Source organism: Glycine max, chromosome 1 (assembly GCF_000004515.6).
Source record: "Glycine max cultivar Williams 82 chromosome 1, Glycine_max_v4.0, whole genome shotgun sequence".
Taxonomy (NCBI): domain Eukaryota; kingdom Viridiplantae; phylum Streptophyta; class Magnoliopsida; order Fabales; family Fabaceae; genus Glycine; species Glycine max.
This window is the reverse complement of record NC_016088.4, coordinates 5,418,574-5,490,662: the sequence shown is the minus strand read 5'-3', so window position 1 is coordinate 5,490,662 and position 72,089 is coordinate 5,418,574. Positions and strand designations below refer to the sequence as shown.

Genomic DNA, 72,089 nt, shown 5'->3' with positions numbered 1-72,089 from the left:
TTTGTCATAGAAAGTCCATAGAGAAGTTCATAAAAAAAGTATATAAATGGCAGCATAAATTACCCATATCAGCCTTTTTCAGATTCATGAGCTAATCAAGGTTTCTACCAAATATAACCAATCAAAAGTTGGTCATTGGACATCCATAAAAAAGTTCACAAAAAACAGTATATATGTATGGCAGCATAAATTCTCCAGTATCAGCTTTATATGAGTCCTTCTTGTATACATCCTATAAAATGCTCACTACCAAATCACATATGTACAAGAAAACAAAAAACAAAACGTTGGTCTCCCATCAAACCTTGCTATATATGCTGTGAAGTTTATGGCAGGGAAATGCAAAAGCACTGATTACCTCATGCAAAATCAACAATGCCTACATTCAAAATGAAGTTCATTCATAGTAAGAGAGTTTTACAGTTAATATATAAACGGAGATATCATAAGCATTGCTAGGAGACTCGTATTATATGGTTAGTTTTTTTTCTTTGATCAACAAAACTCATCATTAAGGAGAGGATGTACCTACATTGTTACAACCAAACTAATTATAAGCACTTATGTCTGTAAAATCTTGTAACATGGTAGACATCATTCTCATCAATTTTGAGTTATTCAAAAACACTTATGTCTGTAAAATCTTGTGTGTGTCTCGATTTAAAAATACGAAAAAAAAGTTAATTTCTTCATACATTCTTTATATACGATGGTTGATTAAAAAATTATTATTATTCACTTTGGATGATAAAGCCAACGTAAAATAATTCTTAAAATTTTCTTTCTCAACATTTAATGACGAGAAAGATTAATGAATTTCTTATACACAAATATAATATGATATTACTTTTGTATTAAGATTAAAATTTAAAATATAACATATAACATAAACTCACTAATTTTGGAGGATGAAATTGTTGAAACATTTTCATTTCCAGTCCATTTTCACATAATCTTTTTAGGTTAAAACTTTTACTTCACCACATGTTTTTATCTCAAATATAAAGAAGAACTTGGTAAAATTGCATTTTTATTTTTTGCTAATTATGATATTAAAGTAATTTTAGTTAAAAGTGATGATTAATTTTTATGAAAGACTTGAACGCATATAAATAAATATTTTCTTCCTGACACAATTTATTGCATGCATAAGATATATGAGAATTTGGACCCCACACCACCCAATACCTGCATTTGTATCTTATTCAAATTGAAAAATGCTTGACACATTAATTAAGTGTCTATAGTCACTAATGAAAATATTTTTATAGAAAACAATTATAAATGTACTTTTGATATATATATATATATATATATATATATATATATATAAACAATTTACATTGAACATAAAATACACTTTTTTGTCTTAGATAACAAATGTTGTTGAATCAATTCTACCAACAATCCTAACTTTTTTATCTAATACCTTGGGAAAACATTGTTTGACAATATGTCAGAGTTATAAATGCTTTATTACAACTAAAGTATGAGTAAAATATAACTTATCTTATTTGATTTGTAATTTTTAGAGGAATAATAATTTTTGGGATAAGACATTCTATAGTTTCTTTTACCGTGTCAATTTACAATTCTTGATCATTGAGATTGATAATCAATACAGATTAATGGTTTAAGATAGAAATTATCTTCTTTTTTTTTTACCCTTCAACAAAAACAAATGATTGAAGTTTTTTTATTTGAGATCGTGTCAGATTTAATTTTCATTATTTTGTTTGGATTATTTGTAACTACATATTTACAATACGCATGAGGTGATCAATTAGATCTTTGATTAATTATTGACTCTTTTTTTATAGATTCCTTATTTGTTTTGTTTTAATCTTAATGTACAAGGATAAAATTCAGACTTTTTAATTTTCAATTACCAGTGTAATTAGTAATTGTCATTCGAACAATTAATACTAATAGCATTCTATAGGATTTGAACCTACAACATTAGGTTTTGGAGACCCGCGTTCTATTGAATTGAACTAATAATTGAGATTGTAAAATTAAATTCAGATTTACTAATTTTAATTATTTGGAAATTGCTATAATGTTTTTTTTTTAATTTTAAAGTTTTAAGAAAACATTACAAATGTTTTATTAAAACTGGGAATTGTTGAAATTAAAATTTGATAGTCAAACGTTGTTAATTATTACCATAAGTTTTTTTAAATAATTACAAAATGTGTTATAAATTCTTTATTTAAACTATGAATATTTGACATTTTTTTCTGAAAATATTTGACATTAAATTATTAAAATCAAATGTATTATTTTAATACTTTCTAATTTTTATACTTTTTGATATTTTAAACAATTTAAACGAAATTATAAATATTTTTTTGAATAAAAATTTCAAATATACTAATTTTTTAAAACTATTGCAAATGAATTCTTAAATTTTAAAAAATGTTACAAATGCATTTTAAAATTTTTAAAAATGATACAATTGCATTTTTGAAACTAATAATAATTTAGATTAAATAATTAAGTTCATATATACTAATTTTAACTATTTAAATGTTTTGTGAACTTGTTTCTTGAGTTTTAAGCTTCAAAATTATGAATACCTTTTGAAACCACAAGGAAAATGACTTATATCTACAGTCAAAATCTATCACTAGAAGTCCAAAATCCGTAGGTTGATGTATAAAGGACTTTGTCCTAGAGACATTTTTTGCAGTCAACTTTGAGGGGGTATATAGTGACAACTAATAGTTTGTCACTATTGACTTTACCTACGGATATATTTTTACCTACAATCAAATTTAACTATCACTATAGATAACACCTACTATTTCAAATGTGTAGGTAAATGATATTAATTTATACCCATAATTTCTAATTGTAGGTAAAAGTCAATTTACTTGTACCTACGGTCTTCTATAGGTAAATGTCATATAATAATAATAAAACTAGTTCCTAATTATACTTTTTGTTGATTATAATTTTTAATTAAATATACATGAGCTTATTATTATGCTGCACAAAGTTAGAGATCTACTGCAACATGGTCTTTGAAAAGTTACAACAACCTGCTACATACAATTAAATTTTTGTTAGCCTAATTTGTGATTATTGTAACTAGATTGTGTGCTTTTTAACATATTGCAGCCCTTGATCCATTGTCATTGTGAAATGATCTAGCATTAGTAGTGCTATAGAAAATTTTCCAATTCACTTTGCCTTGTTTTTTAGTACCATGTGTAGTCCTTCCTAAGTATATATTTTGGGTGCACCATGACCCTCTTTACATGGAGGGAATCATCACTAAAATGTAACAAGTTTCTAAATTTCTAAATGTATAAAAGAGTTAATTCGAGTTGTTGGACAAATAGACAAAGTAAAAACCAAACACTTGAACATTTTGTCACCGGCTCACATCTTCATTACCATCTAAATCATGTTCCTGAAATAACATTTTGTCGCCGGCTCGCATCTTCATTACCATCTAAATTTCAACTCACCTCTAGTTAAGATTGTTTGTAGTTTGATGATCTTTACTAGTAGAATCATTTGTAGGTACCTAAATTAAAAGAATGTTTTTTCTTTGTAAAATATCATATCATAGTTAAATCGTTGAATAAGTAGAATTATAAATTCATACCTCTTGATCTATAGCTTCTAAGACTTGATTAATTTGTGGATCTTCTGCAAATCGTACTTTAAGCACAGCTACAAGGTTTCCAAGCAAATTCTCCAACTTTTGAATTCTATTGTTTGCATAAGAGCTTAGAGATGAACTTGCTTGATGTGGAAGCTTGCCAAGACAACGCACACGCCTCTTTTTTCAGGTCCTTTGACTTTTGAATATATATCATTTGTCCAATTAGTAGAATCTTGGGTGCTTTGTAATTTTTGCGAACTCTCTGTTTCAACCATTTTCTTTTTTAGTTCATCCTACATAAATACACCTTATAAATTATTATCATACATCAATATCCTGAATACTTCAATATCACTAAACAAAACTCATCTCCACATTAGTTACTCCCCCTCACCCCATAACCTTCTATTAGAAAATTGAGCAAAACAAAGAAAAAGTATTGAAATAAAAATTAAAATTCTTACAATTACAATAACAGTCTTTTCAGTAACAATGCTTCCATCTTTTCGAGTTCGAGTGTCAATATAAATTTATGTCCTAGAAGGTTGCACTCCCTTAGCCTTTGTAGTCTAACATTAGTTAAAAAAATCAATCATCCTATTTGTATTAAGCAATTTAATAATAAAAAATATAAAAAAGACAAACCATCTCATGAATCCGTCTTGGAAGATTATTGGTTCCCATGCAATGCAAGTCCTCATATTTTGAGTGACTCCTTTTGTTGATGTTTCTTATTTTCTATAACCAACAAATATAAAAAGTCAATAATAAAAATAATTTTTATGTTAGCAAAAGGTTGGTGACATTGTCATGTATACCTGTCCTTTCTCAGAACACCAATAATGTACTAAATCACGATAATGATAAGGATCAACCCTTGGATCTGGGATGTGAGCAACCATTTCCTCCTTAGTTTTGCTCTCATCATATCATTTTGATTTCAGTTTATATTTAAATTGCCTCCATTTCAGACTTATGTCATCAATCAATATTTTCTTTGTTTGTTCAATTAATTCAGGAACAAATCGAAACTTACTCTATTATGAGTATCATTAACAAACAAAAAAGATCATTTTGTTAGACATTAGAAGACATAAAATTTTACAAGAAGCAAGATGAAACAACACTTATAAAGTTTTATACCAGACCTGAATTAATTCAACCATGTCAGTAATATAGTCCTTAGGCATGTCTTTCCAGCTAAGAAAATTGATAGGAGCACATTGGTGTCTCCTTACCAAGCTCCTAATTACATTCAAAGTTTTTCCTTCCCAACCCATAGGATTGCCCCAATGATCTACTTCAACAAGTATGAATTCTCCATCTGGCAAGTCCCACACATCTAGCATATGTGTATAACCCCTGGTTCTCTTTTTACCTAAATCATTCATGGATATGACATTTATCAAACACACACACACACACAGATTTGAGCTATATGGAAAAAAGAAACTCACTAGTAAATTTAATTTTATCATATTCTAAAAGATGTTCAACTCAAACAAAATTGTACATATAATTCTAACCCAAAAAAGCATATGTGTATAAATACCTTTAGTTGAACTTTCACTTGCACTTTCAAGAGAAGTATGAGACTGAACATGACTATCTTCTGGTATGTGTTGTTCTGTTTGTAATTGTTGATTTAGTTAATAAAAAATTGTGTTATAAATAATTTAATATAAAATAAAGAAATTAAGTTAATAAAATCTTTATACCTCCTTCAAATTGTGCATTTCCTTCAAGTATAGAGTTGTTATTTTGGTTCACTTCAGTAGAGCTTTCAATTGATTGCTCTTTTGCTTGTGATTGACCATCATTCTGAATGATATTCAACTTTTTGCGCTTTCCCATAGTATGTTGAATAAACCAATCCAAAAAATAAAATAAAAATTAGATATAACTACATTATTGACTATGATTTTTTTTAACACCATGCCAAAAAATAAAAGAAAAATAAAGTAATTACCTAAAATGCAAATTTAGATTGCTTGTAAGCTATTTTTTCACCAATCTCCAATCACCAAGAATCAAACTATTGAGGAAACAACGAAACAAATTTTGATAAAAACGGATAACATCATTATATTGTGAGTGATTTTTATACATAACAAAAAATAAACACAAGAGTAATGAATAATAAGAACAAAAAACTAAAGAAAGGAATAAGAGTATATAAATGTGACAAAATGTTCAATACATGTATACTCAAAATATAACCAAATGTTCAAATAGAACAAATAAAAACAAATCAAAAGAAGTCTGCATCGCTCTCATCATCATCTATATAATTATCATCCTTGTCATGTGGTAAAATGTTCTCCATAGGTATTGTAATTTCAATGATATCATCACTATCATCGGCTTCTGGTCTGATCAAATCATTATGATTTATCTCTTGTAAGACTTGTTCATTCCCTTGATCTGTGTCATTGGATTGCTCATCGCCCATATCATATACATCTCTGATTTTAGCATGCACAACAACAAGCCAACCATTTTGTGTTTTATTCTCCACATAGAATACTTTCTTAGCTTGAGATGCAAAAACAAATGGATCGTCACATATATCATTTCCTGTATGTTACAAATAATTGAAATTCACTAATGTCATACCGAAGTTATCAATTTTGCAACCCCTGTTTATATCAACCCAATCACACTTGAAAAGTATAGCCTTATATTTTCCTGAATAATCCAATTGAATTATATCTGTTAGTGCACCATAGTAGTGGATTTCTCCCTCCTTTGGGTTTTTATCTCTTGAACTGGCATAACTTAATGTCTTAACAGTTACAACAATGCCACTGTTTTGAGTCTTCAAGCACCTTTCACGTGTCTTTGTATGAAATCTAACTCCATTAACAATGTACCCACTATATCTTCTCACTATTTCTAGTGGACCACGAGCTAACCACTTGATATCATTTGTCACTAGAGTGTTGTCTTGCTCTTCCAATCGAGCAACCTACCACAATTTTATTTCAAATGGTTAAAATTTTAAATGAATTCAAAATTTAATATTATTGATGCTTCCTAAACTTACTCTTTCACGGGACCAATCTGGAAATTCTTTACTATGAATTTTGTCAACTTCATATGGAGATAATCGACGATTTTGTCTCTTGATAAGATCAGTATGGGCTCTATGTAAAAAAGGTTAGAAAAAGTAAGCATTATCATTGATAGAAAGATATTATACAAATATTCAATAACTAAATGAACATGAAAAAAATTGTATTACTTTCGAAAGTGGTCAACATTGTTGCTATTGAAAAGCACATATCTATGTGCTTGAACCAATGCTTTCTTATCAAGAGAAATTCGAGAAGCTCTTTTTCTCTTCTTCACATTGAATCCAACTTGCTTCTTTCTCCCCAATGGTCTACCTCTAGGATTTAAAACACTTACATTTTCCACAAAACATGAGCCATCATTTCAAGCAGATTGATTAAAACAAGTCTCCACCCTAGATAGATATGTTGAACAAAATATCAAGCATTCATGAGCTAAATATCCTTCTACAATAGATCCTTCTGGATGTGCTCGATTACGAACAAATGACTTTAGAGTCAAAAGGAACCTAAAAAGAAAATTTTAGGTTACAAATTAAGATAATATCATTTTACTTTATAACTCTACAATGTTTTAAAATGATTAAAAAGTATTCATACCTTTCAATAGGATACATCCATCGGTAATGTACAGGACTTCCAACTTTTGCTTCATGTGCCAAATGGATTACCAAATGTACCATTAGGGTGAAAAAAGATGGAGGAAAAATCTGTTCTAATTGGCATAATGTTAGAGTTACTTGATGCTCTAGGTGCTTTAAATTACGCTCATTAAGCACCTTTCCACACAACTCCTTGAAGAAACAACAAAGATCGGATATAGCTAAACTCACTTTGTCTGGCAAACAACCTTTCATAGCTATAGGAAGAAACTCTTGCATTAAAAGATGACAATCATAACTTTTGAGACCAGATATTTTGTGTTCCTTCACTTGCACACATCTTGAAATATTAGACAAATATTCATTAGGAGCTTTTATTGTTTTGAGAACTTCCAAAAATGTTTCTTTCTCTTTTGAAGTCATTTGGTAACAAGCTCTAGGAAAATATTGTTTGCCTTTACTTGGGTGCATCTTTGGATGTAATTGGCTTCTAATATTCATATCAACAAGATCATAGCGTGCCTTATCATTGTCCTTTGACTTACCTTCTAATTGTAACAACATCCCAATAATGATATCACACACGTTCTTTTCTATGTGCATAACATCAAGATTATGACGGAGCACACTATGTTGCCAATAAGGCAATGTGAACAAAATACTTCTCTTTTTCCATGGTGACCAATTCCCAACTCCATGATATTCAATCTGTCTCAAAGAAAAAGCTCCACTAGGTAGATCAGGTGGAGCTCTAAACTCCTGGGTTCCATCAAGATCTCTTTTATTATATCTCCATTTATGATCGGGCTCTAACCAACAACGATGACACATATAGCAAAACTTTCTACCATAACGCAACCACTTTGAGCCAATCTCAAAACCACAACATGGACAAGCATATTGGCCCCTAATGCTCCAACCAGACAAATTTGCATAAGCAGGAAAATCATTAATAGTCCACATAATTGCAGCACACATTTGAAATGACTCTCTTTTACATGCATCAAATGTTTTTACCCCAATTTCCCATAATTCCTTTAATTCTTCCACAAGAGGCTGCATATAAACATCAAGGTTCATACCTGGACCTTTTGGACCAGGAATAAGTAATGAAAGTATAAAATTAGGTTGCTTCATACACATCCATGGAGGTAGATTGTACGGAATCAAGATAACAAGCCAAGTGCTATGGGAAATTGCCATAGTTTTGAAAGGATTAAAGCCATCAGTAGCCAAACCTAGTCAAACATTACGAGCGTCACAAGCAAAATCAGGATACTGACAATCAAAATCCTTCCAAGCAAATGAATCAGCTAGATGCCTTAGGAGTCCATCTTTAGTTCGACCAACCTCATGCCATATCATAGAACAAGTTGTTTTTGGTGATACAAAAAGTCTTTGCAATCTAGGTATAAGAGGGAACCAACGAAGAATCTTTGCTGGTATCTTATTTCTACATTCAACATCATCAGAGTTGTATTTCCATCTTGACAAATTGCATTTAGGGCAAATTTCAGCATCAGCCAAATCCTTCCTATACAATATGCATTCATTGGGATAAACATGAATTTTTTCATTAGATAGACCCAACCCTGAAATAATCTTCTTTGTGTCATAAAATGATTTGGGCAAAGTATTTTCCTCTGGTAATGCATCACTTAACAACTCTAACAACATCGAAAAACTTTTATCAACCCACCCATTTAGACACTTTAAGTGATACAAATGTACAAGGAATGACAATTTTGCAAACTTCTTACAACTTTTATAAAGACTTTGCTCTGCCTCCCTTAACATCTGATAGAACTTATCTGAATTATTATTATCTTCAGATTGTTGAACACTAGGTCCATTCATGAATTCTCTAGAATCTCCATCCTCCATATTTATATATGTGTCATTACTCTCATTAGTTGCATGCATTGTGAATGCATCATGAATCAATGTATCCATGTCATGATCAAACTCCCCTTCCACTTGGGATGTATCTAAAGAACTAGATGGGCCAACTTGTTCACCATGAAATATCCAAGTAACATATCCTTTTAGAAACCCATTACTAATGATGTGCTCATAAACATTCATCCGAAAGCGCCACTTGCAATTGACACATTTGGTACAAGGGCATAAAATTTTTCCATCCTTTGACGATTTCGCAAATGCAAAATCTAGAAAATTTAAAGCTCCTCTAATATACTTCTCTTTATTAAGAGAATTGTAGTCTATCCAACTCTTATCCATTTGATAAAATAAACTGAAAAAGTAGAATGAAATAGACATAATAAATTAGTGCTTAATATAACTAAAATATCCAGGTATAAGTCAATCATAACCGTGTTAGTAACTATAAAATTAATAATGTTAGCAGTGAAAAGGACAAATTATTTTAATTGACCAGCTGGAAACAAAATATGAAAAATAAAACACAAGAATACAAGCATAACATATATATGTTAACAAGATTAATTTAATGACAATTAAAAAAACCTAACATGATGACAAGTAATTTTGAAGAACCAAATTGAGAGTACTGGATTACTTACTTGCTTAAAGAGGCATCAAAATTTGACTTCTTGTTGTAGTTGAGTCCATCATCATACCTAAATTCCTCTTTATTGAGCTTCACCTGAGAAGCCAACCATTGTTCTATAAGTTGTAAGTAAATTTTTATCAAAAAGTAGTAATTGTTACCTTCGTATTGAAATCATTTAATTATATATTTCTGGAAATATGTGTGGACAAATACAAATACACATATTAATTGGACAACTTAATGCATTTTCAAGGGACTATTAAGTTCCTAAAAAAATACTGTACTCCTGTATATTGATATTTAATGGGGATAATTTGTATGCATAGTTTTTTACACATTTTCTTACATTGATCTATGCTTGTCTGGAGAAAAAGAAAGTAAATATGTACGAGTCATGTTTTTCTATGCATTACTTAAAATTGAAACGATACAATTGAAAAAGAAATGATGTAAAAATAAACATTGTTATCCTATTTGAATAAGTGCATACGGCTAATTGGCTAACTTGAAGCTAAGATGGGATTAACAGCGTCGGCTTAATTATATTATTAATTTTTAATTTACAAGCCAAGAGAAATACAGTACAAAGTAAATATGTACGAGGCGTATTTCAGTTATTTTGTTTTTTGTGTAAGAAGGGTCCTTGGTAGGTTTTGAAGGACAGGAGAATGGGCAAAATAGTGGGACTGGGGTGCAACAGAAAAATCAGCGAAACTCTGCTAGTTTACTAGTTAGTGTAGTGTCCGTTGCATTCAATCATAGCCATAGAAGTATCTAGCAATGCAATGCCTATTCATCTCTATTCTTTCTTCCCAGAAATGAAACAAATTTATATGCACACACCTAATCCTATTTAATTCCATCAATATTGTTAGCAACCCATCTTCATAAGAAACCTCACGCAACGCAATCTCTTCCCATATACGGTGACTGTGACACCAAAAAGGCTTATAATAACTATGATATAACAATAACAATAAAATTATATTATTTGCATCAATGAACAAACTTAACTACCTTAACAAAATTACCAGACTCCCACAAAACCCACAAGAACAAAGCCCAAAGCAAAGGTTAAAAAAAAAAGAAGAAGAAATATCTGGTCTTGATATTCTAGCATTGACGAGATGATCAATGATCAAGCGCATTAGGTCCAGTACAGTAATTGAGAACGTGGCTCCACACCCACTGAACAAACTACAACAGGGTCACTTATTGCTGAACACAGAATGAACAAACTACTTTATAATAAAAATTTACTTTTAACTTATAGAGTCTCGAGTAAAACTACAATAGGGTCTCAGCCAAACAAAAAAGAAAAGCAAAGCATAAACATAAAGGCATGGGATTAAAGGACAAGAGAAAATAACAGTGAGGGTATCTATTATTGAAACAAAACATGTAATACTAGCTGATTGTGTAGAGATGGACTCCAATACAGAAATTGGTTTTCTCTCTCTTGTTGCTGCACTTATTTGTTTATTATTAATTGCATACTATATAATGTTAGTCTAATTATAACTGATAGGGGAATACAAACAGGACATACCAATCCGTTTATCCTTTTTAAAAATTTATGGCTGGCCATCTAGCTGGCATATATTAACAAGAAGTGCTCGTATATGATCCAGCTTCAAAGAAATTGGGGAAAGGACGAAACAATCCTAATGGATATGGAATTTTTGCAATAAGTGACTGACCAAAGCAAAGAACTCTCACACTTATCTCTCAACTAATAACTTTCAGGCTCAGTATATATTTATTTAACCTAGTATGACTGAGATTGACTTCCTATGTAAAAGGTGGCCACCACTTCCCATGTATAAAATCAAAAGTTGTGATACTCAAAGGGAAAAAGAACATAATATCTTGACAGAAAAGAAAAGCCATCTTATGGTGTAGAACAAACCTTGCAGAAACTATCATCACTCCCAGAGTAAATAAGATGGCTAGTTTCATCAGCAAAACATACAGTGTTCACATCAGACTGCGACATAAAATGAAAACCAAATGTTAGAGCCTCTATGGACTAATATTTTTGAACCATCAGAAGTTAGCACACTAGGAAAATAACTTCTGCATCGAAATGAAAAAAGGATTTAAGTCCAATCCAATTCATATGTTTTGGCTTGGACATTTTATTTTTTAATTTATTTTGGTTGCTTGGGGTGAGGTAGGGGGTACTAAGAAGCAGTGTGATTCTCCAGCAAGATTATTCGTACCAACTCTGGTTTATCTATTCCAGATATTACAAAGGAAAATAATGGATTAGACCTTCAATGTACCCCTCAGCCAAAAAGATAGTGCAGAAAATTTGTTCATTACAAGTAGTAATTCCATATTTGATTACCAAAGTTATTCTCTCAAATGATCTTGATTCTGCACTTAAGCAAACGTAGACTTAGCATTGTAGCTGAAAGAGAATCTAGGAATAAAATCAACATTCATCCTTAGGATATGAAAATCTACCCATGTTCTCCAAATTTATTGTACATTTTAACTTCTATTTCCAAATATATCAATTAAACACGATCTCAAATAAAATTTCACATGCACTGCTGTAAACGCACTGCCAATACATAGAGTGGTTCATATTCAATTGAGCAATCTATCACACAGAATATAAAACTGTCCCTTCATGTTGCATAATCAATTCTATATAGCTTGTAGAGACTACAATTATATCATGAAATCATGAAATTTAAATCCTTCTGCAACAAAAATACATAAACCAATAGATATCAAACAATAGCCTAAAGCACACAAATCCAATAATTTACCGGGGGCTCCCCTCTTCAAATCTTGTACGCTTTTCAACTTTGAGAAAAGAAAATTTGAGAAACGAAAAGGAAATAAGAGTGAAGAGTGAAAAGTGAAAAAAGAAAAGAAAAAAAATGGAAAGGGGAAAATCATAGAACGAACACAAACACTTATTACAGCAAAGAAGAACATAATTGAAATGAATGAACAAAGAATCATAGATTTACTCAGTCATTGGAAGCACGAACAGCGGAAACGGTTAAATCGAACGAGAATAGGAAAATTGGAAAATAAGAACGCGCGATTGAAGCAGTGAGAAGAGAATGAGAAGGAAACCCAACGAGAAAGAGACCTAAAAGTGTGAACGAGAAGGATTGTTGAAGAGAGTTAAGAAAATGTGTGAAGAGGAGGAAAAAAATTTCTGCAACTCCAAGGAGAGAGAGAAACCACTATCTTTGCTTTACGGGCAATAAACTTTTATTAATTTGGTTGGCTTTGAAGGAAACCCATTACTTTTTCTCAACAATTCCTTTCTGGAGGATTGGTTTGCAAGCCTGGAACCACACAAAATTTGAAACTTTCACCTCACTTTTTTCTTTATCTACCTTTTTTAATTATTTCCTTTTCTTGTAATGTTTTGTTCTTTATTAATATGTAGTAGCTTAGCTAGCTATAGCTTCCTTAGTTTCTAGTTGTCCATCTATAAACTTTAATTTTTGTTTAAATGATGTGTATCTTCTATTAAATGTAATCTTATTTGAATTAAATAGAATTATTATAAATAGAATTGTTGTACGGGCAAGAAACTTTTATTTTATATTTTGAATATTTCATATTAAATAATTTAGAAATCTATATATTTTCTCACTATTTTATTTTTATCTTCATTTTTTTAAAAGCTTATCTCTTTCTATTTTTTTAATCAAACAAATACTAATATTGCCACATCATTTGAATGTCTTTCGCAATTTTTTTTGCCTATACTGTGCTTTTGTCTACATCAAATAATGATTGGTACAAGTGGTTGAGTTTTACCTACATTTAGTTGTAGGTAAAAATATTTTTGAGATTTACCTACACTAATTCATGTCGGTAGGAAAAAAGCGTTTGTAAGCATAGGTTATTTTTCTTGTAGTAACACCAATGGATTGTCGGCACAAGTTTTATAGGATTTTACCAACATCAAGTAATTGTAGGTATAAGTTTTTTAAAACTTTATCAGCATTGAGCATTTGTAAGTACATATTTTTGAATTTTATCTATGACAAATAATTGTAGGTATACGTATTTTTTGACTTTTGCCTATATTAATTTATGTGTGTAGGCAAAAACCTCCTTAGGTATATGTTATTTTTCTTGTAGTGTCAAAAAATAGTTGAAGTTAAATTAATAACTAGAAAATCTTGTTATTAACGAACAATTGTTTTTTTTCGTCAAATGAGAGCATTTTTTTTTGTTTTGTTAATGATCATTTGAGATTCGTGTTGAATTATTATTATCCATTTTTTTTTTCAAAATTCATAAAATATTTTACACTTTAATTATTTTTTTAATTTACAATTTCTAAATCGTAGTGTATTTTTTTTTTGTTTTTATGACTTTAAAGTCATTTACAGTATTTTTTTAAATTTTTTTTTATAGAAGTCGTAAATTCATTTATTATTTCTATTTTTTTATTATATTTTTTTAAAAAATTGTAAATAATTTTCAATTTAATTATTTAATAAATAAATGTCTTTAATTTTTTTTAGTTTTATGTAATATTATGTATATATATTTTTTATACGGTTTTATTTAATAATTTTTATATTTTTTTGCATATTGTTTTATTTAATATATTTAAATTTTGTGAAATAATTTTATTTAAAATTTTCTTAATTTTTGGTATTTTAATTTATTTAATATATTTTTTATATTTATTTTTTTCAATATTATCTATATTTTTTATATAATTTTATTTAATATATTTTCTATATTTTTTTTACTGATATTAAAAAGTATTATTTGTTTTGTAAATTAAAAAATAATTTATTATTTTTTTACAACTTCTGTAAAAAATTAAATAAAAATATCGTAAATAAATTTAAAGTCATAAAAACAGAAAAAGACTATAAATTAAAAGTCGTAAAATTTTATAAAAAATTAATTAAATTCGTAAAATTTTCGACTTCATTTAAAAAAAATAAAAGTTTTATTATTTTCAACTCAAAATCGTAACTTATTTCAATTTAGGTAATAATTTAAAATAAACCCTCATGTAATTAAAAAAAAAATCCCATTTGGTCGTTTTGCTGGTAGCATCCATCCGACGGTGAGGGATGAGCGTGTGTCTAGAGCCGTTAGATGTAGGGCATCCAAACAAAACCCCTGCATTGCAATCGCCCTTTTATAGCTCCTTGCGGCGCATCTTCTTCCTTCCTCCGAAAACCCTAACAACACAGGCGCAGACGCAAACGCAAACGCAAACGCAAACGCAAACGCAGAGCGTGATCCATTGACGAAGATGGTGCAGCGTCTCACCTACCGCAAGCGGCACAGCTATGCCACCAAGTCCAACCAACACAGGGTCGTCAAAACCCCTGGTAATCAAATCCCTCCCTCACTGATTATGCTTCGGATCGGAACAATTTTTGTTTTTGTTTTTGTTTTGTTTTAAAAAAAAAGTTTTTGGTATTAATTGGTTCTGCTGGGTACGTCTTGTTTGGTTCTGTGGGAATAATGCAGGTGGGAAGCTCGTTTATCAGACTACCAAGAAGAGGGCCAGCGGACCCAAGTGCCCCGTCACTGGCAAGAGGATTCAGGGGGTGCGCTTTCTGTTACTCTTTCAATTTTTTCTTCTTTTTTGTTGTGTAATTTTCAGTGTTCGGCTGTTCATTTTTTTTAATGTTACTTTATGAACATTGTTAAGGGTAGTGTTAGATTAAAACCAGCTAGTGTGTATAGTGCAAACTTCCTAAGACTACAATAAATAGATAGATTAAGGAGCAGTGGTGAGTAATATCTTGTGTTTTGATTATTATATAAGAGGGCTCACCCTGATACAGCGGTAAAGTGGTGCATTGGTGATCTGTTGGTCTTGGTTTCGAACCTGGAAACAGCCTCTTTGCATATGCAAGGGTAAGGCTGCTTACAATATCCATCCCCCATACCTTCACATAGCGAGGAGCCTCCGGGCAATGGGGTACACTAGTTTGATTATTGTATAAGTTGACATGTGTTATTTAGTGCTGCTTATAGCTTCATGTTATGTGATAATGTTTGAACACATGGATTTATTCTTGTTTATCCATGACTCCCTGCTTTAAATATTTGTTTATTTTACTTATAGCATTTTGGTTATCAAAGAGTTGAGTTTTATATGTTTTATTACTTACCTTCCAAGCCTGTGAACAAGGTTATGGAATTTACAGGATGTGTTTGAAACATCATTTGGCCAAGTTGATCACCGAACCACTGAGAAAATGTGAACGAGCTGAATCAAGCACACTAGTATCTAGTTTGTGCTTAATAATTGTTTTTTCTCTTCATAATTTGGATTTCTAAATTTTAATATTGATGGATGATATGTGGAATGTCATGTGGATCAGTCTCTGCTTGATTCTTTGGCATACAATGAATATATGATGCAGATATATTTTGTATGGTGAATGATTTTTCTTAGTGATTGTTCTGTTCAAGTATATTCGGGCTCCCTTGGATTACCAGATGTTTTTTTGCTTTACGTGAGGGACATTATGTTTCCTGTGTTTGGATAAAATTACATATCTTTTTCAAATTCTAATTTATGCTTGACAATTGCAGATTCCACACTTGAGGCCTGCAGAGTACAAGAGGTCAAGGTTACCCAGAAACCGTAGGACTGTCAACCGTGCATATGGTGGAGTTTTATCTGGAAGTGCCGTCAGGGAGAGGTTTGTTTTACTAGACTTTTAACAGCTATATATTATAATAACTCGTATGATTTAATTGTTTGCTTACATTTATCTCTGGTTCTATAGGATTATCCGAGCCTTCTTAGTTGAAGAGCAAAAGATTGTGAAGAAGGTCTTGAAGATCCAGAAGGCAAAGGAAAAGCAGGCCTCAAAGGCTTGAATTTGAAAAACACAATGAGACACATCTTTTTGGAGGACTGTTAGGTTTGAGTGGTTATAGTAAATCACAAATTTTATTAGAGTTGTTCTCATGTTAATTGTGCTTTTATTATTTGGCTTGTTTGAACTCTTTCTAGAGCAAGTGTTAAAGTTGTCGACAATGCCATTACGATACAGTTTTGTTTGTCTCATTTTCTTTTGATGGTTTATTGGTATCATCTTGTTTCTTTATATTCTAATAGAACTTTGTAATTCCACTCGAATTGGGTATATCTCAATTCTGACTGCTTTACTGGTGGCATTCTGCAAATATTATTTTTTTTTTGCTAACTACAATTTTTTCCACTTTTTCCTGGCAAACCTTCTCGACAAATTTGAAATAAGCGAACAAGAGAAACTAATTTTTGCCACTTGGTTACTGATGAAGGTTGGTGTTTCGCTTGCATGCTGTGTTATCGATCTGTGCCTCAAGACGTTCAGTCATCAGTATGTTTTTTTTGGACATGTTTTGTGGCAGATTTTTTAGAAATAAGTAGTTTTTTAAAGCTATTTTGTATAATTAGAAAAAAAATGTAGTGCAATGGTAGCTTGAAGGAGGTCTCAATAATTGACACAATTCAAGCATTGTGGACAAGTTCTTTAAATCTGATTAGTAGGAGTAACCACAATAAAATGTTGAAGTTGAAATTTTAAACTAATCTTCTCTTGTTCACTAAAAATTAAATTATAAAATTTATTCACAAGAGTGTATATATCATCAACATTGAAAGCTTTATAAAAATCCTTAGGAGCTAAAGTAGAGCTTAAAGTTAAAAGTTTCATTGTTTGCTCACTAAACCTAGCATTTACTTCCTACTTATCTACTACAATTAAAAATATGTTCACTTTGAAATAATGTTATATTGTGATATGATCTTTTTGATGTCGAGAGTGCCCATGACGTGCTGCATAGGTAACACTAAAATCAGGAATAAAAATGTCATGTTGCTCACAAAACAATACCACATCTTTCAACAAAGCTTGCCAACCATCATTTTTTAACTTTTGAATCAACATTTTAGGAGAACTGACAAGTTTTATAGCATTAAGTATATCTTGAGATTGTTGTTGAAAAGCTTTACAAAGACGGTCAATAATCCCTATAATCTCTTTCATCATGTGCAAAATCAATTCAAATGAAGACAAAAAATTATAAACAACATCAGCATCTCCCCTTTAAGAATAAGTTGATCTATCAACTATAATTCTTTGGAGAACCACACAAGTCGCGTATTTCTCTTTTAAGAGTGGCAACCATAGTGTCCTTTACATGCACAAGATCAAAAAGTAATTCTTTTATATGACTAGTTTTATCTACATACCTCAAAACAATAGTCTTATGCTCTCTTCTTGATTTATTACGTGCTTCATCAACAATAATGTAAAATTTAATATTTTCAATCTCTTCACATATATGACTTCTCACTTTTCTAGAAAAAATATGTAAGATTTCTTTTTGGATTTGATGAGAAATATATTTTGAATTATATGTAGCATTCTTTAACCACTACTAAAAAAGACTTTTAATCAACATTGGTTCAACAAAAATCGTCATTAAGATTAACATGGTGAAATTTTTGAAATTAAATTCAAATTGTCCTACATTAGTTATCAAAAAATAGTCATGGAAATAACTTTTAAACATCGATTTTTTTAATAACCATCTCAAATGAGATGGTCAAGATCAATCTATTGAAAACCATTCTTGAATGGGCTTAGGTCAATACTCATTTTCTCCCTCACTCTCTTTAGTCTCTCAAGCCCTTCCCATGTTTATCTCCTTCTTAGAGGTTGAGAGGAGTGACACCACCAACAACGTGAGAAGCTTCCAATTCCATTGAGTTAGGGTTTAAAGAGTTTGATGATTTGAATCACGTTGACCTCTATGAAGTAGACCAGAGAAGTTCGCACCATTGTCGTTGTCCTCCACCTTTAGATCCGTCGTCTTCTACCTCTTCCACGGTGCTGTAGAATGTGATGGACACACGCAAAGCCTAGAGCACTGATACCAAATATTTTTGTAAATAAATCACACTTGTGTAATAAGAGGGAATAAATCATCAAGAGAGGGACTCAATTGTAATTAGTTAAGGGGATGGTTAGAATAACAGACTTTCCCAACTGGGAAGTAGTTAGACAGTTAGAGGGGGTAGTTACCCATAAATAGAGGTTGACCCTCTTTGATTCAGTTTTTTTATCAGAAAATTTTGTAAAGAATACTCTTGTATATCCATTTCCTTTGTAAGGTTCGGATGTCATTCCTTCATTGGCTTCCTTACTCTTTTCTGTAATTCTTTGAGTCTTCTCCTAGATTTAGCTTAACAAGTGGTATCAGCCTGTAACCTTCCAAGCGTGACCAACCATGGTGGATGCTACACGGAATCACGTTCTCAAATGTGAAATTGAAGATCGCATGGAAAATCATCTCAGTTCCAAGATTGATGAAAGATTCATGGAGATGGCAGCTTCGATGCAGCAAACTCTTCACGATTCCCTGACGCAGTCATTAGCCTTGTCGATGTTACAACAAATGCAAGACCTTCTACACAACAACAGTAATGACGCAAATCATTCTCCAACGGAGGGAAACCCAATTCGAGGTGAGATGTCTTCTTATTCTTGTGGAACACGTCTAGCTAGAATTGATTTCCCGCGTTTTTCTGGTGATGATGTTAAACAATGGTTAATTCAATGTGATACATTATTTTCTATTGATAACACACTTGAGGAGTTTAAGGTAAGGTTGACGGTGGTACATTTCGAAGGGAAAGCCTTTCAATGACATAACTCTTATGTGAAATATGTAGGATTGCTAAACTTGACGGTGGTTGTTTACGACACAAAGTTAAACATGTCTATAGTTAGAGGATTCCAGTGGACAATTCAACAAACCAAATTCACTTCTGATATGTTACTCATTCCATTGGGATGCTGCGATTTGGTCTTGGGAGTGAAGTGGCTGGTTTCCTTGGTGATATTGTATGGAATTTTAATAAGTTGCAGATGGAGTTCTATGTTAAGGGAAGGAGACATGTGTTGAGAGGGGCCTTCACTGGGCTGAAAACAGTTAAGAAGCAACAATTGGGGAAGGCTATGTTAACTGGTGTTCATTTGTCAATTTTGCAAGTATGTGATGGACAAAGGGGTCTTCTAAACTCACTTACTACTCAAGCTGTTGATAAAGAAGTCTCTCATGTTGTTGTCAAGTTATTGGATGAGTTCTCTGATTTATTTCAGGAACCTAGTGGGTTACCTCCTAGCAGACCTGGTCATGACTATTAGATTCCACTAGTTCCAGGTGTTGGTCCCATCAGTAAGAGACCATACAGGTATGCTAAACAACAGAAATATGAGATTGATAAGTTAGTACAGGAATACTTGTCGACTAGTATAATTCAAAATAGTAGTAGTCCCTTTGCAAGCCTAGTAGTTTTGGTGGGTAAAAAGGATGGATCATGGAGGTTGTGTGTGGATTACACGATTCTTAACAAGCATACAGTTAAGAACAAGTTCCCAATTCCTTTAGTAGATGATCTGTTGGATGAATTGGTTGGTTCTAGCATTTTCTCCAAAATCGATTTGAGGTCAGGATATAATCAAGTGAGAATGGATCCTGCTGATGTGTATAAGACTGCTTTTAAGACTCATGCTGGGCATTTTGAATACTTAGTGATGCCCTTTGGTCTCACTAATGCACCTGCAATATTTCAAGGGCTTATGAACTTAGTTTTTAAGAAGTTTTTGCGGAAGTTTCTGTTGGTGTTCTTTGATGACATTTTGGTTTACAACTGTTCATTAGAAGACCATTTGCTGCATTTACACAAAGTTTTGGTAACTATAAGGGCAAATTCCTTGTTTGCTAAGAGGAATAAGTGCTATTTTGGGGTTTCTAAGATAGAGTACCTTGGCCACTTCATTTCTAAGGAGGGGGTATCAACTGATCCAGCTAAAGTGCACGCAATAGACCAGTGGCCATTACCTCAGAATTTGAAACAGCTTAGAGGTTTCCTGGGGTTAACTGGATATTACAGAAGGTTTGTCAAGGGATATGGTGGCATTGCTAAACCCTTAACTAACATGCTTCAAAAAGATAACTTTATATGGACTGATGTAGCAAAATTGGCTTTTCAGCAATTGAAGAAGAAGCTTATTGAGGCTCCAGTTTTGGCTTTACCTGACTTTTAAAAAATCTTTGTGGTGGAGGTGGATGCTTCAGGTTTGGGAATTGGAGCTGTCTTGATGCAAGATCACCATCCTATAGCTTACATAAGTAGACATTTGAATAACCAACAACAGTCTTACTCTACTTATGAAAAGGAGTTACTGACTGTCCTAAAATGGAGAAATTATTTGCTGAATACTCATTTTATCATCAGAACTGATCATCGAAGCTTGAAGTTCATTTTGGCTAAAAAATGAACTATTGGATTTCAACAAAAGTGGTTGGTAAAATTAATGGAGTTTGATTTTTCAATTGAGTATAAGCAAGGACATGATAATCTAGCTGTTGATGCCTTGTCTCGAGTGGAACCAGTTGCTTGTCAAGTTCTTGCTGTTCACCAGGTGGTTTCTGAATTGGTGATCAAGATTAAAACATCTTGGGATTCAGATCCTGCAGTTCAAAGGTTGATTTTGTAACATCCCATTTTTTAAAAACTAATTTAAAAATGATTTTTATTTATAAATAAATAGATTTTTAGAAAATGATGAGGTTTTTATAATTAAATAAATAATGAGAAATAATGGTTTGAAGGAAAAAAAAAGATATTTGATTTATTCATTTGATAGGAAATAAAGCAGAGTTCTTTTTGATAAAATAATAAAAATAAATAAATAGAATAAATAATAGGTTGTGAGTACCCTAGATATAAATAGAGACATGTTAGGTTTGAGACTAACAATAGCTTCTACGCTTCCTCTTCTTCTCAATTTCGTTTTCCGTTCTCCTCCTCCCAAAACCCTTTCTTTTTCCCGTATACCACCAAACATGTCTCAGAAAAACAATGATCTCGGACTCATTCACCGTTGAATTGTTATGAAATTTGAGAACTATGTTTGGAACTCATTAACGAATATTTTCACCGTTGGGAATTACAAAAACATGTTGGAGCTGAGAGAAATACTCTTTGCACCATAACTTTTTCTTTTCCCGTAAAAACCCAAAACTGTCTCAATAAAACTATAATCCTGGATTTTTTAACCGTTGGATTGTTGTGAAATTTTTTTATGTGGTGTGTGATTCATTTCCACACGTCTTTACCGTTAAGATATGTAAAATAACATTGGTGGAGGGAGAAATACTCATCGTATGTAAACAGTGGAATGAAGGCTTCAATCCCTTTTTCTTGTCTCTAACGTTTGGGAACCCTATCAGAGCAGTCAAAGGAAAAACTTGAGGAATCACAAGAACTTACTAGAGATGCCACTATCATTGTCAGAATATACACGTGAGCCTGCTTAGAGGTAAGAGATGAGTTTATTGCAATTGGGGTTAGAATGAACATGTATATGGATCCTTAGAGTATTAAATTGGGGTTTATTTTGGGATGTTTATTGAATTATAATTTTTCATTTATGATTATAAATACAATATTATTGTGTTTTACTTACCAATTGATGTTCTGATGAGAATTGATTGATAAACTTGAGTGCTCTTGATGCTTTTGTGTTTTGACCCATGATTTTGATATAATTGTGTGAAATTATCTGAGAGTTTTACTCCCCATGTTGTGATAAACCTTTTGTATAAATTGTTATGTGAGACTATGAAATTGTGATTTAAATTGTGAGTATGTGATAAATTGAACCTGTGACGAAAGGTGAAATACATGTGAATTAAAATGTGTGTATTGAGTTGTGATCTATGAACTGTGCAATCACACAATTGTAAGACCCTTTAAGGGCAACAAGTATTGTGATGGGATCCACTGTGGGAACCTGACGAGTTTAATCACAAGCGCGATGAGTTAAAATGATTTTGAAAACAATTGAGTAGTTGTGTGTATTGCATAATTCATAGGTAAAGTGTGTATGATTCATGAGGTGTGATAACATGCTATTTTGGGATTATACCATTGTGATTGAGATTGAATATATGTGATAAATTGAGTGGGTATTGACTCGTAATATATTAGTGCATTGAGATGTTGCGTGCATTGAGTTGTGAGCTATGAATTGTACAATCAAACGACTATAAGACCCTTTAAGGGCGACGAGTTAATGCTAAGACCCTTTAAGGGCGGCGAGTTAATGCTAAGACCCTTTAAGGGCGACAAGTTAATGTGCGACGAGTATTGTGATGGGAACCTCTGTGGGGACCCAACGAGTTTAATCACAAGCACAACGGGATAAAACTATTTTGAGAACAATTGAGGAGTCGTGTGTTTTGTACAGTTCATAGATAGAGTTTGTGTGCTAAAATGTTTTCTGGGTTGGACCTGAATTAGGAGGGAAATGCCCTAACGAACTCTTCGGAGTGTAGGCCTTGGGGGTAAATACATCCGGTTTGAGTGCTCCTTTAAGCTTATGTTGATCCCATATGGTTGAAGTATTCTAGAAAAACAACGTAATCCTAATTGATCTCCCTATGATTTTACCTAGTGAGAGTGACTTGACTTGCTAGTGTGTGGTTTTTCTTGTCATGTACTCCTAGGCGCCCGACAAGGTTTTTCACTGGCATGGTACCACATTACATATAGGATTGAGTCTTAGTGTATCTGTTGTATAATGCTTGTGTATTGATCGATATGGATTGATTTAGTGATATTGTGTTTTGATCATTGAGTACGTGAATATTGTGAAAACGAATGAGACGTGTGGTGTTGTGACGTGATGTTGTGCGGTAAAGTGGTGAAATAACGTGAGCTATGCTTAAGTAAGTTGTATTTTGTTTATATGATATTTATACCTATATGTTGTCTTGTTTCTCTCTATTAGTTAGGAATGTGATATCTCACTCCCCGTGTGTTATTTGTGTTTGGATCCTGTGATGATCTCGGATTTTGTGTTCGTGGGAGCAAATGATTAGATGGGTGACTATGAAGAACCTCATGTTAGAGGACACGGGAACACAATGCTCTGATAGGATGTGACATTGGGGTATATGTTTCTATATTAATTGCATGAAGTCTTGAATGACCTTGTTTTGAGCCGAGATGATTTATTATTTATTTGGACAAGTTTTATTATAATGGTAAAAAAGTGGAGCAAGATTTAAGAAATCAAAGAAAGAAAACAGGTGCCAAGAAGAGAAATTGAGCACTTGATGGCAGGACATTTATTCCCCGTCCGGACCACATCCCACAATTTACTTGTGATCATATGACTGGCAATACCCTATAGGTTCATTCTTTTATCTTATTAGCTCAAGCAATCACTTTATCAGCATATATTGTTTCTCACTACAATGTCCTGCCAGCTTTGCGAGTTTCAAATAATTTTGTTGAGATTAAAAGCTACGTGTTTAAGGGATATATTAAGGATAATGCTCCCAGTATGGTGTACTCTGTGAGTTATCTTTCACACAGTAATTCATTCATTTACATAGTTTTAGTAGACAACTCATGGAATGGTTATATCAAAATATAACCTATGAAAAAGGATAGCTTGGTCAACTAATTATTGACTGTTTTATTTTATTGTATTCTCTTTTATCTTGCATTTATTGACTTTGTTTCTTTGCATGAAGATTAAATTCAGTTTGGTCTCAAAGGATACAAGTTTTATCATTAGACAAAGACAAAAGACTAGTACCAATTTCTATGAATAGTAGTGGAGAAAACTCAAAGTAAATTCCAGGTAAGCAATTAAGTCACTAAAGTTGCTTGGTTTGTTTCTTGGTGTTATATTTTCCCAATGTTCATTTCTTTAATTAACATTAGTTCATTATCTGGATGTACAATTAAGGTTAGTACTATTTCCATGTGACTAAGTTGTGTATAATTAGTTGAGTTTTGATTAGTTATTCTAAAATCTCAATTTTGCTTGTTGTTTTCCAAGTCTGTGCTTTTAGACTATTGTTGTTTTATCATAGGAAGTGTAAGGATGTGTTTTCAAGTGTAGTGTTCTGTTATATGCTTGATCACATACATATTTATTTGGCCACAATTTGGGTGTTCTGTAATCAAATTTCTTCATGGCAGCTTGAAGAGGTCTAGAAAGTTTCAACCTCAAGATAGGTGCACTTCTTGTGAATTTCCTGGTTTATAAAAATGGCATGTTAACTTTTCTTTTTCTTTTCATCCACATATAAAATTTTTTGCCAACAAATTAGAATGACTAGATTCCTTACAAACTACATGTTTCTCTCAACAAATTCCTAGCCAGTCACAAATTCCTCTAGTTGAACAATTGGATCATTAGAATCATGCCTTTGAAGAGGTGAAGATGTTGAATCTGTGTTCTCATTTCCATATGTTGTTATTCTTTTAAAAATTGCATCTATTCTTTTATGCTTCATAGTTATATCTATTAAAAATATTACTTCCAAATTAATATGACACTAATGATATAATATAACTCAAAGTATTAAAAAATGATAAGAATATAAATCCAAATAAGATAACAAGCCACAAAAAAAAAATATAAAAACAAGAGTTCAATGCAATAAAAAAACTACTATATAATCTAATTAATTACATTAGCAAAATAAAGGAAAAAACAACAAGGACCAGACTATGAAAAACCAAAGCTATAGGCATGTAACAAGACATAAGACATTCATTAAATATTTTTTCCAAATTATAGAAGTCTAAAAACCAAATAAAAGATAACAGTTTCCACACACACCTCAAGTTCTCAACCGTTCAAATATGTAATTCTTAAGATGGCTCTAGGTGATAAGCTAATAGCAAAGTAGTGGCTTCAATAATGCAGTAAAAAAACCATGAAAACAAAAGAAAATGTAGCAAAAATATTGATAAGAAAAAAAATTATTGATAAAAAAGGGAATGGACCGCAACTGCAACTCCACAAGAGAAATTGATAGGAGCCAAAAGCATTGTGTAACAACAAAAGATGAGTGTTGACGTGTGTTGTAAAGTTCAATTTTTTTATGAGGAACAAAGAGGAAAAATTAGAGAACGGTGTGTACATGAACAAGTTGTTTCTCCTTTATACTTTGTAATTTGCTCCCATCCAACTCCACAATTACGTAACTTACACAAAGGCTTATTCACTTTTTTTTTTTTTTTTTTTTACTTTTCAAATGGTAATTTGTTTGGGCTACTATGTGTTCTTAGTGTAATGCAATGAAATTTTGGTGACCGGTGTCCAAATCGGTTGTTCACTTTGGGTTTAATGCAAGATATACACAACCTAAAATGTATATTCTTATATTAAAATAACTGAGGGGGGGGGGGAATCTTATATTAATATTTATTAGGGTATAAACAATTTTCTTTTAGCTTTTCCTAAATCCAGAACTAATCTATACAAATTTAGGGTTCAAAAATGGTGCTTCTTCAGTCACTTTCCTTCCAATCTATTGTGGAAGAGCTTTTTACATATAAGACTTCTCGAATGGCAATGTTTCCCGCTGCTGTTGATCCACTTGATAAGAATTGAATGATGTCCCTGGCACAGATTCAATAATCGGCTTGTCTGCTAGCAAAACTTCCAAGTAGGCATGCATTGATTTTGAGATGAAATCAAGGTTAGATCCACCTTCTAGAATCAATACAACCCTACCTTCAGTAAAACTCATTAACTTCTCCAACCGAATAGAATAATCAAATGGTGTATGTGACACCCTCTATCTCAACATACATATAAATAAATAAAACATAAAAATATTGATCAACAAATTTACTTGGATAAAATATTCACATTCACTTCACTATTACCAAATAAGACTTATTAAAAACATATTCGGCTCAAAACAAAGCTGTCAAAGTTTACAAAAGAAATTTTGTTAAATCAGTGAGATAAAATAAAATAAAATAACATCATGCAATTAAAATAAAAACCCATCCTAGTGTCACATCCTATCAGAGCATTGTGTCTCAGCGTCTTCCTCTAGCATGAAGTTCTTTAAAGTCACTCACCTAATCATCTGCTCCCACAAATACAAGGTTCGAGATCATCACAGGATCCAAAGACAAATACCACACAGAGAGTGAGTTATCACACACAAAAAAACAAAACAAATAAACAAGACATAATCAAAATAAATTATGGAAATATTTATAACATAGTTAAACTTAATACAATCCACGTCACTTCACCACTTTATCCTTTAAAATTCATTTTTCAATCACTAATCACATTACACATGAATCACACACTTGAGTTAAGACGTAATAACACCAATCAATTTCATAACAAACAATTAGCAAGCGTTATGCAATAATTATACTAAGACTCAAACCTATATGCAATGTAGTACTATGTCAGTGAAAAAACACCCTAGGGTGCTTAGGAGTACATAACAAGACACATCATACAATGGGTATGCCAGGTCACTCTCACTAAGTAAAATCATAAGGTGACTAGTCAAAGTCACTCTATTTTGCGAGAACTCTTCAACCATATGAGATCAACACAGACTTAAAGAAGTACTTAAACTGAATGTCTTTACCCCTAAGGCCTAAACTCCAAAGAATCCATTAGGGTCTCACCTTCTTGATTCAGGTCCAACCCCAAAACAATTTTTTTGCACGCAGATACTGCTCATGAATTATACAATACCCACGACTTCACACTCGTGTTTGAAACACGTATAATACATTGCGTTACAATTTAACACTGGTTCCTAACTAGGAAACCTACACTTTTCCTTTAAGATTGCACATAAACACCAATCGGGTTATTGTGTAATTCACAGCTCACAACATAGTATTGTCACATCAAGTGTTAACCACACACTTATTCACAACCAAATCTCATTTCCACAATTTAACATATCATAATGTCACATTCCACCATCACATGTTTACGTGTATCTCATAGAATAACACTTGTTCAACTTTGCAATTATACTGAATCTCAATGACAATATTATAATCTCAAAGCAACATGTTATTTTACAATTTATCACATATTCAATTTATAGACTCTGCTCATGAATTATACAATACCCACGACCTCACACTCGTGTTTCAAACATGTTTAACACATTGCGCTACAATTTAACACTGGTTCCTAAATAGGAATCCTACATCTTCCCTTTAACATTGCGCATAAACACTTTTATCAAGATAAACAATGGTTGAGTAATTGTATAATTCACAACTCACAACACAAGTATTGTCACATCAAGTATTAACCACACTTATTCACAATCAAATCTCATGTCCACAATTTATCATCTCATATTGCCACAATCCATCATCACATGTTCATGTGTATTTCACAAATTAATACATGTCCAACTTTGCACTTATACTCGATCTCAGCAACAATATTATAATCTCATTATAATAATTTATCACGCCTCATAACTCATATACACAACACACACTAATAACATTTATATGACACAAAACATATATATATATATATATATATATATATATATATATATATATATATATATATATATATATTAAATAAAACTACATTATTTTAAATCAAAAAGAGTTTCTACAACAATTAATTTAAGATTACATCAAAAGAAATTACTACTAGGCATTAACCTTATAACTTTTTTTAATTTATTATTTTAGTATTACAATACACACACACACACACACACAACATGTTGATCATCAGTGTGGGAAAATCCAGAACTAGATAATAATTTGTATAAAATAAGTCATTAAAAAGAATATTATTTATAGAATGCACTAACAGTAGATGTTTGTCTTAAGCTTCTTTGGCCTCCAATGTCACGCATCGTTGGGGAATGTTGGCGCTTTGGTTCTCGGGATGGTCCTCGTATTGGGTGTGTGGTGCTTACACATCGTCACATCTGCTGCCCAACCTGTATCATCAAATAAGTGGCGTGCATCAACTACCCAACCATCAAATACATGTCGCACATATGGGGAGGTGGAAAGGAGCTATGGGAGGCGGAGTCGGCATGGTTGCAGGGCATGGAGGTAGAATCGGCATGGGAGGTAGAGTCGACATGGGTGTGTGTGCGGGTGGTGCCTTTGTAGAGGCAAAAGATGAAGAGTGTTGGCTGGTTAACAAGGTATCCATTTTCAGGAGAAAGGCATCTAGTTTGGTAGCCATGGAGGCTTGGGTGACGACGAAGTGGGCAATGGTGGCCTCAAGGAAGTCCAGGCTAGGGTTCCAATTGTCGGGTTCCGCCATTAGAGTTCTCAATGAAAGCACCAAACCCCACACACCCCCACACCCACCCCCACACCCACCCACACACACCCACCCACCCACCCCCACCCACCCACACACACACCCACCCACCCCCACCCACCCACACACACACACACACACACACACACACACACACACACACACACACACACACACACACACACACACACACACACACACACACACACACACACACATTGGAAGACAAGCGGAAACACAAAGGGGGAGACACGAAACTTCTGAAAATATTATTAATTGACGAAAATGTAAAGAATGAGGTGAAGTCTTAATCGCAACCAGCATTTTTTGCCACCTGCTTTCAGTCTTATCTGAATAACAAATCATTAAACTTCTGAAAATTTTCACGAGCAATTCTTTTTCAATGCTGTTTTACCAACAAATCAGAGTTATTCAATAAATCATTACTCCCTTTGAAAGAGTTTCATCTAAGAAATTCAAGGGCTTCTTTATGATTTAACCCCTTTACTTCACAGGCTCGCTCAACACCATAAGCATGTAGCAAATGCTTCTAGTTAATCCAATTTGTTGACGACGTCAACCTCGAATTATTGGAATACCTTGATTAACATTCCACAACTTAAAATCAATGGAAATCTTCCGGGAGGTACTTCATTTTCTGCAGAAATTCTTTATTTCGCTGTTCACATGGTGCATTACGTACCTGATAAGAGGCTCGTCCAGGAGGTAATTTATATCCGGTGCATGCTTTGCTTTGTTTTGTTTGGTTAATGTATTACTATTCTGTTAAGCCAGTGACAAACTCTATTATTGTTTAATATGTCTGCTATTTTTCTTCTTTGATATTTTTGTTAGTTAATTTTTCTCAAGCAAGAGCTCTATTAACTAATTTCATGAGATAGCGGATGTGCTCGTTAATTGTATAGAAAATTAGGCAAATGGTCATTTTCTTTTTTAGTTTTCTTGGTGACTAATATTCCCCACTGAATTCTTTAGAGCGTGCTTGTCTCATCTTTAAAAAGCTATTTTGTATTGTAAGCAATAGAAAACTTGTCAGCATTTATAATTTGTTTACGTCAATTCACTGGTATCAGCAAGGAAATTGCCTCAATGGATTGCTATTGTGTGACTTTATTTTTCTTGACTCAATTGTTGCTTCTGTTGCCTGATCAAACATCTCAAGAATCAATGCTGTGGCTACCATGCCTAATCCAACATTGGCGTCCTCCTCTTCTTTGGCCTATGAATGGACTTACGATGTTTTCCTCAGTTTTAGAGGTGAGGATACCCGCTTGGGTTTTACCGGACACCTTTATCATGCTCTGTGTGAAGTGGGAGTCAACACCTTCATGGATGATCAAGGGCTGAGGAAGGGAGAAGAAATCACACCATTTCTAATGAAGGCAATTCAAGAATCCAGGATTGCTATTGTGATTTTTTCAGAAAACTATGCGTCATCAACGTTTTGTTTACAAGAACTTGTGATGATCATGGAATGCTTAAAACATCAGGGCAGGTTGGTCTGGCCTGTTTTTTATAAAGTGGATCCATCTGATGTGCGCCATCAGAAAGGAAGTTATGCAGAAGCACTAGCCAAGCATGAGACAAGAATCAGTGATAAGGACAAGGTGGAAAAATGGAGGTTAGCTTTGCAAAAAGCTGCAAGTCTATCTGGTTGGCATTCCAATCGAAGGTAAGTTAATTATTATTATCTGTAAGATATTAGAATTTCACTCATTGACATCATTCAAATTTTTCTCTTGGGCAGGTACGAATATGATATCATTCGGGACATCGTTCTAGAGGTCTCTAAAAAGATCAATCGGAACCCTTTACATGTAGCTAAATACCCAGTTGGCTTAGAGTCTCGCGTGCAGAAGGTAAAGTCACTTCTTGATGTTGAGTCAAATGATGGAGTCCACATGGTAGGGATTTATGGAATAGGCGGAATTGGAAAAACAACACTTGCATGTGCAGTGTGCAATTTCGTTGCTGATCAATTTGAAGGTCTTTCTTTTCTTTCTGATGTTAGAGAAAATTCTGAGAAGCATGGACTGGTACACCTTCAGGAGACACTTCTTTCTGATATACTTGAGGAGAAAGACATTAAGTTGGGGAATGAAAAGAGAGGAACTCCAATAATTAAAAGTAGGCTCCGTAAAAAGAAAATTCTTTTGATTTTGGATGATGTTGACAAAATGGATCAATTAGAACATCTTGCTGGTGGACTTCATTCAGTTGATTGGTTTGGTTCTGGGAGCAGAATTATTATAACAACTAGAGATATACATCTGCTAGATTTTTATGGGATTGAAAGAACCTATGAAGTAGATGGATTAAATCAAGAAGAAGCCCTTGAATTGTTCAGCTGGAATGCTTCCAGAAGAAAACAAATTACTCCTAGTTATCAGGAAATTTCAAAAAGAGTAATACAGTATTCTAATGGCCTTCCATTATCTCTAGAAATAATAGGTTCTGATTTATTTGGTAAAACAGTGTTGGAATGTAAGTCAGCATTAGATCATTATGAAACAAATCCTCATGACGATATTCTGAAAATCCTAAAAGTAAGCTATGATGGCTTAAAGGAATATGAGAAGAAAATTTTTTTAGACATGGCTTGCTTCTTTAAAGGATATGAACTTAGTGATGTAAAAAACATACTACATAGTGGTCGTGGCTTAGCTCCAGACTATGCTATCCAGGTGTTAATTGACAAGTGTCTGATAAAAATTGTTCAATGTCGTGTGAGAATGCATAATCTGATTGAGAATATGGGTAAACAAATTGTGCGACAGGAATCACCCACAAATTCTGGTGAACACAGTAGATTATGGTTCTCTAAAGATATTCTTCGTGTTTTAAAAAACAACAAGGTTTGTGCATTATGCTGTGCTTATTTCTCTCTTGAATCTCTCATCTTTCCTTTATAGACAAATACATGGTATAGAAGACCTCTAATTGTTGACTCTCTACATTCCTGTTTTATGTTGACAAAGTTAATCTCAATTTAAATGTTTTGGTTTGAAGGGATCCGATAAAACTGAGATCATCATGTTACACTTGCCCAAAGAAAAAGAAGTGCACTGGGATGGAACAGCATTGGAGAAGATGAAAAACCTTAAAATACTGGTGGTAAAAAATGCTCGCTTTTCTAGAGGACCTAGTGCTCTCCCAGAAAGTTTAAGAGTGCTAAAATGGTGTCGATATCCTGAATCTTCGCTGCCTGCTGATTTTGATGCAAAAAAACTTGTCATATTGGATTTGTCTATGAGTTCCATTACGTTCAAGAATCCAATGATCATGATGGTATCATAGTAGCTAACCTGTCTTGATGTTTATTTGGTCTTGAATATTGATAAGTCCATTTGAAAATTCATAAATTAGTTATTCAGTCATTTTTGCATTTTGCAGAAATTTAAGTACTTGATGGAAATGAAGTTGAGTGGTTGCGAATTACTAAAAGAAGTATCTGACATGTCTGGAGCACCAAATTTGAAGAAACTGCATCTTGATAATTGCAAAAATTTAGTTGAAGTTCATGATTCCGTTGGATTCCTTGATAAACTTGAATGCTTGAACCTTAATCACTGCACTAGTCTTAGGGTTCTTCCTCGTGGCATGTACTTAACTTCTCTTAAAACCATGTCCCTTAGGAGATGCACAAGTCTCATGAGTTTTCCAGAAATTTTAGGGAAGATGGAAAACATAAGGTACCTTGATTTGATTGGCAGTGCCATAAGTGTCTTGCCTTTTTCAATTGGAAATCTTGTTGGGCTCACTAGGCTGAATCTGAATAAATGCACTGGGCTAGTTGAACTACCAATTAGTGTTTTTATGCTGCCCAAACTTGAGAACTTGGAAGCTAACTATTGTGATCGGCTTGCACAAGTACAGAATGGAGAAGGTCAAGATCATGAAACGGTGTCTTCAAGTGTTAGGGATGCTAATTTTAACTATTGTTATCTGACAGAGAAGTTTCTTGCTACTCTTCTTCCTTGCTTGTGCAATGTGACATCTTTATCCCTTAATTCCAGCAATATCACAGTCCTTCCATCATCAATCAGTGCCTGTCTCTCCTTGACAGAACTTTATTTGAATGAATGCAAGGAGCTCCGGGAAATCAGAAGCCTGCCACCAAACATAAAATATCTTTCTGCTATCAATTGCAAATCCTTGACTTCCGAGTCTAAGGAAATGTTACTGAATCAGGTATCTTATCTATGTTTTAAATCTTTTTTCATATTCTTTCAGCAAAAAAAAGCAAAACAAGGACAAATCTGTTGTCGTGATCATAACTTACCCAGGATGTTTACCTATTATATTTTTATTATACATGATTGACAGAAACTACATGAGACTGGGGGTACACATTTCAAATTCCCAGGATCAGCTATCCCAAGTTGGTTGAATTACAGTAGAAGGGGCCCATCCCTGCGTTTCTGGTTTCGTAACAAGTTCCCAGCAATTACTCTATGTGTTGTTGGAGTTTTTGGTAGTCTGCTTAAGTGTAAGATGGACCCTATCTTAACTGCCATGATACAGGCCCCAGTGATTACCGTATTTGCTGCTACAAAATATTCAATTCAGACAAATCATACAATTCTGTCTGATCTGTTGATTGAATTTGGCAGTAATAAATTTGAAAGATTCCTTATTGAGAATAAATGGTACAGTGCAGAGATTTCATTTGAGGATATTTATGGAATAACAGACATTGAATGGATGGGAGTACATGTCCAGGAACATAAAACAAACATGGCAGATATTCAATTTACAGAGCCCAAGCTTACAATGGTAGACAGTAAATTCTGGATTCACTTTATTACTGATGTCGGAAAACAATTGAAATGTGGTGATGCCTATTACTGTTATCTCCCACCATTGAGACCAAATGAAGGAGGCGAAGACTATGACTGGCTTCAAGTGTACATTCTGATTCTCTCTGTGGGACTCTATTGTCTCCTTCTCTGAAATTCTTCCGTGTCTCAGAGCAGATTTTAGGATGCTTCTACATTTTCTATCAGCTTTACATACTGCATAGCCATTCAGAGTTCTGTCAGTTCCTCTGTTTCTGCCTAATTTTCTCCTCTGTTTTTAGGATGTTTTGTGTGGGATGAGTTCATTTAGCTGAAAATCTTGCAATAATAACTTTATCACTCTTTGAAAGTGTGGAAGTGATAGCCTTTAAATTGGAATCCAGTAAGAAGCAAATTGAATGTGCAGTGATTCATTGTAAAATGCTGTTCTGTTGATTGATGCTACTAACTAGTAGTGTCTAAGCAGTTTATAATAAGATGGAGCATTTCTAGAAAATCAAAAGAATGCAAGGTACTGCTATCATTATTGCAGTCGGGGTTGTTGGTTATAAGAAAATTAAACTCGCAAAAATAATATATACTAAAGGTTAAATTGACCGTGCACAATTGTTAAATTATACATGTGAATTTTGTTAATTTATTCGACATTGTAAAAATATGATATAATTCTATGTCGGAGAAGTTATTATTCCCATGAGACTATCTACGACACACATGCATGCAAAAAAATGAAAAACATTAACAAACTGAAAGAACAAGAATTGTGTCGTGTGTATGTGCGTTTATAAAGAAAGACCGCAAACACTGTTTTCAAAATGATTAATCTATCATCCAATAAAAAGGCATGAGGGAAAGTATACTAGTCCATTCAACCTTAACTTCGTTTATTCCCTTCAAGACGAAGGTATTTCGTTAAGCCACTTTTGGCTACAACAATTGCAATCTTACACTCAAGATTGGATACCCAAATATTCTTTAATACTAAACGGCTCCAGGATTTCACTAACAAATGTGTTTGAAGGTTTACAACAAAATCAGTTATCAATGTGAGTGTGACACTTCTACTCCTTACATATATGAATTACTAATAAAAGGAATAAGAAATTTGAATTAATTAAAAGTTTAAAACATATTTAAATAAAAGCATTTCAAAAGGATAAAGGGTTTACATTTACTTCACTATTATCAAACAGAAACATTTTTTGCTCAAAACATCATGTAATTAAACAAAAATCATATCTCAATGTCACATTTTATCAGAGCATTGTGTCCCGACGTTTTTCCGCACAAGGTTTCTTAAAACAATTCACTAGCCATCTGCTCTAACAACATATAGGGAATGAATTATCACATTCCTAACTAATAGAGAGAAACAAAATCACAACACAACACGCCTCATTCATTTTCATATCATTCACTTACTCAAAGATTAAAACACAATATTACTAAATCAATCAATATCGACCAATATATAAGCGTTATGTAACAAATACACTAAGACTCAATCATATATGCAATGTGTGGTATCATGTCAGTGAAAAATCTCATCGGGTGTCTAGGAGTACATGACAAGACAAACCACACACTAGTAGTCACTCTCACTAGGTAAAATCATAGGAAGACCAGTTAGGGTCACGCTATTTTGCAAGAATGTTCCAAAATCCAACAATGAGAAATAACAACCAAAAGTTTATATACCTCTGCATGTATATCCTAAATGTATTTTAAAGAAGTCATGAAAATCCAACAATGAAAAATAACATCTTGATTTTGAGCACTGCAGCCTCATCATGAAAATTAATCATAATTTTCAATTTAGAATTATTTCGGGAGTAAAATACAATTTGATAGAATTTATTATTGACAAAAAAGGATAAAATGTGATAAGCATTTAAAGAATTACATTTCATAAAACGATCCAAAAATTGATTCTCTAAGAATTTCTACGCATGTTTATTTTAATCCTAAAGTGTGAAAAATTCATCCCTTAACTCAAATGTTTTCAATTAGAAATGATGACGTTTTTGGTGCTCCATAAAATTCTTGAGATCCGGTTACTCTACGGGATTCTTGAGAATAAGAGAAAAAAAACATAAATATTTTTACAAAACTTCTCATAATTAAAATTTGTTTATATAATGAGTTCCAATGATCTAATTTTATTTTATTTTATTTATTTATTTAAAAGAAACAAAGAGACGGTTACAGGAAGTCTCGGGTGTTTAAAGTAAAACAAGAAGGATGATTGTTATATATATATATATATATATATATATATATATATATATATATATATATATATATATATATATATATATATAAATATAAAATGAAACGGTGCGTAACTCACCCCAAACAAACAGAGAGGTTAGTACTTAAGAAGCGAATCAACCATTGTTTTTCTAACATTGAAGGGTCTGGATTTGTAAATTGAATATCTGCCATGTTTGTTTCTTGTTCTGGAACATGTACTCCCATCTATTCAATACCACTTTTTCCTTCATTCTCAAATGAAATCTCAACACAGTTCCACCCATTCTCTGTATGTGTATGAGCAGCAGATTTACTTTCATCAACTTTACTTACAGAATTGTATGATTTGTCGTAATTATATATCTAGTAGCATATAGAGTAATCTCTGGGCACTGTTGCGAGCCATTAAGGAACACATCCAACTTAAACATACAGAACCATTGGAAACATCCCACGACACAGAGATTAATTGTTGGGAACTTGTTACAAAACCAGAAACTCTGAGATGGACCCCTGCTACTGAGATTGAACGAACTTGGGATAGCTGATCCTGGGAAAACGAAATGTGTGCCCCCAGTTATATGTATTGTCTGTCAACCACATTTAATTTTAAAATGTGAGTTAAGCATCGAAGGTAAGATTTGACATGACAATAGATTTGTCTTTTTTATTTTTTTTATTTTAAGGAATGCTTAAAGAATATGAGAAAAGATTCAAAACATAGATCAGATACCTTATTCATTAACCTTTCCTTAGACTTGGAAGTCAACAATGTGTAATTGATAGCAGAAAGATACTCTATGTTTGGTGGCAGGCCTCTGATTTCTCGAAGCTCCTTGCAATTATCAAGATGCAGTTTCTTCAAATTAGTTGCTCCAGACAAGTCTGGTACTTCTTCTAGCAATTTACAATCACTTAACTTCATATCCGTCAAAGATTTAAATTTCTGCAAAATGTATAAATGACCGAGTAACTAATTCATGGATTTTCAAATGGACTTATCAATATTCCAGACCAAATACATATCAGGATAGGCAACTAATATTATACCATGTTTCCTTGATTCTTGAATGTAAAGAAACTCAGAGACAAGTCAAATATGACAAGTTTCTTTGGATCAAAATCAGCAGGAAGTGTTGATTCAGGATATCTAGACCATTTTAGCACTCTTAGACGTTTTGGGAGAGCGCTAGGTCCTCTAGAAAAGCAAGTATTTTTTACCACCAGTATTTTAAGGTTTTCCATCTTCTTCAATGTGTTTCCATCCCATTGTACCTCTTTATCTTTGGGCAAGTCTAGCACAATGATCTGAGTTTTGTCAGATCCCTTCAAGCCAAAAGAATTAAATTAGAATAAAGTTCGTAAATTAAAAGTATATTACTTCAGGGATGACAACTTTTGTCAACATAAAATTGAAATGAAGGATCAAAGAAAAAATATGAAGGATCAAAGAGAACAGCATAATGCACACACATTGTTCTCTTTTAATACACGAACAATATCTTTATAGAACCATAATCTACTGCGTTCACCGGGCTGAGGGTGATTCCTGCTGCACAATTTCTCTACCCATATCCTCAATCAGATTATGCATTCTCACACAGCCGTGAACAATTTTTATCAAACACTTGTCAATCAACACCTGGATAGCATAATCTAGAGTGATGCCACGACCACTCTGTAGTATGGCCATGACATTTCTTTGTTTGTATCCTACAAAGTAGCAGGCCAAGTCTAAAAAAATTTCCTTCTCCAATTCCTCTAAGCCATCATAACTTACTATTAGGATTTTCTGAATACTTTTATGAGGAATTCTTTCATAAGCATCTAATGCTGAATTCCATTCCGGCACTGTTTTACCAAATAAATCAGAACCTAGTATTTCCAATGGTAATGGAAGGCAATCAAAATGCTGTATTATTCTCAGTGAAATGTTTTGAAAACTAGGATTAACTTGCTTACTTTTGAAAGCATGCCAGCTGAACAATTCAAGGGCTTCATCATGATTTAATCCGTCTACTTTATAGGTTCTTTCAGTTTCAACACCGTGAGAATGTAGCTGATGTATATCTCTAGTTGTGATAATAATTCTGCTGCCAGAACCAAACCAATCAAGTTCACCTGCGAGTACTTTCAATTGCTCCAAGTTGTCAACATCATCCAAAATCAAAAGAATTTTCTTTTTGCAGAGCCTACGTTTAATTATTGGAATTCCTTTCCTTACATTCCCCAACTATTGTCTTTCTCCCCAACTATATCAGAAAGAAGTGTCTGCTGAAGGTATACCAGTCCATTCTTGTCGGAATTTTCTCTAACATCAAATAAAAAAGAGAGACCTTTAAATTGATCAGCGACGAAATTGTACACTGCACATGCAAGTGTTGTCTTTCCAATTCTGCCTGTTCCATAAATCCCTACCATGTGGACTCCATCATTTGACTCAACATCAAGAAGTGACTTTACCTTCTGCACGCGAGACTAAGCCAACTGGGCTTTTAGCAACACCTAAAGGGATACGATTGATCCTTTTAGAGACCTCTTGAATCTCGAATGATCCCATATTGGTACCTGCCCAAGTGCAAAAGTTCGAATGATGTCATTGAGAGTGTGTTTGGATGAGGCAATTTAATTTTAAATTTTAAGAATTTCAAATGTTTCAATTGAAATTCTTTCATTTTCAAAATTTTGTGTTTGGATAAAGAAATTAAATTTCTTCATTTTCAAAATTTTAAATTGGGCTCCACATTCTATCCCGAACTCTGCTTCTTTGTCATAGCCTTCAAGCCCAACATCACTCACAAAACCAACCACTACGACGTCATTCAACTCTCCCTAAGCATCACCTTCCGCGTGGTGGAGCACAACTACTTCACCGTGAAGAAACTCCTAACCAAACATAACCTAACGAAACGCAAGACAACTGCACTCCACAATTGACTCAAAACCATAGACGAAACTCTCGATGAGCTCAAAGAAGCATATCACAACCTCGAGCTCTACCCTAACAAGAAAACTCTGTACCAGTATGCCGACGATCTCAAAACCCTCATCAGCACCGCCATAACGAACTAGGTCATGTGCCTCGATGGTTTCTCTCACGATGACACAGAAAAGCACGTGAGAGAGACGAGCTTGAGAGAGAAAGTGAGGTTGTGAGTGCGAGTAAGCGCAAGGGGTTGCGAGTGTGAAAGCAAGAGTGCAAGTGCGAGGTTGCGAGCAAGAAGTTGCACTGCAGAGCGTCTATAGAAGAAGAGAATTTCAATTTCTCACGTTTTAGAAGAAAATTAAAATTTCACATTTTTAGTTGTTTAAAGTTCCGTTTTAAAATTCTTAAAATTTAAATTCTTCATAAGAAAACATCCAAACAATGAATTTTAGAGTAAATAAATTTAAATTTTCTAATAAATTACTTTCCTCAATTAAAATTATTTATCCAAATATGAAATTCAAAGATCTTACAAATAATAATAATATGGGTAAAGTATATTTTTCATCTCCTAAAATATGTAAAACCTGGAATTGATCCTTCCAAAACTTTTTGTCACATTTCAGTTCCCCTAAAATTTTAACATGTTACTATTCATCTAATGTGTTAGTGTGTTCACTCGGTTAGGGAATCTACTTATGTGACACATAGGATTGAACAGAGATTTTGTTTCACATGTTTGTGCGAATTTAAAAAAAAAATGATGACAGTACATGTTATAATACTGGATTGACATACTCGATTTACTAACTGAATTAACATACTGGATAAATAGTAAAATGTTATAATTTAAGAGAGAGACTTAAATGGGACGAAAAATTTTGTCCGGATTTCACATTATTTAGAGGTAGCAAAAACATACTTTACCCAATAATAATTTACTTACCCTTTGTTGAAATGCCAACCAGATAGACTTGAAGCTTCTTGCAAAGCTAACCTCCATTTTTTTCAGCTTGTCCTTTTCACTGATTCTTGTTTCATGCTTGACTAGTGCTTCTACATAGCTTCCTTTCGGATGGCCCATGTCAACTTGATCTACTTTATAAAAAACGGGCCAAACCAGTCTCCCATTGTGTTTGAAGCACTCCATAATCTTCACAAGTTCTTGTAAACAAAAAGTTAATGATGCATAGTTTTCTGAAAAGATCACAATAGCAATCTTGGATTCTTGAATTGCCTTCATTAAAGTTGGTGTAATTTCTTCTCCCTTCCTTACCCCTTGATCATCCATGAAGGCGTTGATTCCCTTTTCACAAAGTATGATAAAGATTTCTTGTAATACCGGTCCAGGTATCCTCACCCTGAAAACGAAGGAAAACATCGTAAGTCCATTCATAGGCCTAGGATGAGGAGGACGAGGATGTTGGTGATGGGGGAAATAGGCCAACACAATAACAAACTCTATAATAGAGTAATAGGCAGCGGAAATAAATTCTCCCAAACTTGCAAGAACTTATGAGGAGCACCAATAAAGTATAGAGTGCAAAATAGCAATTAAAGAAAATAGAGACACAATTTATATAACGTGGAAAACCCTTCAATGCAAGGGTAAAAACCACAGGTCATTCATACCAAAGAAATAACTACACTATAATCAATGAAGATATAAGAGAGTATTCAAAAAGTGGACTAAAAATGTGCTACAAACAGTCAAATCAAATCAGACCCTCAATTGGGACAATAGAGACAAGAAGATGAAATCCCAAAATATAGAGCAAAGAATGCGAAACACTTATCCCTCTCTCCAGATATCCTTTTCATGATCCAACCAGAAAATTTGAAGTATCATGTGTGTAGAACCTGTTGTCCAAAAATCAGCCCAATCTAACGGTGAACGAATCTACAATTGCAATTTTAAAAATGCTCTGTAGTGGGTATGCGAAAATCACAATGATTTTCCCTCTCCTTTCTCTCTCAATGATTTGTAACTATTTCTCCCTCTCAAATGAGTATCTTTCTCTCTCTCTCTGTTTCTCTAATCTGACCCCTCTCCACTTAAATAAGTGAGACAAAATGGGCATTTTCATTTGGGCCTTTACTCCACATAGGAAGGGAGCCCAAAAAACCCAACAAATCTCCCCCTCACAACTATGTGGAGGTGACCACCAAACCAACGATCTCACACCAAGCTTCAAACTTCCCTCTTAGTAATGCCTTAGTCATCATATTAGCACCATTATCATCAGTATGAATTTTGGCCAACTCCAATAGCTTAGCATCCAAAGCATCTCGTATCCAATGATACCTCACATCAATATACTTAGACCTTGAATGAAAGGTTGAGTTCTTATCAAGATGAATAGCACTCTAACTATCCATAAATAGTAGATATTTATCCTGAACAAAACCAAGCTTCTGCAAGAATTTCTTCACCCATAGCAACTCCTTGCATGCTTCGGTAATGACAATGAATTCTGCCTCTATAGTAGACAAAACTACACACTTCCGTAGCTTGGACTGCCAAGTCACAGCTCCCCCTGCAAATTTAATCAAATAGCTCGAAGTGGACCTCCTGGAATCAATGTCTTCAGCCATATCTGAGTCTGAGTACCCCACCAAAGTAGGCTTATCACCACCAAAACAAAGCCTCATATCAACAGTACTATGAAGATATCTCAAAATCCATTTCACAACATTCCAATGCTCTATACCTGGGTTTGAAAAAAAATCTACTAACTATACCAACAACATGTGCTATATTTGGTTTTGTGCATACCATTGCATACATCAAACTTCCCACCGCAAATGCATAAGGAACCCGTTGCATATCTAATTTCTCAGCTTCATTTGATGGACTTTATTTAGAACTCACTTAAAACGAGTAGCAGGAGGAGTGCTCACCACCTTAGCCTTTTCCATCTGGAATCTCTACAACACTCTTTTGATGTAGTGTTCTTGTGACAGCCACAACTTCTTCTCTTTTCTGTCATGCATGATTCTTATACCAAGAATTTGTTTAGAGCTCCCATGTCTTTCATGGAAAATGACTCACCTAATTTCTTCTTCAACTTGTCAATCCTATAAACATTTTTTCCAACAATAAGCATGTCATCAACATACAATAACAGGATAATGAAGTCATCATCATAAAACTTTCTAACAAAGACACAATGGTCAGAAGTTGTCTTCCCGTGGCCTTGCTCACACATAATAGACTCAAACTTCTTGTACCACTGCCTCGGAGCCTGCTTCAAACCATATAGGCTCTTTCTCAGCCTACACACATAGTCTTCTTTCACTTCAACATGAAAACCATCAGGTTGCTTCATGTAGGTCTCTTCCTCCAAATCATCATGAAGGAAAGAAGTTTTTACATCCATTTGCTCTACCTCCAAATCAAGAGTAGAAGCCAAACTTAACACGGTTCTAATGGATGACATTTTCACCACGGGAGAAAAGAACTCATTAAAATCAACACCTTTCCTTTGACTATAGCCCTTCACTACTAATCTGGCTTGTACCTTAGAGATGTAGAGTTACTCTCATGCTTCACCTTATAGATCCACCTGTTATCCAAGGCCCTCTTACCCTTAGGTAATTTCACTAAATTAATAGTGTGATTATCATGTATGAATTTCATCTCATCCTTTATTGCATCCAGCCACTTTCTCTTTTCTTCACTTTCCATGGCCTCTCTAAAGTACTCAGGTTCTCCATCATCTACTAGGATCACATACTCATTAGGAGAATACCTCTTAGAAGGTTGTCTCTCCCTGTTGGAAATCCTGAGTTAAACTTGAGGTGGTTCGGTAGCATCACCAAGATTTTAATCTTGTGACATGTCATGCTCCTCTTCATCATCATTATCAGCAGGAACATCTACCTCATCTCCTAGTTGTTGGACACCAACATCATTCTGAACATCAGTATTCAAACTCTGAATAGGCGACTGAACTGGTTGAAATTCAGCCACACCGTTTTCTTCCTTGGGTGTAGACTTCTCCACCTTATCAATGTCTTCAATGATTTGGTTTTCCATGAATTTCACATCACAAATTCTAACAAGCTTCTTCTCAATAGGATCATAGAACCTGTGACTAAATTCATTCTCACCATAACCAATGAAGATACCACTGCCTTGACTTTGCATCCAACTTGGATCTCTTATCCTTTGGAACATGCACAAAAGCCTTGCAGCCAAAAACTCAAAAGTGATCACACGTCTCATTCTTGCCAAACCAATTTTTTTTTGCACCTCACTATTCAAAGCAACAACAGGACTAAGATTGATAACATGCATCACCGTGTACAGTGCCTCACCCCAGAAGTGCTTGGGTAACTTTGCTTTAGAGAGCATACATGTCACTCTCTCAATCAATGTCCTGTTCATCCTCTCTACCAAACCATTCAATTGAGTAGTTTTAGGAGGATTTTTCTCATGAGCAATACCGTGCTGCTTGCAGTAGACATCAAATGGTCCATAATACTCACCACCATTGTTTGTATGAATGCCTTTCAGCTTTTTACTTAACTGCCTCTCAACTAGGACATGAAACTCCTTGAACTTCTCAAGAACTTGGTCTTTTGTCTTCAAAACATAGACCCAAAGTTTCCTGGAACAGTCATCAATGAAGGTAACGAAATAGAGTGCACCACTAAAGGATTTCACCTTGCCACAAACATCTGAATGCACCAATTCAAGCAACTTAGATTTTTTGGAGGAAGGATGCTTCTTGAAGGATACTTTGGTTTGCTTACCAACCATGCAATGAGAATATTTCTCCAAATCTACATTCTTCAATCCCGGAAGCATATCCTTCTTGGCTAAACAATTCAGCCCCTTCTCACTAATATGACTAAGCCTTCGGTGCCACAAAGATGCCTCCATATCCATAGCATTCACACTATCTCTAGCAACCAAAGCTTTCGTTTAATACAACTTTGAAATTTTCTCTCCCTTGGCCACAACCAGGTTACCCTTAGTGAGTTTCCACTTTCTAGAATCAAAGTGGTTATCATAACCAACATCATCAAGTACCTACACAGAGATCAAATTAAAACGGACATCTGGAGCATGTTTCACTCATCTAAGTAGTAACTGAATTCCCATGTTGGTTTGCAAACAAACATCACCAACACTAATCACCTTGGACACACCATCATTACCTATCTTCAAGACTCCAAAATCACCTGGAGTGTAAGATGTGAAGAACTCCTTTCTGGCTGTAACATGCAGTGTAGCACCACTATCAATTATCCACATGCTCTCATCAGATACAAGATTAAGTGAATCAAGGTCATGGAAAATAACAAGATTATCACTAGTAGCAGTAGTCACACAGTTATCATCATGATCCTTCTCTTTTTGCTTACCCTTCTTGTCTTTACTCTCCTTCTTCCATAGAAAACAATTCCTCTGGATATACCTTGTTCTATGACAATAATGACACAATATTCTTATACCGAGACCTAGACTTGCTTCTGCTATTGTCTCTATCACCCTTCATATGTGCCTCCATCGTTCAAGTAAGTAGAAAAACAACCCCTTAACTAAAGAGCTCTGATACCACTCTGATGGGGGAAATAAGCCAACACAATAACAAACTCTATAATAGAGTAATAGGCAGTGGAAATAAATTCCCCCAAACTTGCAAGAACTTGTGAGGAGCACCAATAAAGTATATAGCACAAAATAGAAATTAAAGACCACGGGTCGTTCAGATTAAAGAAATAACTCCACTGTAATCAATGAAGATACAAGAGAGTCTCCAACAAGTGCACTAAAACGTGCTATAAATAGTCAAATCAAAACAGACCCTCAATTGGGACAATAGAGACAAGAAGATGAAACCTCAAAATATAGAACAGAGAATGCAAAACACTTATCTCTCTCCAGATATCTTTTTCATGATTCAACCGAACAATTTGAAGTATCACGTGTGTAGAACTTGCTGCCAAAAATCAGTCCGATCTAACGGTGAATGAATCCGCAGTTGCAATCTGAAAAATACTTTCTAGTGGATATGTGAAAATCACAATGATTTTCTCTTTCCTTTCTCTCTCAATGATTTGTAATTGTTTCTCCATCTCAAATGAGTTTCTCTGTGTGTGTGTGTGTATGTTTCTCTAATTTGACCCCTCTCCACTTAAATAAGTGAGACAAAATGAACCTTCTCATTTGAATTTTTACTCCACATAAAAAGAAAGCCAAAAAACTCAACCGTTGGATTAAACATGGTAGCCATAGCAATGATTCTTGACATGTTTGAGCAAGCAATAATTGAGCAGAGGAAAAGTAAAGTCACATAACTACAATGCCTTATTAAGGCTAATTCCTTTTAGGTACTTTATAATTTATACCAATGAGACATCAGTGTCCCTATTCCCACGTTAATCATTATACTAACTTTTTTTAAAAAAGTCTTTAATATAAATCTAATCATTTATATTAAGTTTTGATTAAAAAAAAAGTTTTGATCAGAAAATCATTTATTAATATATTTGTCGTTTGTTTTTGCAATAATTTATGTTATACTAAATTATTTGACTCATATAGTATATTCTCAATCACAAGTTCTTTCTCTGTTGAATATCATTCTAGTATTTTATATACTACTAACAATAAATTTAGTTAGATATTTTGCGACTCCCAAAAAATGGCTATTTCGGTTTGTTTGGGTGTTTTTGAAGTGCAAGAAGCAAAATTAGGAGGTGCCAGCAAATAATTCCCCACTTATTTGTTTGTTTAATTATTATTTTCTTTTGGCAAATAAAACATATATTATGAAACACACCGTTTCATTTTAAAAAGATAAAATAATAATAAAATAAAAACACAATCCCTCCTTTCCTTTTTTTTAGAACACCCGAGAATTCCCACTCCCCCCTCCTCCCAACTCCTTCGTGCTTGTTTCATTTTTTCTAACAACACCCTTTCTCCTCTCCAATCCTCCTTCATCTTCCTCTCATTAATTTTCTTACTTTCTCTTCCATAGATTCAAAATTTCTTATACCCATGAGGCATACAAGCATGGAGCATGTGGCTTGAGTAGGGAGGTACAATATACATCTCCAAGAACATTCTCTACTTGAGTTCCTTGAGGTAAATTTTTAACCCGCTAAGTTAGACATGTTAAATTTGAGAATTTTATATAATCTCTTGTTCTTTTTATTTAAATGCCTAGATTATGTAGAAAATTCGATGGTGGCTCCTCCCAATGGCATTGGAGGGCATTGGTTGTGTCTTCTTTGATTGTAGTAGCTAATCTACTTAGTGACATTTTTAACTATTTTTAGGAGATTGAAGCAAAGTAAATTTTAAAATAAGCTCTTTTGGTTATTATGGTTTCTATGAGTACTTGAGGATGAAGTATAATATTTATTTTTCTTAGTTAAAATTGATTTTCTGTGATCCTTAATGATTTGATGAGTATTTTAATATAGTTTAATAATGTATTTTAAATGTGAAATTTGTTTATCATTGTGGGTGTTGTGATTGATTTATGTTTGCTACAACGAAAAGATAATGTAGTTTATGAATCGAATACTCATAGTAAATTTATTTTTCATTTGTTGCAACGAAGAAAGAATACAATCTATGGGTTGAATATCCATAATTCCTATTTTTGTTTGTTACAAAGAAGTGGTAATGTAGCCTAATTTACCGTTCATTACAATGAAGAGATAATGTAGTCTATGTACACATAGTAATAAATGAAATTAAAAATTATTATGTTTGATTATGATGTTAATTATATTTCCAATGAGTTTTCAAGGGAGTAAATATTAATTTTCCTTAAAGTGAGTTTGTTTATTTTTGCTTTTACTAAATGTCATTTCAATTCTTTTTGAATGAAAGACTCATGTTATGTTTGCTTTCTCTTTTCTGTCCACTTTGTATTTTATTCTCTCACTAAGTTCTCATGACTTATCTTTTTTTTTTTTTCATTTTTCTCCTCAGATAAACAGGTGGTTAAGTAGCTAACTTCTTAAAATTTATTGACTTACCTAGGAATTTGTTTATCTTTTTAGTAGACCTCCATTGCATATGATGGAGATTATATTTTTTGTAACTCCAGTATGATGCAGTTACAGAGATAAGGGAAGAAATAGAAAATGAGGAAATTTCTTTATTTTGAGTGGTAGATGATTTTTCATAAAGATATGTTAATGATGTAATTAAGATGTTTTGAGACACTTTGCCTCTTCCAGTGTAAGAGTTATATTACTACTACTTGGTGTGTTGAATATTATATCAAAGGCTTATACTGTGATTTGTGACCTTGATATATGATTGCTGGATCTGAATATATATACACGCATGAATATATGATATATTTTCACAAGTTATTTTATGTGATTTGTTCTGTTTTTAGGAGAAATTGTCAGATTTTTGGTAATCTCTTTGGATTAGTCATTTATTTGTGTTTAGTGTAAGGTACTATTAGGCTAGTCAGGCTGGGAAAATCATAATCTATACGGTGATCATAGTGTGGGTCATGACATATCAATACCAGCACTACAATCATATTAAAAACATTGTATTAAAAATTAAAAAACTTTTTCGAGATCGTCAATAAAATTAGTTTATAATGGGTTTCGCTATTACAATAGGCTTTTAATCCACTATAACAACGAACATTTTTGTAATGAGATCCCATCCCATACTCACACCTATTAATATATATATATATATATATATATATATATATATATATATATATATTTAATTATAATACATTAATGTCATATATATATATATAATTATTAATTTTATTTAGTAAACAATATTAAAGTCTGAAGACTTTAACCTTGGTAATTAATTCAGTTTCCATACTTGCAATCTTGTAATCTAACATATTATATCTTATAGTAGTCTTCTAGCTTCTCGAGCAAAATTTATTTGATTTGAAAATTTTATCAAACTTACAAACATACGATATATCACGAGGATTAAAAGAAACAAAAACGACAAAAAAACATGTTTTGTAAAGTATAGATGTAATAGTAACATTATTAACTGAGAAGAAAATCAAGTCTTACGATGGTTTGATTTTATTGGAGAAGAATATTATACATTGTAAACTCAGGCTACCGTGCATAAATGATGTAATTTGTGTGTGGTGTATAAAAAATAATAAATTTTAAATTAATTTTATTTCATAATATTATGATACATCTTTCACATTTTATCATCATTTTTTTTCCCTCAAACTACTCTATTACAGGCTACCATTCTCGGTCACCAGAGACAATTTCCGACAGCAACATGCTCTCCTTACCATAATCTTAACAGCCAAAAACATCATCGTTCACACCAAATCTCCTCTCCTCCATTCCAACATATTAGATCCGAATGTAACAACAATCATCACCGACCCAATGTTTGGCAGTTCAGGGAACAACCCCACCGACGTCGTCGACGAAATGAGTATTATATATAATATCTTATTCACCAGATCCTACCCATTGTCTATTCCCGGTTAATACACAATGTGATTAATTTTGAAAGATTCTTATTTCCTAATGATACATTAATAATTATTTAAATCATTTTCATTACTTATATCTTAGACTAATTAGAGTGTGTAGTAAGCAATTAGATATTCGCACGTTGACGGTGAAAACTGCACATAATATTTTAACTAAAATGCCCTGTTAGGATCATCATGTGTGCATGTCTCCGCTAGACGTGATTCTGGTATTTGGCTGTTTTTGCTTAATTCTTGTTTAGAAACTCGCGCAATATTGCAGTCAAATTTCTATTCCATACACATTTGAGCTCGCACATAACCTTAAGTTACAAAAAAGTTTCAAATTAATAATAATAAAAAGTCCTACTTTGCTAATGTAAATTGAACAGAAATCTAAGCTAAAAAGTCAGACTTAGTAGTTGTTACTTCCTACTACTAGAAGCTACAAAACAAACGGCTTCTAATATGTCTAAAATAAAATAATAATGGACTAAGTATAACACTTAGTTGTGGAATAATAACTAGATGGCATATCACAAGGAAAAGAGGAAGTATCCCAAAGCAGATTATTTGACTTCCATGCATCGACAATATTCAAAGGCATAGTAGCACTTAATGGAAACCCAATGGATCGTTGTACTACTGTCTCCAACTCCAACTCTTGGTCATCAACACGAGGCACATTCACATTAGGACCCTTTACCAATGCATTAATATTATCACAATATTGTTGTTGTTGGTTACCAAATGTGGTTTGCATCTCAGGTAGAAATGGTATTGGGTAGCCACTACAGTGCTCTTGCAATACACCAAAGTTTGAAGCTGTATTTGTGTCTTCTGAAGTAGTCTTGTTAAAATCTCCAAGCACTGAGGATGGCAAGCTCAACAACATGGAAGAAACGTCGACCATTGTAGATTTGGGATTAGCATCTGATGTTTCAAAGGGGGGTGAGAATAGCAAGCTAGTTCTAAGGTCTTCATTAGAAATGGGAAAATGATCAAAGGCTTTGTAAAGCAATGGGTTAATGATGGATTTGTATGAGGCAACATCTAAGGGACAAAGAGGACTACTACTACTATTAGTGGGTAAGGGTTGTGAATCATTGTAATTGTTATTACAGAACTGGCTGGTTAAGGTAGTTTTATTTGTCATTGGCATGTTGTCTGAACAAAACTGAGTAGTGCTGTCTTGATCTTTGGTTTGGATATGATGATCAGAGGTTCTTGTATCAGGAGGTAGGGAAGAGGCCCAAGATTGAGATAAAGTTCTTTGAGCTGTAGCATTGATTTTCTTGAATATCCTGCAGATAGCCCAAGATTCCTGCATGTGTTCATAAACAAGTTAATTAAAAAAGTCCGAAAATTGATGATCTTCACAACCACAAACACTTGAAAGTTGAAACTCGTAACTAACTCCCTAAAAAATAGATTTAAGGGTATATTTGGATACAAGTGACAAGAGTTTTTGAGATCTTTCTCTACTAAATATAAAACATTTTTTTAATATAAAAAAATCTCAAAAACACTCCCCCGGCTTGGTATCCAGACAGACTTTTATGTGTGTGTTTGGTTAAGCAATAAAACCAAGTTTAACCGAAAAAAACCACGCATTCCAGGACACAGAACCAAAAGCAACGTGGGAAGCTTTTTATTTTTCTTAACACCAGTTGCGTTGAGGGAAATGCGTACACTAAACACAGCATTAAGTTTGAGTAAGTTTTGTTACTTACATTAGCAGGAATGGTCTTGTCTATGTACTTTGGGGAGAGTGAGTCAGTGAGAGAAGGTAGCCTGAACTCATGCATCATCCAATCAGTTTTGACTCCTTTGGCAGCTCTACCTTTGTAAAAGACTAGGGATTTCTTCAGGCCAATGCACTTGGAACCTTCTGAGGAGTAGATAGGCCTATCAGTCCCAGTTGCTTTCCAGAACCCAGCTCCAGTTACCCTATTAGGCCTTGCACTGTTTCTGTATTTTCTGTCCCTTGGACAGTAAAAATACCACTCTTTCTCTCCTGTGGTGGCCAACTCTACACATACATCAGAATCATAAAACTGTTACATGATGTATACCATTAGAGACCTCTAATTAATAACAAAAGAAAAAAAAAAGAAATACTTAAATATATACATATAGAACCAAGCTAATTAAGTTTAATTAGAGTAATATGAACCAAGAGTATATAAGTGTCTTACTTGGAAGATCCCAAGGGTCAAATTTGTAGATATCAAGCTGCTTGATGAGCTCAATAGTCAAAGGGCGTTGCTGAATCTTTCTCTTGAGGTAAAACCCTACAAGCTCCTCATCAGTTGGATGAAACCTGAACCCCGGTAGCATAACTTCATCAAGTTTCTCAGCATCATTATTTCTCTCTTCCATCATGTTTAAACCTATTTTGTTCTAATAACCCTCTTAACTATTAATATGGAAAAAGATAGAGAGGAATCCTTAATTTGTTGTCTCCTCAAGATTTTCAACCAACAACCCTTAAAGGTGCTTTGAAAGAGATGACCTAAAAGGTTTTGAACTAGAAGAAGAACCCTAGAAGAAGAAAAAGAAGAAGAAGCTAAGAGTGAGAATGAGAGTGATGAAGTGTAGTTAATTTGAAGTGGTTATGTGCTTCCTGAGAAGGTGTCTACCTCCGATGGATCAGCCGTTTTTTCTGGTGACTTTCAAAGGAGTGTGTGTGTGTGTGTGTGTTTTGCGAGAATCGCTTAAGTTTGGTTCATAAAAACATGCAAAGGGCAAAGCTCTTAATACAGACCGACTACCGAGAAATTAAGAAATTGAATCCATTAACCATTTAAGTCAATACCCTAGAGTTTTACTACCACCGTATAACAAGGTACCCTCATTGAAATTTGAATAGAAAATAAACAGCTTTTATAAATAATATAACTAATTATATAGTTAATAATAATTACGTGTTTCTCTTTTTATTAAAGTATACTAGTTTAATTTTCATATATGCACCATTAATGTAGAGATTTTATAGATTCGATAATATTTATGCTATTAGTATATTTTAATTAAAATCTAGTTATATTAACATCAAAAGATGATTTAAATCAACAAAATACTGTTATTTCTTAGCTTTGCCTTATTTAAAGAAAATTTTCCTTTCAATAATTCGTTTATCAGACTATCAATTATAGATTATTAAATTAAACTTTTAACTCTCTCGGAAGTTAAAATATTTTGTATAAGACTTATGACCTTATGGTAGAATCTCAATAAACCGCCTAATTTTGCAACTTCCGGGGGATTACAATCTTATATATTTAATTACCCTTTAAACACATTAATGTCATGAAAGTTTTGGTCTATCCGCAACAAGACAAGATCTTATCAAAGTTCCAAGTAATCAATGATATTTATTTAATACTATAATGTTTGAAACTTTAAAATATCATTTGGAAACGTGGACCTGAACCGGATTCCGAAACAGAGCTCAAATTTATAATTCAACAGCAAATTCCAGTCAGACCCACTAAGGATTTTATTATTTAAGGTTTCTGAGAATCTGAAAATCCCGTTTCTATTCCATTCCCAGAGCTTCTATTCCACTGATTTTGCCAGGTTGAATCAGTTAAATAATAATAATTATTTTAAGGTTAATGTCAAATTTCTAATAACAACAAGAGGGCGTGTGATCAAAGTCTAAAGTGGTTCAGGGGACCGCTTTGCCCTTATGGAAACATTATAGTAATTAAAATATTAATCTTAACTAAACCCTTTTGTTTATTACTACCAATGTATCTAACATCAGAGTTAGCTAAATTTCTCTGCAACATGTGCTTCATGGATATTTGACCTTGTTCCTTTAAGCTATCTTCACAAGATAGAACAAATATTTAAATTAGATAATTTACGGATAAAAATATAATTTTTGATAGTTTCTTAAAGGAATTCTTACAAATATTATTTTTAAGAAAACATAAGTGAAACAATTATGTACTTAATTCCCACCTATAACCATATACTAATATACATCAATTAGGAGTGTTCAAGATTAAACGCAACCTAATAATTGTCGTACTTAAGCATTTACAATTTTGGGATATTCTATAAAATGATATTTGAAATGATCAATAAATTTCACACACAAGAAGTTCTTTCCAAAGGTGTCATCTCTTCTTTCATCACGTTGATTCCAAAGAAAGACTCAGCCTTGATGTTGAATGAGTATGGGTCCATTTCTCTTGTCGATTTCATTCATAAGCTATTATAAAAATATATGTGATACACATACGACAATTTGTACAAAGTTGTCCAAAAGATGTTATACACATTGTTAAGGTACTCCATAAGGCTTCGAGGGGTGATTCACAAAGTTGTGGCAAAATCACAATCAGTGTTTGTTGGAGGAAGGCATATGTTGGATGGTGTATTCATTGCAAACGAGATTATACACGAGGAAAAGTCCAAGAAGAAGCCAACTCTCATCTTTATGGTTGACTTCGAGATGACTTATGACATTGTCATTGTCAACTGGGATTTTCTTTTTTCTATGATGGTCAAGATGGGATTTTCGAATGTTTGGCTACGAGGGATAAGGGATGCCTTGAATCATCATCAGTTTCTGTGTTGGTAAACATCCACAGTGGGCTTGTTAAGGTGAACCCTAGCCCTTTTTCTTTTTCTTCTGGTTGCTGAAGGGATGGGGGTTTGATCAAAGGGGCGGTAGACAATAATTACCTCCCTGGTGTCAAGTTGGGATCTAATGAGTTGTGTATATGTGTGCAAAAATTCACAGATGATACGCTGATTTCTATGGAACCCTCTTTGCAGAATGTGTTGTCGGTCAAAGCGATTTTCAGGTGCTACGAGGCTACATTGGGGTTGAGAGTCAACTTTCACAAAAGCAAGCTCATTGGTATTGCGACCCATTCAAATGTTACTAGGAGATATGCTTCTTTGTTGAACTGCTTGTCGGCATCTATCCCTTTCCCTTGGGTATTCCATTGGGTTCTAATCATCACCAGGAGGAAACGTGAAGGTCTATCACAGACAGATTGAGGAGGAAGATGGCTCCTTGGAAAAGAAAATTCTTGTCTATAGGCAGATGGGTAAGTTTGATAATTCATGTTTAATGGTTATTCCCATTTTCTTCTTGTCCTTCTTCAAAATCCTGAAGAAGGTTGTTCCGATTATTACATCCTTGCAAAGGAATTTTCTCTAGGGAGAGAAGGGGAGGAGAGGAAGGTGGCATGGGTGAAATGGGGGGATGTTTGCTTACTGAAGGATAAGGGGGGTCTAGGTATCAAAGATATCGAAACTTTTAATAAGGAGTTGCTAGATAAATGGAGTTAGCAGATGATAAATGTACAATGTGGTGGAGGGATATCTAGGGGAGGTTAGAGGGATGGTAACGAGTGATTAGTGGAAAAGAGGCTCATTGTGGTGGAGGGATCTTGGGAGTGTCACGATGGGAAGCGTGGCTAACAGCTGATTTGATAGTTAGGTTGTGAAGAAGTTCAGAGATGGAGCATCAACTAGGTTTTTGTTCAATGTGTGGATTGGTAGTTATGCTCTCAAATCGAAGTATGAAAGGTTGTTTCGACTATCTTATCAGCATGACCTTAATGTGAATGTGATAGGAATATGGTCGATGGGTGTTTGGGAGTGGAGATTCTTGTGGTGTCGTTAGTTGAGGGGTAAAGAGATTAGGGCATTTGTTGAATTGTAGGGATTTATACAGGTTGCACAACCAATTGATGGAATCCGTTGTGGGAACCAAAGCGCAACATATACTATATGGTACTACATTCCCAACCGCAATATCTGAGTTCCCCTATGCTCAAGGTGTTGTGGAGGTGTAATGTCCCTTCCAAAGTGTTAGTTCTTGCTTGGAGAATGTATTTGGACAGAGTCTAATCCAAAGAGACTCTTTGGAAAAGACAAATTGTGGGAAGGGATATGAATTTACTTTGTCCCCTTTGCCAGTCCGAAGTTGAATCATCATCCCATTTATTTTTCTCCTCCCCTTCTCTTATAAGGTATGGCAACGCTGCTATAGTTGGGATAGCTTTCAACAAGCACTGTCGGGTAACTTCATGGACCATCTCTGGCAACACTGTGGTCCAGCATGTGTTGGATTCTGTCATATTGAAGTCTTGATCATGGATCAAAGCTATAGGATTCACTTTTCCTTTTATAAGTGGCAAGCTTTGCCTCTGTTCTGTATTGATTTTGTTGGGTAACGTTGAACTTGCAGGCCTTGGTTTTCATCTTTGGTGGAGTCTTTCATTAGGGACTTTCCCTTGGACAAAAATTGGGTTTTGTTATAAGTGTTGTGGGTTACGTGTTTTGTTTGGGGCTAGGTTATTCGTTGGTTTTGTTTGGAGGGGTAGCCTATGTAATGGCCATGGTTGCTTGTTCTTTAATTTGGTGCTGGTGTATTACCACCTCTTGCGTTATCACCAACACTTATATATATATATATATATATATATATATATATATATATATATACTTATTTGTCTCTTAAAAAAACAATCTGTATAGTATTATATTTTGTATTTATCTCTCTATCATCCTATCATTTATTACATTTTAAATTCAAATTTTATCTTTTTTTCTTTCTCTCTCTTGTTACACCTTATTGTACAATTTTGTGTATCATTTTTCTTATTAAAATTGTTTGTCCTTAGATTGAACAAGTTCACTATTATCTAGATGTCAATCTACATTTCTTAGTGGAAGACAAATTTTTGATTGTGTTAGTAGTTAATGAGCTAGTTGATATGGTGAAAAATTTTGAGTTGAGTGTTTGATTTTAAAGCTAACTTTTGAAAGGAATACAATGTTCAGTTAATTGTACTATCCTTAACTACATGATGAACAAAATAGATTTTTCTGAAAAATGGATTACTAGAATTAAGCCATGCATTTTTTAAGGTTATGTATTATTTCTTATGAATGATAATTATTCAAATGAAATTCAAATTTCAAAAGGACTCGGGCAAAGGTATTATCCTTTGGCCATACTTTTGCCCCTTATTTATTGCAAAAGGACAAAGTAGTTTAATGAGATTAGTTGTTGATTCTAGTAGATAAGGTGGGTTTAATGTTGGTAACGATACAAAAATCTCCTATTTGTAAGTAAACAACACATTATTTATTGGGAACATTGTTGTTGAGAATTTATGGGCATGCAATTAATTTCCTGACTCAAATTCTTATCTTGTGAATAAGGTTTGTGAGTTATCTGGGTTTTCCATTGACATCAATCCTAGGAAGATGTCTGGATGGAAATCAACGGTTAAATCTATCAAGAAGAGGATATCTAAGTGGAAGGGGCAATATTTATCTTTTGATGGTTGGATCGTTTTCCTAAACTCAGTGCCTCTAGCATTCCACTATATTTGTTTAGTTTGAGATTGTTAAGCAAATGGAAGTTTATATAAAATAAAGATGCTTTTTAGTGTGATGTCCTTTTAAGTAGGTATGGAGAATTAACATTTGATTCTTGTGCTAGTAGGTGGCATACTTATAACTCATCCATCTTGTGAAGAGATATTCGTTCTATTGATTCAACTAATGCCACTACTAGAAATTGGTTTCTTCAATGGAGTGGATAGAAATATTGGGAATAGAAATAATTTTTCCTTTCGAATTGATTCATGGATTAAGGAAATTTAATTAAAGATCTCTTTTTCTAAGGTATATTTATTAACTATAAATAAGTCAACTATGGTCTCTAAATTGGGTCTATGGGATGAAGAGGCTTAATGTTGGGTCTAGAATTGGACATGAAATTTATTTGTCTGAAAATAGTAGTTTTTGTTGATAATTTAAGGGATTTGTTAACTTCAGTTTCTCCGTCCAAAGATAAAGGGGATATGTGGATTTGGAAACTTTGTTCTTCCCAGGTTTATTTTGTCAAAACAACATATTTCTCTCTAGCTAATTCTAGCTTAAATGGTTTAGATTCTGAGTCATTAGCAATATTTGAAAGTGTTCTAATAAGATTCTTACCTTCTATTGACAAGTGATGTTAGACTAATTACCTATATCAAGGCAAACTTGTTCAAAAGAAAGGTTATTCTCAATTCATAAGATTTTTTTTTGTAATTTATGTGGTAATGAGGATGAGTATGTCAATTTTTCTTATTTTTCTATCTCTCAAGTTATTCTCAATGATGTTGTTAGGGTATCGTTCTTGTGCACCTAAGGGTGGTATCCTACCATCATCAATACTAATTTACTCTTGTCATCTAACTTTTAATTTTTCTGTTTTCATTAAGGATTATAATAAACAAAGCCAAAATTTTGAAAATGTATCACATTAGGCTACCTTCCTAACCAAGCTTCTTCTAGTGTCTCATAATTAGACATTTATTCAAAATATAGGTAGTAGTTGATATCAGGGTTTTAAAACCTAGACCAAATCGACCAGCTGATTCGACTAGGAATTAGTGACTCAACTGGTCCGGTCCACATATTGGATCGAAAATGCAATCAGCCCGATGAAACCCGAGCAGATTTCTAGACAAACCAATGAATACTACTAGAATTAGCCTTTTCTAATGGTCGATTAGGCCCTTCTAAGTCGGTTTTAAACCGTCTTAAAAAACATGTCGTAAAATGACATCGCATATACAATGACGATTTGTAAACCGTCTTAGAAAGTTGAGTCTACGAAGGCGGTTTTTGCACCTAACCTGTCTTAGTATACTCTACTTTCTAAGACGGTTATATCACTAACCGTCTTAAAATGATAAAGATACTAAGACTGTTAAAGCGAAAACTGTCTTAGTTTGTCCACTTCATAGTTGTGAATCTAAGACGGTTATTTTTTAACCATCTTAGAATGTTTAAGAAACTAAGACGGTTATATAATAACCGTCTTAGATCGTCCGGTTCATAGTTGTGTATCTAAGACTGTTATTAAAATAACCGTCTTAGAATGGTTGACAAACTAAGACGATTATTTTAATAACCATCTTTAAATGAGTATATTGTTGTTGTCTTTCTACGATGGTCATTCAACTAATCGACTTAGTTTGTCAATCATTCTAATACGGTCATTTAATAATCGTCTTAAATATGAATTATTTTTTTTGTGTTGTTTTATTGTATTTTTTTGGTTTTTTTTGTGGTCTTTTTTTTCCTGCTGTCTGGTAGCTTTATGCAATAAACTATACATTGATGGAAACCAAAAATCTAATCATCATTTTCAACAATTATAAAATCATTTAATTACATATCACAACAATTTACATAATAAATGAGACAAATGTCAAGTATGAAAAAATGAATATATATATATATATATAGCACCATATTTTACGATACAATTTGTAAGCTTCATGGTTGAAACACTATACATCATGGGAAACAAACAATATGATTTTACTCCCAAATTTGAACACTCAAATGAAATAAACGATATTTTAACAACACACAATTTACCCAATTGTAAAGTATCCAAGCATCCTGCAAATAAAGCAAATGGTAGTTTGCATTAGTGAATTGTAAATATATATATGTTTCCCATGTTATTATTCGTTACAAATTTAAACGGGTGGCATATACACGCATGATCCATTCACACAGATAACAAAAGGTTGAAATCATAACATTTATATTAGTATATGTGCATTTAGATCACTGAGACGCTGATGAGTTGTTAAACTCAACTTACATAAGCTTTTCCATGTTAATTTTCATTCTGATACATGCAAAATTGAAGTCAATGCAACTAAGTAATTAATTGCCTAAGCACTGAAGAGCTACTCACTAGTCACTGCTATAGCAGATATATAAGATATTACATAATATGTAATCTAGGCATTTTAAAACAATTCATTCAAAAACATCACATCTCTAACAGGCAAAGCATGAACTAGACTAAAGTGCATATTTATTAAATATCACATCAGTACTTCAGTAGAATAAAAATAATGACATTGAAAAAAGGAAATTCAAGGGGGAAAAAGAGAAATTTATACCTGTCTTACAACAGCTTCTCCATTGACATTAGATATAACAATATCATTATCACAGATGATCCAGTGCCTCCAATGGAGGTGGCAGGAGCTGAAGGACATTCCATTAATAATGCATTGTTGATGTTCAAGGGACAAGCGGATTCAATAAGCAAATGCTTTTGTAGGTCATCTTTAAGATCAATCAACTCAGGAATAACCAATGCATAAGCACGAACCTTAAATACAATTACCAGTTATAAGTTTCCAATAAAAGATGAATCACCAGAATTAAGCAATAGTTGTAAAAAAAATAATCCGGTAATCACTAGAATAGACAAGCAATAACAACAAAGCTCAAAAGAGAATGTGTAAAGACAAATTTTCCCTATGTGCCTTAACTTGTTTTCAAGGGAGAAACACTTCAGGCATATATCCAACAACTAAATCTTGAAACTCAAAAGGCACATGACATCATTTAGGAAGAAGATCATGATGATATTAAATTTAATCTTTTCTCTAGGTAAGTATCAAGTATTCATGCCCAAACCATTGCAAAGGATATTCAGGATATTTCCTAATTCCTAAGTTACTCATCTTATTCAGAGATATATTATAAATTCATCTCGACATCTAATCTTTATAAACATTGAACTAATCTAGCTAAAATATGGTGAGCAAACAACAAATGGTAAAATACCTCAATCCATTCCATAACTAGGACCTTGCGAGTTGTGTATTCCGTATACATTAATGGAACCACCACATCTGGTATAGAACCATATAAGTTCCTATTCACACATAACAAATAACAAAGCAATCATTAACCATTGGTTATAGCCAAATACAAGCACAAGAGATACATCAAATTTGCATCACTGAATAAGTTAGGACCAAATCCACATTCTAAGAGAGCTTCTCATGTAGTTATGCCAACTGTTCTATGGCTGATGACAAGCCATATATCCATGGATAGAACTCCAACAAATAAGACATATCTCCACAATTCTTTTGTTCATTTCATCTCCCAAACCCAAATTCATAAGAGTAAACTAGAAAAAAAGAAAAAGTACTTTTGACACCAAACTTGTGTTAAATATGTTCTAACTTCTATAATTATGATAAGAACCTGACCTTACTCACATGCTTTCAGACCATGCAACATATAGAATTCGGGAAATAGAGAGAGAGAGAGAATCAAAGTGAAGAGAAAATTATCAGATCATTCATTAAGTATAGGATACAAGAGACAAGAGAACTAGCTATCTGTGTTGTCAGTCTGACTCATTGCTGAGTCAGTGTAGTAACTAATCTGTAACACCTTGTAACAGAGCTGAAAAGTAAATTCAACAAATATCTCTAATAATACAACTTAGACCAGAAGTGTGAGTTGTGTTTTAAAAATCTCAACAACATGCACTTACTTGAACTTGATATTGTTGCTTGCTTCATTATTGTAACATTATTTGACTTTGAAAGAACCATGTAACATTATTTGACTTTGAAACCATGTAGACTTGGATTGTAAGTTCAATTGCAGAAGATAAGATTTAGAGATAAGAGATTCAGATAAGGAGCTGTCCATTTGGTTTGAGAAAATGCTTTGTGTTCTCATTTTCTATTTTTTTTCTTTTAATTACAAAAATATCACTCAGTTTTCACTTTAGTTTCTATTTTCAAAAGTTTGTATAAGAAATAGTGAAAATAATTTCATATTATTTTACCGTGCAAACACACATACTCTATAACATACCCAGAAAAGACTTGATGCCCATTCATCAACAACTGCCTGCATACATAGAAATCTATGTTCAACAAATTGATGCAATATAGAACTTCAAAATATAACATACACATGCAGATAGATACAAGATTGAAGGATATGATATAGGCAATATGTACTATGCACCGTAACTACTATGAGTTCAAAGAAAAAATTGAAAAATAAATAACTATATCAACCAGTCTTGAAGTTAAGAGGCATTAGTAGCAATGATAGCCATTTTGGTGTTAATATACTCTAAAATCATATGTTGCATAAATTCAACTTAGTCACATACTGCAACTTCACCTGAAGATCTGTATTAAGTTTGTCGTCTCAAATAATCACCAAAATCACCAAAAATGATAAGCACAAACCTTTGCTTCTATGTCATTATTAAATTTTGTAACAACAAAGCTCATAATTTATATTGGCATTTGAAAATTACAAACCTGTAGCTTACCAGACAACACAACCACAAAGTTCTCACCTGAGCCACAACACCAAAAATTCCACCAACTACAGCCTTGCCAATAATAGAGATAGAAGCATTATCAACAGAAACCACATTTTGAATAAGCGTGTAGAACATGTGTCTAAAAATTTTTGGCGACAAGCCACTATAAAGGCAAAGAGCACCTTGTTCACGAATAATGCCCAAGCCTACTCTAAATGCACTAGTGGGGTGACTCGATAAAAGTGAGTCTCCATGGAGTTGGAGCCTGGTCTTGATCAAGTGTATGGGAAAAGTTGTGGTCTCAGCCACCAAAGCTGACAATGATGTTAGAAAAATGAGACGACAACCAAATGTATAATAAAGGATAAAGAACTATATAACAAGCAAAAGATGTTCTTTTCAAATTTTTGACAAAAAAGCAACAGATCTTTCACAAAATAAAGTTTGCAGTGTCATTGAGTATACAAGGGAAATATGCATTTGTGATTTTTTGATGCATTACGAACACCAAGTTTACCTTTGTTACTGCTCTACGCAATATACAAGGACTCATACAAGAATTTTAGGTGTAACATTGCCAATAGCCTCTACTTCCACCCTTAATTTTCTCTGCTTGTCCCCTGTGAATTGAACACATTATGCAATCAAGGAGGAAGTTGAAAGGTCATTGTTGAAGCAAGAAATAAGGGGAATAAGATAAAAGCCACTTTTCGGCTTATAGTTGAAGGCAAGACGCAAATGCGTAAATCATTATTGCATGAAATGATAGGAAATGGGATTTGTCCTGACAATGTCACTTGTCGGCTTATAGTTGAAGGAATAGGGAGAATAAGATAAAAGCCACTTGTCGGCTTATAGTTGAAGGCAAGACGCAAATGCGTAAATCATTATTGCATGAAATGATAGGAAATGGGATTTGTCCTAACAATGTCACTTGTCGGCTTATAGTTGAGGATATGCTAGGGATGGAAAGCTGCTGTCAGCTTTGAATATGTTGTGGAGCTTAAGAGATTTGGAATTAAGTGTATGTTTGGTAGAGTAGAAAGAAAAAAAAAACATAAAAGTGAAAAGATATAAATTTTTTGAGTTAAAGGATAAAAGTGTGGATTTTCTCACAAAATTTTACTGTTCTAAAGATGTGCATGATTATCTCATAGTTGCATTGTGTAACCAATTTTGACTTTTGATGTTAGAACTTTTCTGCCAAGGATGTCTCAGGATGGCTATATACCTAAAAGGAGTACTTAAAATAAACTAGTTGAGTTGCTATGTAAATTCAATAATGTGGAAGAGGCATTATTTTTTAAATTTGAGATGGTAAACAAGAGCATCAAACTGAATCTTTCAGGCTTCAACCAATAGAGCTATTAGGTTTATTGTAGGAACTGGTTAGTTCAAGTATTCTAGCTGATATAGAGATAAGCATGGCATTAATAAATGGGTATTGTGAGGAAAATAAGGTTGAAAAAGCTGTCTCATTATTGAAATTCTTTGCCAAGCAATTTCAAGTTTATAATACTGAAAGCTACAATGCAATTGTTAAAGTCTTTTGTGAGGTTGGCAATGTCGCGGAGTTGATGGTGCTTCAGGATAAGCTACTCAAGTGGGATATGTTCCAAATAGATTAGCATGCAACTACATACGTGATCCAAATGGAGAAGAATATGCATGGTATCAATGTACAGTAAGTTTATTTTATCTCTTTGCTTAATTTTTTTTTTATCATGTCCATTAAACTAGATCTCTTAACCTAGTTTTCCTTTCATTTAAGCATTCTACCATGAAATAGTGGATAGTACTAGAGTGACAACTTTTATAGAGGCTAAAAAAAGTATAACTAGTGAGTAGAGGTGTAAGATTGGTTATGGGCATATGCATAACTAATGTGACCTTGCACTCTTGACTCTTGTAATTGCCAAGTTGTCCAGTTTGTCTAAGTCATTGGTATATAAGATGCCCTCCTCTACTTGTCAATACTTGAAGGGGACTACGATCATCACTTTCCATGTGCATCTAGCCTTCTATTTTTTTAGTCAATGGTTGTCATGGGATTTTAATTCATGGATCTCTTGGAATTTCTTTTTATGTGAAAGAATGAAGATAGTTAGTCATATATCTGTCTTAAGTTGGATGTGAAAATTGGGCTTTGTGAAATAGTTGCGATCAAACAAATTAATAATTTGAAAGTTTGAAAAATATTTACATAATAAGTGCAGATTTTAGAGTAGCACTCAACTGACAGGAAGTCAGAGATAATTATGCAGTCTAATATGATCATTTTGAATTTTAAAAGAAAATTTTACTAAATTTTGCATATATACTTTAGCAGAAGGTATGGTGTAAGGTCAAGAAAAAACTTACAATTGAATAAAAGCCCAATCACGATATGGGAACCATTGAATAAAAGTCTCCTTTAGAAGCAATTATACCTAAAGGTACAAACCATGATCTCAGATCTTGTTCATACTGACTAGAATATGTTATATTTGATTCTTAAAATTGTTTATAAATGATGGAACTTTAACGCATGCCTTTCAGTTACAAATTTTAAAATATACATAATCTTGTTTCAATGAACTATAACAATGACAATGTGTAGGATGTAGTAGTGACTAGTGAGGGTGTTTGGAAGAAAGCATGAAGGTGTAGACAGAATGTGCTTCGACAGAAAAATAGGAATTGATTATTAGCTAACAAGCATCACTTGCACTTGCTTGTTAGTCATTCATTACCCATCATGCCTTGCCTATCCAGAAACCTTACACCTAAATTCCTTTTGAAGCACACAATACTATAAAAAAAATATCTAATTACTAATATTATACTATTACTAACCTGGAACAGGAGAGAGTATCATTTAAAATACTTATTCTAAAGTATGAACAAGGTGTATAAATATGGTCAACTTAAGCACTTTTTACATACATATTTCTTAGCTAGGTTCATGTTCTACATATATATATGTAGTTATTTCCCATAAAATAGAACTCACATAATTGTTGTTTTGACTAACACCAACAGGGTTTGCCATCAGTGATGGGAAACGTGGACAAACTAATAAGGTGGTGCAAAAGAATGATTTGGCCAGCAACTCAAAAATTTCAGAATGATAACAATATTGGAAGCTAATAACAACACGAGGTTGAAGTTAGTTTCTAATGTAGCAAAGAAAGTTAGCAATTACTTATAAATTCTAACTTCAAAGTTTCACAATACATATTATTAGCAATTTAGCAACTTGCTTTAAGATTGGTGAGTAAAGATTTTGAGTGTTCCTTATTGCCAGTGAGTGTAAGAGTGATATTTGGTAGCATAAGAGAGTAATGTGTAGTAGAAAATTAACTCAGCCTTGTTTAAAAGCTATAATTTCCCTTGTTTAAAAGGATTTTGAAAGTTAGAATATGAAACAACATAACAGAACAAAGTCAGCCTTTTCTTTTCTCGTCAAGGTTCCATATATTCTACCTCTTTAGTTGGAAAAATAAAAACTAGGTTTTTTTTAGGATAACAATTGGAAAGTAATTCTTTTTAAATTATTTTCCCTTCCTATTCATTTTTAAAATCTTCAGGTAAACTCTGTCTCTAGGTCTTAATTGTTTGAGCTGGGAAAGCCTATTGTTAATGAAGCCACATTCAAATTAATTTTGGACTGAAGAATTTTTTAACTCATCACATAAATTAATGTAGATTATAAGGGAATTCATATGATTTTTTTTGCAATCAACATATATTTACTAAAATTGACTTAGCAATAACACAATTAGGAGGGCAACGTACTACCAGACAAGACAAACAGGTCAGACAAAAAAGGATATGCGGGCATCACAGTTAGTAGTACTAGTACTTGACATAGTTGTCTCTGTACTACGTTCCATCCTTGTAAAAACCAGTATTTGTTATATATATATATATATATATATATATATATATATATATATATATATATATATAGTAGACTTCTTTTAAATTTCACACAACCATAAATTCAAGAGCATGGAGTTAAATATATAGGTCAATGTGCTATCAGTGAATCCTCCTATGGGACCAAAGTTATCCTACCACCTAGTTTTTTATTCACTACACAAAAACCATATACACTGCTAAAGGACAACTAGGCTTCTTAACCACTTCGACCAACAACCAATGGTAAACAAAAAATACAAGATTTTGCATCACTTTCCACCCTCTCCCTCACCCTAACTGATTGAATCGTGCATACAAATAAGGTTCAGGTAGTTCATACTGAGACAAGAAAGAATGCCTTAAACTATATTTGCATATGCCTAAACCCCAGGCCTAAAATTCAAGGTAACATTAAACAATAAAAATGCAACTATTTTTAGTTCACAGGAACAATTGTTTGTGTACTTAAGTGTACAAGTGTGCCATATTTCTGTAATATAAGTGATTTTAATGAGGTTTCCTTACCAGTTGTAGATGCGAGATGTACCAAGCAAACTCAGGCCACCAAAAAAGCCATCCAAACGCGACGGTGATGACAGAGGTACGACGGATGGTGAGAGGGACAACAGAGGAAAAGAGCCACGACAGAGGGCAAGAGAAAATAGGTGCTTTTCGGGGAGAAGGATAGCGCACGTGAGCTCTAGGGCCTTTTTATTTAGTCAATGAACGAAGACGGTCATAAACAAGGACCGTCATTGTGTGCATTCCAGGTTATTACAAAATTGCCACAATGTGTCATTCTAAGATGGTTCCTTATGACCGTCTTAGAAACTGCAACGTAAATAATAATTATAATATCATTAATTACAAAAATGTCATTGCGTTGTTTTCTAAGGCAGTTCTACAGAATCATCTTAGAATGGCTGTCGTAGAATAACAATTTTCTTGTAGTGGAATCACGGGTAACAACCCGAACCGATTCATGCTTACAACTGCGTTTACCAAGAATGGAACTCTAATCTTTTAATTGTACTACTCCCTATATATATATATATAATGTATATATATAAAAATATGTCAATTAAACAAGTGACTCACTCGTTCCACCATTTATTCAATATCTTTACCGGTTTAGTTTAAAAATTATACTTGATACTTCCTCTCCCAAAAAGTAATGTGGCATCTTTTTAGCTTTAGCATTTTTCTAGTCATATTTATTGGTTCTATTCTTCCTTTTATTGTTACATTGTGTTGAGGAATATACAAGTAGTCACTTCATGGACACCTTTTTTTCCACAAAAGTTCTAAAACTCATGTGAAGAGTACTCAACTCTACCATATGTCCTAATGATTTTAATAGATCTGTCACTTTATTTCTTAACCGTTGCTTTAAATTTCTTAAACATAATAAACACATCTCCTTTTTTATCTAGCAAACACATAATTTTCTAATAAAATCATCAATGAAGTAAATGAAAGTAGTTGTTACCAAACACATCAAAGTATAAAATGTTGAAAGGTTCTCTTCATCTAGATGGAACTTGAGTTGATCGAAGGAGTTTCTTGTCTGCTTGCTCATGCTCACAAATATCCTCTACATTGCTCGAGGCTTGGTCGAGGGAAAACCTTCTTCACCTTTTACAACTACAAAAATGATTTTTAAAGATGGTTCTTTATCCCTTTTCACAATGGTTTTGAACCGTCTTTGAAATTGTCATCATGGAAAGTCAATAGTTTTCACGATGATTTTTAAACTGTCTTAGAATCTAGGATTCTAGATCGGCTTTCATAGCAATGGTCTTAGAAAATATTTTTTTATTTTAAAAATGTAAAAAAATTGAGGATTTGAAAACAGTTTTGTAAAAAATCATCGTAAAAAGTGACTTTCTAAGATAGTCTTTTTGAAAAAAAAAACATCTTAAAAATAATTTTTTTTAAAAATGTTTATTTTGATTTACAGTTTGGTCTGAGCTAGATTTTACCATGTTTTAAACTTGGATAATTCCAATCCAGTACTATATAATTATTTCAAATAAATAAAGCAATAGGAACCAAAACCATAATAGAGGAAAATTACAAGTTACAAAATATATTAGAATCAAATACATATATGTGTAGTTTCATTACACCAATCCAAATACAATATTCCTTTCAATGTTTAAATATCTTTACTGGGTATCTTTGCATCAAAGCTTCATTACACTAGAATATGTGTAGTTTGGTGCCAAAAATCACATTCTAACTAATTTCATCTAAAGTCCTACACAACTTTCTTATACTTGACAAACTATGTTCAATTCAAGTAAATTATGATACTAACCTCACAGAGCTGCGGGTACAATATTGCTTGAGCAGGTACCAAACCCAATATAGTAACCATTTTCCTGCAAAGCAAGAAATTTAGATGTTATCAGTATATTTCAAGTTTTACAACTAATAAATAAAAAAAATAATTGTTTTGTGAATATAAAAGTTTCAGTGTGTTTTTCAACAACCAGCACAGATCAAACTTAAAAACCATCGCAAATGATTTTGGTTCAATTGAATTACATCCTTACTCATAATTTTCAATCTCCACATCAAAGCCAGGCAACTTGGAAAGCAATTACCATTAAAGAGAGGTAGGTTAGTAGGAAATAAACTATTCTGCTTTTTCTTATATTAGTGTTAGAGAAAAAAAAAAAAAAACAACAATAAAGAATTAAAAACTCACTTTTTCAGAAAAATTTTTTGTTGTTGTAGTTACTTCATTAGCCAAACCATGTGGGTTTTCTGAACTTAATTTATCTTCCATGTCCATGTTAGTATTAAATACCAGAGCATCTCAATCACAACATAAGTTGTATTTGCCCTCCTAGACTTATCTACTAAATCAAAACCACCTAGAGGTGGATCCAAATGATGTGAAGAGCTAATCCAGCAAGAGTGCGTACATAAGATTGAGATAGGACAATAGTTTCTAAAAAACGATATATAATAGGCAATAACAGCTGCCAAACCTCAAGCAATTCTTTTTCCTAAAAATTACATAAATGTAACAAAATAAAACATGAAGTTTGAAATCATTGAAAGATATATACATCACACTTTTAGTTTCATAAGCATGTTGTACTTGTTAAATGCAAATTGATGTAGAAGGTAAACAATTGTAGTTTATTAAACACCCAATCAATGACAAAAGAAGGATGAAGCAGCCCTTTAGCATGATGCCATTGCAGAAGCTGCACAATATACCACCATCTAAAATGTAAGGATGGCCCTTCACCATCAAAAACAGATAATAATGGATCATTTTTATTCTGTAGTGAGCCAGTATAAGGCATTTGTGGTGATCGCTCTCCACCATTAGAAGCAGAATGCAAAGCATTCTTTGACAAAAATTCATCCAGAAGTGTTTGTAAGTAATTGATAACATCTTTGGTCCAAACATCAAAGCGAGATAGTTGATTCTTATTAGCAACCCTAGAAAAATACCAATAGAACCAGGTCGAACCTGAAAAGGTCAATCATAATCTACAAATATTAAAAAAATATAAAGTAATTCATCATATTAGGTAAATATAGCAACGTTGAAGCATCCCTACCTGATTGAGGTAAGTAACCTTGATAAACTAGGTGGCCCTGAGCAATGGAACCTTATTCCTGATAAGAACCTCTAAAAGTGATGCCCTTTTATAAACATCAGGAACATGATCAGCCAAAGAGCGTAATCGCTTGTGTTGCTGAGATAAACCCTATAATATAATTTTAACCAAGTTACTAAAGATACATTGAACCACCAAGTAATGTTCAAAAAGAAGTATTTGAGGATTTTACAGCCATAACAACATGTCATCATCAACAACAAAAAACCTAAGGAATTAGTCATAGTAACTTATATAAGTATATAACAGTTAAATGAGTAAATATTTGAATAGCTAAGCTTGTCCAGGACAATTCAGCAAAAACATTTCAAATCCTTCCATATTCACATATTGCAGCCAGTCACATCAAGACTACAACCATCTACTACTAAGTTACTAACCATTTAAAACCTTGTGTTTTCTACATACAAATTTACCAAAAATGTATTAGAAACAAAAGTGAGGGTCAATGCTGGTATATAGGAAGTTGGACAAAGAAAAAAACAGTAAGAGCTAGACTATCACCAAGTATACCTTGATCCATTTCTTCTGGAAGTCCTCACACTACTAAAAAAATTAGTATATAGGGCGGTGGTAATTTTGTAAATACAAGCTTTTCAACAAAGATGGTTTTATGAAAATTGTCTTAGAAACTACCACTCTATGACGGTTTTGTAAAAACCGTCCTAGAATGGTTCGGATTCCAAGATGGTTTTTGTCAAATATCTGATGAATCCAACGACCGCCGCTAGGCTCAAAATCTGGAGATTCCGCCTTCTACTGTGAAAGTTTCTAGAACCGATGACGACGACGGCAATGGAGATTGCGACGAAGAGTGAAAAATCCAGAGATTCTGCCTTTTTTTTGTTCTGTTTATTTCTCCTCAGAGTGATGGATCAGGATTTTTCACTCTGCACCGTTCCGTTCCATTGTGATTTGTTGAAGTTTTTAATGGAGCAGCAAAAGCCTTTAGTCAATCATGCATGTTCAATTTGTTAATATTTTATATATGCTTTCACTTGTCAATTACATTTATCAAAATTTCAACTTCAGTTGATTTTGTTTTTCGCAATTGGTGTTCATATAATTGCACATTGGGTTTTGGTGGTTCTGTGGGATATCGATACTGAGGGATTAAGGGAATATATGAGCAAGTTTGGTTAGCTGGAGGATTGCATTTTCATGAAGGTTAGCCTTTGCTTTCCATTTGTCTGTTAAGTGTTGTTATTTTTCATGTGCTAAAAATGCTTGTCTACCATGTCCATGATAAATTATAATATTTGTTATTTATATGTATTTTGTATATTCCAATTATCTGTTTGTAATTTAACTCAATCCCATTTGTACTCCTATATAGGTGACAACACAAAAGTCATCCAGTGGTAAACCTGAAAATGCTTCTCATATGAAGAATGCATCACAAGGAGATATTCCTCTTTCTGGACCATTACAAGTTTCAACATCCAGTGGCTTTATTGCATGGGCAAAATTGTAGGGGGATACACCAATTGTAGGGACCATAACCTACTTGAAATTTCTAAGTTTTCAATGCAGAACCAGTGGACTAAGTTTGATCGCCCAGACTCATTTGATGCTTCAAATGAGTACCACTCACAAGAATTGTCTATGCTTCAGATGACTATCCAAAACAAGTAACCCGGTAAGTTTGTTAGTTGGCAATAATCTGTGTCCTTCCATTGACATAGTAATTCTTATTCATTACTATTTCTCAGACTTTTCAAAATCAACAAGGAGAAAAGGTTAAATTTTTTGAACCCCTACTATCTCAATATGTTCTTATTGATTTCTCTCACTCTCCCCTTAGTGGACTTGTTGACTAACTGATTATTCACACCACAACTACCTTTCCTTCCAAAAAGTAACATCTTGCATTGTAAGTTTAGCTTATTTAAGTCTATACATACCTTTGTGCTCATTTTTGTAAATAAGAAATAATTTATGACCATGTACCTGTCATTTGTCATCTGGGAATATTTTTGTCTTTTGATTTATCCATGTCATGCTCATGAATGCAATGATGGCATGGATCTAAGATCATGAATGAATCATTTTTGTGTATCTATATGGTCTTACAAATGTTTTAATGTGGCAGGTATTACAATGTTGATGCTTACTACAAGTGTAAAATGGAAAAAGAGATGAAAAAAGGTTTTAAGAAGGTCCAGGCAACTGAGCGCACTATTTTCAATGACGAAGAACAGCGCATGTATAATTTTGTGCATGCTGCTTTTACTATTTAATCTTAAATTGGTTTGGCAATATTTATCTTTTAAAATTACTCTACATCTACTAATTTTTTTTAAGGAACAACAATGTTGAAAATCATCTTTAGTTTTCTTCATAGAAGTGTTGTACTCAAAATACTTGCCACTATCCTTTTTAAAAGATCCTTGTGTTTGTTATGGCCTGATGTTTAATGTGTTGATCTTTCTATTTTCTTTTAATTACTTCAAAGTGTTTGGTTTGGGCAGATTATTGTTTGGAAAGTTGCCCCTCACCACAACAAATCTTCAACTCATCAAGAAAACCAAAGATAATTTTCAAGTAAACTTATTGGACATGAAGGTTAACTTGAATCTGTCTTTAATGACAGGAGGTGGCCTACTTTTTCAAGTCCTATCGTATCACTCATTTATATTCATTCTTAAACATAATGACACATGTTGGTTGATCTCTTTTTATTAATGACACGTGTTGAATTTGACCATACAAAGAGAGAGCAAAACTTCTTGAATCTAAGTGGAAGAAGTTAATATTTGTTTGTTTGGTTATTGGTGCTTGTTATGCTATCACATTGTCTTCTACAACTAAAACTTTTAGCATACTTATAGTTATACTTCTAGCTTCAACTTCAGCATCAATTTATAAGTGCCGCTTCTTATAGTATAGTGAAAAGTTTTCAAGGTAGAGTATATGTTCAGATCTCTGTATTGCATTGTTGTTGAACTTAGCTAAGTTTTGGATGCATTGAACCTCATGTTGGTAAATAAGTGAAAAGTTAACTCCAATAATTACTGTTCTTCAGCTATTCTTAAGTTCGACTAAGCCAATGTTGAGATTTGTTGCTGTCTGCACCTTCAACAAGGTAAGCCAGGCTTTAATTACTCAAATTTCACTAAACTAATTTTTATGCTGTCGTAGAATGTGAAATAAAGAATATTTGACATGCCTCTCAAGTCTCACACCTCGCTACCATTGGAATGAGTATTTTTATTTTTTTCCTTCTAAGATTTGGATTTGATAGATAATCAAGACTTTCACTGTTCCCTAAATATTCTAATGAGATTTTCCATGGTCAAACATGGCAAGGTTTTTAATCATTAAGCGTGTCACCAATATTTTTGTTTTCTTTTAGGATGATTCCCGGTAAAAATACATGGCATAATTTGAGTGAATAACTTCTTTCACTACATGTCTTTTGGACCAAAATAACTATAAGGATGAAGGTGAAACTTGCAATTTTTACATTGAACCTTTGTGTCACAAATCAAAAGATACCATGATAAAATCCAAGAACCATTTTAGGGAAAAATTGTATGCCTGTGACCTTCTTTATTGTACAAAATTCAAATCCTTTACAAACACAGAAAATTTGTCCTAAAGTCTAGCATAGATATTCTAGTAGCCACTACCTATTTATAGTAGGACAATGTTTTATAGATAATAAACATGTGAAAAATAATAACTACAGCCAGGTCTAATAATGGTTCTAGACCGTGTAAGTAATTAACATTATGAACTACAGGCTTAACTATAATTTGTTTTAAACATGTAACTTTTTTAGGGATGTACATTTTTTTTTAAAATTAGACATGTAATAACCCAAAACTAGAAAATTTTGTTTGACTATTCAATTATTAATTGGCCTGGAATTGGACTAATGTATGTTCGAACATGCATCTTTTCTTAGGTGTTTGAGATCAATAATGATGCTAAAATGCCTAAATTC

General features: G+C 33.3%; 4 protein-coding genes and 2 pseudogenes across 4 annotated transcripts; 2 read left to right on the top strand and 4 right to left on the bottom strand.

The window, feature by feature from the left end:
* Positions 1-3,610: 3,610 nt before the first annotated feature.
* On the bottom strand, positions 3,611-5,470 carry LOC106794551 (uncharacterized; annotated as a pseudogene).
* Positions 5,471-8,534: 3,064 nt separating this feature from the next.
* On the bottom strand, positions 8,535-11,821 carry LOC112997807 (uncharacterized). Its single transcript, XM_026123890.1, has 3 exons — positions 11,735-11,821; positions 9,836-9,918; positions 8,535-9,546 (listed from the first exon to the last, which is right to left on the bottom strand). The coding sequence occupies exons 1-3, from the start codon at positions 11,819-11,821 to the stop codon at positions 8,535-8,537; spliced, it is 1,182 nt and encodes a 393-aa protein (XP_025979675.1).
* Positions 11,822-14,987: 3,166 nt separating this feature from the next.
* On the top strand, positions 14,988-17,006 carry LOC100306077 (60S ribosomal protein L34). The gene is made up of 4 exons (NM_001349631.1): positions 14,988-15,167; positions 15,310-15,389; positions 16,387-16,496; positions 16,584-17,006. The coding sequence occupies exons 1-4, from the start codon at positions 15,089-15,091 to the stop codon at positions 16,675-16,677; spliced, it is 363 nt and encodes a 120-aa protein (NP_001336560.1). The 5' UTR covers positions 14,988-15,088; the 3' UTR covers positions 16,678-17,006.
* Positions 17,007-29,281: 12,275 nt separating this feature from the next.
* Positions 29,282-34,286, top strand: LOC100814790 (disease resistance protein RUN1). The gene is made up of 6 exons (XM_041005280.1): positions 29,282-29,696; positions 30,154-30,663; positions 30,739-31,846; positions 32,001-32,279; positions 32,385-33,182; positions 33,318-34,286. The coding sequence occupies exons 1-6, from the start codon at positions 29,599-29,601 to the stop codon at positions 33,942-33,944; spliced, it is 3,420 nt and encodes a 1,139-aa protein (XP_040861214.1). The 5' UTR covers positions 29,282-29,598; the 3' UTR covers positions 33,945-34,286.
* A 1,906-nt stretch (positions 34,287-36,192) lies between these two features.
* On the bottom strand, positions 36,193-41,050 carry LOC100814259 (disease resistance protein RUN1-like; annotated as a pseudogene).
* Positions 41,051-48,725: 7,675 nt separating this feature from the next.
* LOC100170721 (protein FEZ) lies at positions 48,726-51,109 on the bottom strand. Its single transcript, XM_014761999.3, has 3 exons — positions 50,638-51,109; positions 50,173-50,471; positions 48,726-49,763 (listed from the first exon to the last, which is right to left on the bottom strand). Exons 1-3 carry the CDS (start codon positions 50,822-50,824, stop codon positions 48,933-48,935), a joined length of 1,317 nt encoding a protein of 438 aa, XP_014617485.1. The 5' UTR covers positions 50,825-51,109; the 3' UTR covers positions 48,726-48,932.
* Positions 51,110-72,089: the final 20,980 nt, after the last annotated feature.

Coding starts and splice junctions, on each gene's coding strand:
- LOC100170721 (XM_014761999.3), bottom strand. CDS start 50,824: ATGATGGAAGAGAGAAATAATGATGCTGAGAAACTTGATGAAGTTATG. Junction 50,472..50,637: donor TGACCCTTGGGATCTTCCAA/GTAAGACACTTA, acceptor ATGTATGTGTAG/AGTTGGCCACCACAGGAGAG. Junction 49,764..50,172: donor ACAAGACCATTCCTGCTAAT/GTAAGTAACAAA, acceptor GAACACATGCAG/GAATCTTGGGCTATCTGCAG.
- LOC100306077 (NM_001349631.1), top strand. CDS start 15,089: ATGGTGCAGCGTCTCACCTACCGCAAGCGGCACAGCTATGCCACCAAG. Junction 15,168..15,309: donor CAGGGTCGTCAAAACCCCTG/GTAATCAAATCC, acceptor GGAATAATGCAG/GTGGGAAGCTCGTTTATCAG. Junction 16,497..16,583: donor GGAAGTGCCGTCAGGGAGAG/GTTTGTTTTACT, acceptor CTGGTTCTATAG/GATTATCCGAGCCTTCTTAG.
- LOC112997807 (XM_026123890.1), bottom strand. CDS start 11,821: ATGTCGCAGTCTGATGTGAACACTGTATGTTTTGCTGATGAAACTAGC. Junction 9,919..11,734: donor GTGATGATAGTTTCTGCAAG/GTTTGTTCTACA, acceptor TTGGCTTCTCAG/GTGAAGCTCAATAAAGAGGA. Junction 9,547..9,835: donor TTTGATGCCTCTTTAAGCAA/GTAAGTAATCCA, acceptor CTACTTTTTCAG/TTTATTTTATCAAATGGATA.
- LOC100814790 (XM_041005280.1), top strand. CDS start 29,599: ATGGAAATCTTCCGGGAGGTACTTCATTTTCTGCAGAAATTCTTTATT. Junction 32,280..32,384: donor AGAATCCAATGATCATGATG/GTATCATAGTAG, acceptor TGCATTTTGCAG/AAATTTAAGTACTTGATGGA. Junction 33,183..33,317: donor AGGAAATGTTACTGAATCAG/GTATCTTATCTA, acceptor CATGATTGACAG/AAACTACATGAGACTGGGGG.